Here is a 59612-nt window from a genome sequence, read left to right on the forward strand (position 1 = left end):
TTGTCCTAATAAGAGCTGTCTTGGTCATGTTGTTTGTGCACAGCAGTAAACCTTAACTAACACTGGCTTTCTCCATTGCACACACAACAGATAATCACAGTTGTACGTGTGCACACAAGCATACACACACACAGACAGAGACCGACAGAGAGACAGAGAGAGAGAGAGGAGAGAGAGGAGAGAGAGGGAGGGGTGGAGGGAGGGAGGGAGAGAAACATATACATAAGAAAAGGAAAAACAGAAACCCACCTATACATCCCTACTGGCATGCACTAAAGCAAACATGCCTGCACTCAGAGACACAGGAACAGAAGATTATCCCACAGGCACTTGTAAGATATCCAAGACCATGCAAGATTGCAGAGAAACTCCTCTTTATGCCAAGTGCACTGGGCTTACACATTCAACAGCATAGACCAACCATACACAGTGACCTTCCAACTCCACTGATGCCCTACCCAGTACATTCTCCCACATTTGCTCTCCCCTGAAGTGTGAACATCACTAACGATACTGATGTGGCCGTGAAGCCTGAGATGCCCTGGATCACAGCCTGTCTGCTTCCCAGGTGGGGACTGTTCCTCTTGGCCACATGTCTCTTGACCCTCTTATGGACCCTGCCGGGTTTGGCATTGACTGAGTCTATTTGGGACTGTAGTAGCTCCAATTCTTCCATGGGGAATGGTGTTTTACTGGACTACTCCCAGAATGTTCCCCCAGGCCTTCCTGAACCTTGTCTCTGGCCTCATCCTCTTCTTGCCTCTGATCTTCCTGCACTTGGGTGTCTACCTCCACCACCTCCTGGACTTCCACCATCAGCAGTAAGGCCTCGTCCCTAGGGCTGCTTCAAATCCCCCAAACATTGCTACTTGTTGCTGCTGAGGTGCCCCATGCCAAGGGCTTCAGAGGTTGCAGCATGGCTGCCTTGAGGAATGGTAGGCAATGCTCAGTGTATGACAATCAGCTCAGAGGTCCACTGTGCTGCAGGGTCCTACACCCCCCTCCCCCTTCAAGCTCCTGACGCTCTTCCATCGGAACAGATTTCCAGTCTCCACACTCTCTTCTACTGTCTGTGATGCTAGGATTCTTGGTTAGTATTCTGAGGGGTATAGGGTCTTTCTGACAGCAGTTTCCTGAGTGGCTGTGAAGCCAGAGACTTTTCTTATCAGTTATGATCAGGGTCCTCCTTCTGTGCAAGCTCATTCAAGGAAGAGATGATTTCCTGTAGTTCAGGGCTTGTTTTGAATCACTAAGTCTAGTGGGCTCTCCCAACAGTTAAAAAACACTTCTATAATTCTGGCACAGATGCAGAGTAGCACCCTGCTTTCACTCAGAATTTGTGAGGACCTCAAAGATCTGGCCATCAGGCATGGTATGGAAGTCTTTTTAATGCAACCTTTCTCACTAGCACCTAATCTAAACCCTTGGTGGCCTAGCAGTACTCCACGGTTTCAGGGGTCCACTGCCGATCAAGATGCCTAATTCCAGCCCATGGCCCTAGTAACCTATGGGGCAGCACATTTCCCCCTTCTGTTGGCTGCCTAACACTGGGGCGGCCTGGTCTTTAACATGAATATTTTACTGGATATTCCTATCTACATTTCCTCAGATAAGAGATAAGAGGACCTGGCTCTCCAGGGGACTTTCTTTCCAACTCACACTTGTCTTTTACAATTCTGAGTGTATACTTACAAAGTTTAGGTAGAAGGAGTTCTCTACAAAAGCAGCAGGGCACTTGAATTTGGAGATACTGGGATGTAATTTTCTGTGATAAGTTTGCTGTGTCATTGCTTAGGTCAATGTACTTTGAGGCTGTCTGTGAGAGTTGGGGTTGTCTGTGTGAGTTGGGTCTGTCTGTGTGAGTTGGGTCTGTCTGTGTGACTATGTGTGCAATTCTGAATGTGTGTGCATGTGTGTGTGTGAGAGAGAGAGAGAGAGAGACAGAGACAGAGAGACAGAGACAGAGACGGTGGGGGGGCTTAGGCAGAGAATGAAAGAGAATACATGCAGACTTTCTCTCATTTGCCAATTTCTTAGTCTACGGTGTTTACAGCAGATGTGGACTTCCTTCCCCTTAGAGAGGTTTTTTTATTTGAATGTGCTATTTGACCTCACCACTTCCATTTTGTACTATAAAAAGGTTCCAGGAATCATCCTGAAAGGTGCTTTCTTCCCAGTGCCTCTTGCAAATGTTCCTTGACTATATTCACCATGCAGCGAGGCATTTAGGAAGGACAGAAGACAGGAGCTTGAAAGGCTAAGATGCAGGGGATTCTCAGGAGAAACAAGCTAGTCAAAGTCCAGCTTGCAAAGACACAGTGTTCCTAGTAGCCCCCAGAAGAGTGTGTTGTTCACTGTCTTCACATAGTATATACTGGAAGGAGAAGAGTGACCACTGTAGCAGCAGCTTAGCTATGGACAGCCTATGAAATCAGTCATAAGAGTGAGGAGGAGACAGGGAGGGTGGCTACTGGTTTTATTTTTCATAATCTGTTTGTGGATTTCCCTGGGAAGGCTGGATCAGTTCCCTTGGCCTGGTTTTCTCCATTCCATCTGCAGGAGAGAATGTTTGAGAGAGGAGTACCCCTGATACAGGGTCCTTTGTGTGTTGTGTTGTGTTGCCCCTAGCCTGTGTTTGTGCACTTTGCTCTGAAGGTCCTTGAGGCAGACCTGCCAGTGGCCAGCTGGACTGCTCAGGGAAACAAGAGCCTCAGAATAGGGCCCTTTACCTGAAGGTTCAAGGTTTAGTGTGGGTAGCGATGGGCTCTGTCAATTTCCTTGTCCGTCATGATGTTTTGACACTGGCAATACAGTAAATAAGTTGGTAAATGCAAAGGGTCCCTTCTCCCATCCCTGACATAAAGAAATATTATTGTAAAGTAGTTGAGAATGCTAGAGGACCAAAAGTTCCCAAGAACCTGGGTCTAATAAGCCAGATGCTTGGATCTGGGTACTAGCAAGGTGTGGCTGGAGAAAAGATACAGACCTGGGACTGGAATGCCATTCCCTGACTCTACTCCCTTAGCATTTGGAAGGCATGAGCTGTTACCCATATGAGGGAAGTAGGGGTGAAGCAGGCCTACAGCTTAAGTGCACAATCTAGTATGGCAGGATGCCAATTGTGGAAATGGTTTCTTTGCCTTAGTATCCTGGTGAGAGGTGTAAAGGGCCTATTTCCTTCTATTCCTGAGAAAGACACACAGTATTGGAAAGTATTAGAGAGTTCAGGAAGAACAAAAACTCCCAAGGAGCTGATTCTCTTAAGCCATGGGATATTCTTTTTGGGGTGGTCCTGTGAGCAGAATTATAGAAAGCAGAGGCTGTCCATGGAACAGGCAGCAAGCAAGAAGCAGCCATGGCCAAGCTCTGGGAGATTCGTATCACCTTAGGTATCTGCAGGCAGTAGGGGAGTCCTGAGGTACCCTCTAGTGGGAGAAGGGAAACCACAGGTTTTTGGCCCTGGAGGACTGGCAAGGTGTGGCCAGAGGAAAACACAGAAACTAGGACCGACAATACATTCAGTGATAGCCCTTGGTAGGCAGGAGTTGTTACTCGGGTGAGGGAAGTGTCCCTAGCCTATCAGCATTCATAAATGTACTGTCCTAGTAACCAGAAACCCAATTTACTTGGTACTTCCAAGGCCACAATCCTCAGATCCGCATACATTTCCTGCCAGGAAAGAAACAACTTTCACACTGTCTACAATCCAGAGAGGAAACAGACCTCGAAACAAAACAGCTGCCCAACAAAGACAACCTAGAAATCAGCAGCAAGACCTGTAATCACCCTAAACCCACATTCTTCAATCCCAGGGTCTGAACAGAATAATAGTAGGGTAGGCCCTAAATATTTCATGAGAGATGAAGCATATGAAAAAAGATCTAAACCTGCTTACTTGAAGAAGATATAGTTCCTTAAAGAATAAGTGAACAAACCCCTTAAGTAAGTCTGGTAAGCAGAAGAATGTGTGGAATTAAATAAATGTGTTAAGGAAATCTAGCAATGAACAAACAGTTGAAAGAAATGAACAAACCCGGTCCAGGTTTGAAAGTGGAAATTGAACCAATAAATCAATCCCAGACTGAGGGAATCTTGGAAATGAAAAATCCTGGAACTGGAACACAAACTACAGAGCCAAGCTTTACCAAGAAAATACAACAGCTGGAGGAAAGGATCTCTGATCTTAAAAATATGACAAAAAATGGATACATCTTTCAAAACAAAATGTTAAATGTAAAATTTCCCTCTCACAAAACATCCATGGAAATCTGGGGCACTATGATCATATCCAACTAAGAAAAAAACATACAGAGGAAGTAGAAAAACAACCTTGCTCAAAGGCCCATAAAACGTTTTCAACAAAAGCACAGAAGAAACATTTCAGAAGCTAAAGAAGGAGGTGCCTGTAATAACAAGGAGCATACAGAACACTCCATAATTTAGGCCAGAACACAAAGTCCCTGTGGCATATAATAACCACAGGACTATATAATAACACACAGAACAAAATAAAACTACTAAAAGCTGCAGGGGAAGAACACCAAGTAACACCTATCAGATTTATACCTGGCTCTTCAATGGAGACTCTTGAAAAGCCAGAAAGAGCCTGGACAGAAGATGTTATACAGAGTGTAAGAGACCACAGATGCCAGCCCAGCCTACTATATACCCAGCAAAACCTTCAATCATAATTTGTAGAGACAATAAGACATTCAACAACTATGACCAAATTTAAGCAATAGTTATTATCTACAAAAAGAGCCCCTAAAGAAGGTTCTAGAAGGAAAAACTCCAAAAGATTGTAACCGGGTATCTTCCTCATTTGTAATTTACTTTCAAACAGAGGCCCAGTGCCCCGTATGAACCAGGCAGACTGAACCTGTCTAGTTGGGGCTTGCCCCAACGCTACCCTAATTAATATGTAACATTCAGATGCTGGAATTAGAAGGCTGGCAATTATGTGGGTGCTGGGGATATGAACCTGTCTTCACTTGGTGTAGCAAGCATTCTGCAAACTCAACCATCTCCCTAATTAATATGCAACATTCAGATGCTGGAATTAGAAGGCTGGCAATTATGTGGGTGCTGGGGATATGAGCCTGTCTTCACTTGGTGTAGCAAGCATTCTGCAAACTCAACCATCTCCCTAGCCTTGTCTCGATTATTGTGCTCTCCCCTTCACAACATGTTGTAAATCAGAAAATTAGTCTCATTTTGAGTCTACTATACAAGATGACTGTAAGAGTTCATCAGTCAAATTAGTCACAATGAAATGGTTGAAGAGACAAAGAAATCAAGTCAGTTTCTAAAATTATCAAGAACCACAAGAGGATTCAACAAAATAGAACAATGTAGTAAACAAGTCAGAAAAAAAAAGAAAGAAAAGAAATCTAGATGGAAGATGAAACAGTTAAGAAAATCTTCCAAGAAACATTAAGCCCCTGGGGAGGAAAATGGAAACCTCCCAACAGGAAAAGTCAAGAAATCAAACACATAGGGAAAAGCATCATCACTAAACTAAATCATCCAGAAAGAAAAGAACTGTCAAAGCCTGAAGATGGGCTGAGGACACTCATACAGAAAAAATAAACAAGCATTCCTACAACTTTGGGACATGATCATGATCTGAACGGCATCTGAGAATCCATGTAAGAAAATTCCCAACAGAGGAATCTGAATGGCCAAGAAGCACTTAAAGCAATGCTCAACATCCTTAGCCATCAGGGAAATGCAAATCAAACCTACCCTGAGAGTCTACCTCACACCACTCAGAATGGCGATGATCAAAAACTCAGGTGGCAGCAGAAGCTGGCTAGGATGTGGAGAAAGAGGAACACTCCTCCATTGCTGGTGGGATTGCATGCTGGTACAACCACTCTGTAAAATCAATCTGACAGATCCTCAGAAAATTGGAAATACATATACCTCAAGACCCAGCTATACCACCCCTGGCATATACCCAAAAGATGCTCCACTATGTTCATAGCAGCCTTATTCGTAATGCCGAGAAGCTGGAAACAACCCAGTTGTCCCCCAGCCAAAGAACTGATGCAGAAAATGTGGTTCATTTGCACCACATGGAATACTACTCGGCTATTAAAAACGAGGGTATTATGAATGTTGCAGGAAAATGCGTGGAATTAGAAAATCTCATCCTGATTGAGGTAACCCAGAACCAAAAGACATGCATGGTATCTACTTACTGGTAAGTGGGTATTGGCCACAAATTCAGAATTCCCATGATACACCTCACAGACTGGAGGAAGCTTAATTAACAAGAATGAGGCCCATTTGTGGATATTTCAAACACACTTGGACAAGGGATCAAAATAATCACCAGAGGCAGAGGAAGGGAGGGAACTGGGTGGGAGAGGGTAGAGGCAGGAAAAGTGGGGGCTCAGGGTGTGGGGTTGGGGGGAGGTGAAAGCAGACTGAGGCATGACAGGAGACAAAAGAGAAGCCCAGTGGGCCAGGAGAGTAAATGGAAATATGGAGCAGTGTGCGGTGGGGGCAGGAGGAACCTCTAGAATGTCCCAGAGAGGTGAGTGAGAGGCTCCAGGACTCAATGGTTATGGCAATACTCAAAATGCCTCACAGTAGGAAGACGGAACTGAAGAGACCACATCCAGCTAATAGAATGTCCCCCAGTTGAGGCACGGGGCCACCTATCGATGTTCAAAATTTTTGACCCAGAATTGAACCTGTCTAAAGGAAATGCAGGGACAAAGGTGGAGGAAAGACTGAAGGATAGGACATTCAGTGACTGGGCCCAATTTGGGATCCATCCCATGAGCAGGTACGACACCCTGACACTATTACTGATGCTGTGCTCTGTTTGCAGACAGGAGCCTAGTAGAGGTGGTGTCTTCTTCAGAGGCTCTCAGCTGCTAACTGAACCAGATGCAGATACTTACAGTGTGGAAGAGAGTTCAGGGAAGGAGTAAATGGAATTGAAGCAGATTGTAATCCCATGGGAAGACCAATGGTATCAACTAACCTGGAGCCCTCAGAGCTCCCAGAGACTTAGCCACCAACCAAAGAGCATACACAGGCTGGTCCATGGCTCCTAACAGATGTTGTAGCAGAGGACTGCCTTTCTTGGAATCAGTGGGAACGGGTATATATAATCCTATAGAAACTTGATGCCCCAGGGAAGGGGGAGGCTGCTGGTGGTGAGGCTCTGGTGGGTAGGTTCCAGAGCACCTTCTCAGTAGCAAAGGGGAGGGGCATGAGGTTAAGAACTCTGGAGGTGGGACCAGAAGGGAGACAACATTTGGAATGTAAATGAATCAAACAATTTCATAAAGAAGATGAAACCATGTATGGGAGAATGAGGGGGAAGTCTGGAAGTTGTAGAAACAAAGAGTGAGTGGTATTGGGTCGTTCGTGTACATACAGCATACATATATGAAGTAAACATGACCTTTAAAAAAAAATCCACATATAGAACAAGGAGCTAAAAGCAAAGGAGACCAAAAATAAATGAATAAACATATTCATTTCAATTGAATTTTCTTTTTTTATTGAATATTTTCGGCATTTACATTTCAAATGCTATCCCAAAAGTCCCCTGTTGTTCCCCCCACCCCGTAATGCTCCCCTACCCACTCAACTCCCACTTCTTGGCCCTGGCTTTCCCCTGTACTGGGGCATACAAAGTCTGGCACACCAAGGGTCCTCTCTTCCCAATGATGGCCAACTAGGCCATCTTCTGCTACATATGCAGCTAGAGACACAACTTCTGGGGGTACTGATTAGTTCATATTGTTGTTCAGTTGAATACTTCAATGGAATCACAGCCCCCAATTCCCTGAATTCAGGGCAATGTGTGCACATGCAAATACAGGAGACATTTATAAGTCAAAATACATATGACCCAAAAAGGTCTTTTCTGGTCACACTATATCTAAAACAGCGGTTGATACTGGAAACCCAACGACCTACTCAAGGCTAATGAAGTCATGGATCTTGGAGATTAAGCTACAAACATCAGTTTACTAAAACAGCATAATCCCTGACTACACTCCCAGTATTTTGTACCTACACCCATAGATGTGTTTAGTGCTCACCCTCCATCAAAGCAACTTCTCTGCAAATGGATAGAGACCTTTGCAAAAAACCTTTATCCAATCAAAATGCAGAGAGCTGTGGGCCCCTGTGCCATCAGGTACATTTTGAAATACAATTTCTGTATCTAAGCTCAAAAAATCAACACAGAACGAGGGGAAAGGAATAGTTTAAGAGCCAGAGAGGATCAGGGAGTCTCACATGCTGTGAGACTGTGTCTCATGCAATGTTACAAACTCACCATGTTGAGCACCTAAACATGAGCTGAACAAGGAGAAAAGAACTACAGGCAACTGAGGAATGCTGAGAATGGGAGAATAGGCCTCCCCAGGGAGAAGCACACCAATTGTTTATCCAATCCTTAATATGCAGTCCTGAGGACATACACACAAGTTACACTGGATAAAGGGAGCTGTTAGTATTCATGTATTCATAAATAGCTATGTATATATGCGAGTGTGTACATAAAAGGGACTATTGAAAGAACGGCCATGAATTTCAAAGAGCAAGGAGGAGTGTATCAGAGGGGTTAGAGGGAAAAAGGCAAAGGGTTACAGAAATACTATGATGATATTATTATCTCACAGAAGCAGTAACTGTTTTAAAAGCTATGAGAGGAGGGGGAGTTTGAGGGAAGGGAAAACATGATCAAAATGTGTCATATGGGAAGATTTTAAGAGCCAAAGATTTTAAGATAAAAGAAAACCTTAAAACAACAGAGACTACTGGATGAAAAGAGTATTGAAAGCTGCCAGAGAAAGTAACAATTTTACACAACCATTTTCTTCAGAATTACTTTAGATCTCTAAGACCATGCTCTTAATAGCCTGCCACACATTCCACCAGTTTTACATCCACCACAAGACAAAGTAACAGCCAGCCACATAACTGCACTGAGCAGAGCTGTCTTTTTAAATCAATGTAACTCTATGTAACACCTTCCAAGGCAAGTAGGAACATCAACCATTCATGAACAGGAGGGCAGAACTGCACAAAATAAAGGAATGAGGAAGCAAGGTACCTGAAATCACAACGTCTCAGGAGTGAACTCCTTTTGCAAAAGTGTCCAACTAGGAAACTTTAGACACTTCAACTCAATAACCCCAAAGTCATTAGGACAATAAGAAACATACAGTTCTGAGTCAAGCAGAAAAACAAGGCACATGTAAAGGTGGGAAGCCAGTTGACAACAGACAGCACAGCTGGCCTAATGACCTTACATTTAAAGAGCTGTCCAAAGTAAAGGAGGCCGATTACATGAAAGCCTAGGCTAAATCAACATATTTAGTAATAATAATAATAATAATAATAATGATAATACACTAAAGTGGTGTTAAGTAGCAACCAATTTTAGGGCCCCTTTTTCTAGTAACAACCTTTTATCCCCTTATCTCAGATGAGCAAGTGGCAGAAAAAAAAGACAAATCAGGAGACAAGATAAAGTAAGACACAGGATCCTAACCCAGACCAGCCAGGACTGGAGCCTCTGCTTCAGCTGAACATCACTAGGACTGACATGTGGCAAGAGAAAAGAAAGGGTATTAACATTAGGTAAGGGCTGACCTCCTCATGATGGCCTTACTGCCACAGGGATCACACCATTTCTCCCTAAGCAGAAATGGCAAGAGCAATGAGAACAGCTGAAGTTTAATCTTCACTATTGTATCTGAATACAGGATAATGTCCATGCTGCTTCTGTGCAGCTGGACTCTTGTCACCTTTTAAGAATTGCAGTTTAGGATAAGGAGTCCACTTCTTCCTAGGGACAGCAGCACACCCACCCTTCAGAGGAGAGGAAGACACTCTACTACTTACAGGCTGAAAATTTATTATTATGAATTTCAGTTCTTAACAATGTAAAAACAGCACTAAGAAAAGTTCTTAGGAACAAGGAGGTTTAAATTGACATTTCATCATAACTAGAAAGGTTCTGATATAGACTGAGAGATCTGAAAGAACTGAGTCAGTAAGAGATCAGCGGATGATGTATCGTACATAAGGAACCTCTATGTCGTCTCCACTGTCACTGTTGCAGCACAGCTCAAACACAAGGGACTTCACATGATGTCCCAGTTTTTGCTTTGACACACAGCTCACGATCTCTGTCATCCTGAAATCAAAGAGCAGGAGACTTAAGAAGGAAGCAACCAAACATAGAAGGAAATGTGGCAGCAGATTGTAGAAAAAGAATGGGGAACCACACTGGGTTGTTGAGAATCCCATCCAAGGCTTACACTCCCATCAGCCCAGAGGCTAACTCACGGCTGATCCAACCGTTCCTTGAGCTTGCTGGCTGGCATAAAGACAGAATAGAGCATGGACACACCCTGGGACACCATGATGACTTCCAGCTTGTGCTCTGTCTGCAGAGGTTAGAAGAGATAGGAGTGGTGACTGTGAGATGGATAGTGCTGCTAAACCAAGTGGGCAGACCCCAAAAAGGGGGAATTCACACAGGAAGGAGCCCTACCTTAAAGTAGTCTAGAAACTGCTGCAGGGTCATCTCCTCACCGCTAGGTTGCAGTCCCTGCACATCAAAGCGATCCCACAATGTCCACTCTTGATCATAGTACTAGGGGACAAAGGTAAGTGCTAAGAGGGGACTACCCCAAATGTTCTTAACATATTACAAGTGCATTAACCACAGCTCAATAATCAAAAACACACTTGTGGCATTACCTAACCATGATTAGGCAGCTTGAGTCTTTGTAAAGAAAAGGATACGTACGCACTGCTAAGTCCCTGGTTTCCCTTTCCCTCATTTAACATCCCTCTTAGCTCTCCATGAACTGTTTGTGTCAGCACCCTTCCTGCTTTTTTTTTTCTTTCCTGCTTCGTTGACACAGAATCTCACATTCTAGCAATACCTGAGCCAGTACTACAATTATGTTGTCCATGCGTTTGATGAATGAACACAGGTATTCAAAATATATCTTAGTGATGTAACACCTTATCTGCTGAGAAGCAAACTGCTCCCCACGCCCCACACCCATGCACAAAGGCACGCACGGGCACACAGACACTCACAGAACACACACAAACACACTGTATTGATGTACTCAGCATCCCTGAATGGTAACATCAAAATTTCCTATTCTTGGAGGTCCCATACCTGATGACACGCTGGAGCCAGAGGTGCAGAGAAGCTAAACAAAGGCAGAGCCAAGTTGATAAAACTGTTTTTGTAAGACTCCAGTTGTTGGTGGCCCTGAACCACCTTGTACAGCTCCAGACACACAAGACCAACTATAGCAGATGTGGTGGTTGCAATGGCTGGGATGATCTTGCCTGCAATCAGTTTGCTCTGTAAGACAGACAGTGACCACCAGGGATTACTGTTTAGGAGGAAGTAGGGTTCTACAAAGGCCCAAATGAAGGAAAATCAGCTTGGGCAAGGGTCAGTGGTACATCACAGACTCCTATTACCTTGTGCCGGTCTGCTGGGGAAATGCCATAGTTTTCGGCTCGGAGGTTGGATGCTGCCACAATGAAATCCATGTGAAAGTTGCTGTCGTCATCCTTTTTTTTTGTTTTTTGTTTTGGAGTGGAGAATTAAGAGAGTGAATGTCTACTTAGGATCCCAGTGTCTCCCCCAACTATGTACTGTGTTAACTCTGATGACCATTTGAAGTAAATGCATGCAGGTATTTTCAATTTTGTTGTTGTTGTTTTAAGTCAAACATAATTATTACAATTCTAACCTTCCCTCCTTCAAATCCCCCTGCTTTCCTTTTAAAAGCCATGGCCTTGTCTGGCTTAATACCTAAACATAAAACCTTAATAGAACCTACTCAGCCTGTGAGCACTACTTGTACTCCATGATTTCAGGGATGACAACAATTAGGAGACAACAATTAGGAGACTCAACACTGGGGAAGAGTATTTCTCCTACCTAAATAACTTCCTTAGTTGCCTGTAGTTCTCTGTCTATGGGTGGATTCCAATAATACCTGTCCCACTCCTCCCCTTATTATGTGTCTACTGGGACCCTAGGAACTCACAAACCACTCAGCAAAGCAGGTAGGCTAACTGCAGACCTTCACTCTCCTTCTGATCCTCCAAGTCTAATCTCCAGCTCTGGAGCAGAATACCTATAGCAGCCTCCCCAGTCATCTCTAGTGGACCCCACAGATCTTTCCCTCCTAGTCTCCCTCCACACATTCCTTGATTTGTCACAGATCTGAACTACAGGAGGCCCTCTCTGGGAAACTACAGGCCATGCTGATCCAGAAAACAGGCAGGCTAACTTTAACCAGATCTCTCCCCATCCCCCATAGTCCCCACACTCTCCCCTCAGCTCCTTCAAATCAAATCCACAAGCCTCATCCCTAGCTCTAGACCAGACTACCTCTGGCAGATTCCCACCACACTTCATCTCTAAAGATCCCACAGATGTTCCACTCCTAACTCTCCTAATTGCTTTGTTCTATCCCCTAATTTCAGCAAGCCTTCCCTGGGAAACCAGAAGCATGGAAGCTCTTTAGTAGACCTGCATGCTGTGGTCTCTGCTAAGTCTCTGTCCCCATAACCATGGCAATGACTTATCAGCTCCTAGTCAAACATCCTGTTTTCCCTCCCTCTCATAACCCCAAGCCCATTCCAGTTCCTGTGTCTCAGGTCCAGATACTAAGATACACATTTTACCTGAAACCCCAGTCCCCCACACCTATCAGGGCCCCAGTTTGTCCACCATGATCAAGTAGGCTTCATCCGTACTTGGGCTAGGGATGTAGGTCCACTAGGCTAGGCTAGTGCAGGGAATAAGTGTGATAAACAAACTGAAGAAAGAATAAGGGGTGAGGCCATTAAAATTATGGCGATGTGAGGGGAATTCAGAAAACTAATAAAGTAGAAACTTCCTAAAATATAAGCTCTCTTGTGTGCTCATGCACACACACAAATACACCCATACGCACACACACATACACACAAGTACACCCACATGTACACAGACATACACATAAGACACATTTTTATACACACACACACACACACACACACACACACACACACACCCATGTGTGTGCACACATTTACCAAACACATGCACAGGGGTTTTAATGATATAGTCCCTCCACTAGCCAGCTCTTGTCACAAAGGAAGCCTCCTTTACTGGGAATGGGTTCCATCTAATTGAGTTACACAGCCCTAAGGAGTCCCATGGGAATCCTCAAATAACCAAGGCTGTTGCAAAGACTATAGGCTGCTCTCCACAAACTGAGAGCAAGACCCCAGAGCTGAAGACAACACCTACCCAACCCACTGCACATGGAGATGCCTACTCAAAACCTTCACCCCTACAGGATTCCTGAGTCTTTGGTACAGGAAGTTGCTCTGCATGCTATCAACAGAAAAGCATAAACACCAAGCCAGCCACAAAACTTTTATCTGCAACAGAGTTCTGCCTGCAATACATACTAGGAAAACCCTGGTATAAAGCTTGTGGGAGTAATCAAGCAATACTTGATCTGACTTAAGACTCTCAACACGGGGTGGATCCATACCCAATACTGCTTGGGTGAACAAGAACCTGCGATATTCCAGGGATCTAATGTAAAATCAAATGATACCAGTCTGAGCAAAGACAGAAGAAAGAAAAATGATACCACAATGACAGAGTGACTCCTGGTGATTGATACTCTTCTATGTTTGGGGATCAGTGTCTTATTCAACCACCATCAGAGAAGTGTCCTCCTGCAGCAGATGGGAATATAGAGACAGACCCACAGCCAGACATCATGCAAAGGCTGGAGAGACCTTGGAAATCCATCCCTAAATGGGATGCCACCCTGAAATCCATCCCTTCTCATTTCAGGACATCTTCTGGAAAAGGAGGCAGAGAGAGTGAGGGGATGGAGGACACCAGGAGGACAAGGCCTTGTAAGTCGCCTGAGCAAAGCTCATAGGAACTCAGAGAGTAAAGCAGTATATACCTGTCAATTAAAAATCCTATGGACTCTACAGGAAAGGATAGAATAGAAGGGGGACATGCAGGAGGCAGAAAGAATACTGGGATAGAGCCAGGCACAGGAGATTTGTCCTGGGCTGGCCAACACATGGTAAAGCCAGCCCTGTGGCAGAATGTAGACTAAAATAAATGGTTATATTGAGTTAAGTCCTGTCAGAGACGAGCCTAGCTATACAGCCAAAATATCTGTAAATATATTTTGCATCTGTCTGAGTCTCATTTAAGGGAGCATGGGGCTAGGAGGAAGAACTAGGACTAATCTACATTTAAGGGACTTAGCCAATACATAATGAAGTAGACAGTTTTTTGTGGGGGTGATGTTTTATTTTGATAAGAGTTTTTCCAAGAAGCTCCTGATGATGACCAGCACTGACAGGTAACATGGCACCACAGGCTGCACTACCAGCTTGGGCAATGTCAATGTCAGCAAGGACAATCTAATGCGATCATCAAGACCTACCGGGAAAAGAGATGGTGCTGCTCACCCAATCTCCCTCTAAAAGAAATCTATCAGTCTTCTTATGAGCCCACAGCAGTCACAGTACTGCATTCTTGTAATCCCAGCATACAGGCACAGAGACAGAATGACCCTAAGTTCAAGTCACCCTAGGCAACATAAATGCTGTCTTAAAAACATTTTTAATCAACAGCAAAGAGTCACTGGGCAGAGGACTCAAGCTTCAATTAGGGCTTTTGTACAAAAAAAGTCAAAACATAGCTCAGGCAAGGTGACATTCCTTGTGTGAGGTAGCTTCCTCCCTAAAGCTCTTAACATCCAGATTAATTAGAGTACTCTGAGTCTGGTCCACAGAGGAAAAGTGAAAGCCTGTAGAAAAGATCTAGGGGGCTGGTGAGATGGCTCAGAGGGTAGGAGCACTGACTGCTCTTACAAAGGTCCTGAGTTCAAATCCCAGCAACCCTATGGTGGCTCACAAACACCCAAACTGAGATCTGATGCCCTCTTCTGGCATGTCTGAAGACAGCTACAGTGTACGTATAATAATAAATTAATCTTTTTTAAAAGAAAAGTAGTAAAGTAGTAGTAGTAGTAGTAGTAGTAGTAGTAGTAGTAGTAGTAGTAGAAGTAGTAGTAGTAGTAGTAGTAGTAGAAGTAGAGGCAGCAGCAGCAGCAGGGGCAGCAGCAGTAGTATCGGAGAAGGAAAAAAAATCAAACTGTCAGGAAAGAGAGGTTGAGAGAGAGGACACTGTTGACACAGTATGGTGAAACAACAAATTACCAGCTCCCTAGATAAAGTAGGAGGGCTGCTTTTGAGCATGGGCAGAGCACATGTCTATTGTGGCCAGTGTGGTGTGAGCAAAGGAGCTCTGCTGGAGTGGCAGGAGACAGAAAGGAGAGAGGCAAGGGAGATGTGTAGCACTTAGTAGGGGATGGACTTGCAGTTCCCAGGGAAGTGTTAGGTGCCCAGGACCAAACAAGGATGACATTAGTGGAAATACCCAACAAAGGGGTGACAGAACCAGTACAGATTATATTCAGTGCATCGGTTGAGGGACGGTACCACCTAACTATCTAAAAAAATTTATCCAAGAATGGTTCCTGTCTAAAGGAAATGCATAAAGAGCGGAGCAGAGACTGAAGGAAAGGCCATCCAGAGACTGCCCCACATAGGGATCCATGCCATCTGCAGACACCAAACCCAGACACTATTGCTGATGCCAAGAAGTGCTTGCTGACAGTAAACGTGGTCTAGCTGTCCCCTGAGATGCTCTGCCAGAGCTGGACCAGTAGATATGAAAATACTAGCAGACAGCCATCAGACTGAGCACGGGGACCCCAAATGGAAGAGTTAGGGGAAGGACTGAAGGAGCTGAAGGGTATTGTAACCCCATAGGAAGAACAACAATATCTAATAACTGCCCCCCCAAGCCCCCACCCTAGAGCACACAGGGACTAAACCACTGCCCAAAGATTATACATGGAGGGACTCACAGCTCCAGCTATGTATGTAGCAGAAGCCTGCCTTATCTGACATCAATGGGACAGAAGGCCCTTGGTACTGTGGAGGCTCCATACCCCAGCATGGGGGATGCTAGGGTGGTGAGGCAGGAGTGGTTGAGTGGGTGAGCACCCTCATAGAGGCAGAGGAGAGAGGGGATGGGATGTGAGGGTTTGTGGAGGGAAACTGGGAAGGGGACAACATTTGAAATGTCAATAAATAAAATAATATCAAAAAATTAAGAGTCTGGTGTTGTTTTCTTTTCTTGGTTTCAGAAAGTCCTGTTGTACTAGGTTTTTGATTGATTTTGAGAAAGAACTTAAAGTTTGGTGGGTAGGGAGGGGATGATGATCTAGAAGGACTTGGGGAAGGAGAAGAATATGCTCAACGTATACTTAAATTTAAAAACAGTTTTAAATAGGAAAAACAAACAAACTCCTGCTGGTGCTGCCTTTGTTCAGGTCTTGTTTCTTGTCATTTATAGGAGATACAATCTACAATCACCAAGTTTTTTTTAATCCCCTTGCTCTTACGTTTTTCCACCTTTTCTTCCCAAGTCTGAGGAGCAGTTAATTGTGTTGTAGATGTATCCACTGAACATAGTGAACAATACTGTCCTGACCACCTGTGGTTTGTGGAAATCAAGGTAGGTACTAGGGTCCTAGCCAAGTCTCAGGACTAGTGAATTAATGAATCTTAGAGAAGAACTGCTTAATCCCACTTTATTAAGCCAGCCAAATTCCTAACTGCATTCTAAGTTTCAACTCTTAGGTGCACAGGTGTAGCTCTCACCCTTCATCAAAGAAAGTTCTCTTTTAAACAGAAGGAGACCACTCCAGGCCCACAATCTTGACAAAAGCCTATGCTAGGCACCTGCGCCCACCTTCCTAACCATCCCAGCTACCCCACACCAAATACCTTCTCAAACTCAATGGGGTACATCTTGAATCCAAGCATCTTGTCTGGAGTAGGAAGTGCAGTCTTGAGTTCCTCCAGGTGGCTGTCATCTGCAGAAAGGACACCATGGTCTCTGGTGAACCCACTGCACTGCCCAAGGTGAAATCTGGACTGGGAAGTGGTGTTTATGTAAAAGTATTTGAAAGGGAGAGGCATCCTGGAAGGTGTAAGGGAAGGGGAGTCGAGGAGAGAAAACAATTCCCTGCCCAAAGGGCACAGGGAAGTAGGGGTGAGGAATACAAACACATGAAGACCTGGAGGTCCTGAGTAACAAAGATGAAAACCTCACAACAAGGAAGCAGCATATTCACACACCATGAAAGATGGAAGCAACTCAATTACCCACCAATAAGTTAAGAGACAAATGCAGAAGCTGTAAAAAGGGGAGAAAATTGTAGGACTATATTAATATACAACCATTACACTAAATAAAGTAGATAAAGTAAATGGGACACAGGAAGAAATCTCTGCTTTGAGTTTGCTTCCCTGTGGATCCACTAATATGATACAGCTAGTGGTCAAAAGATTCAAACAAAAAAGGTAGACAAAGGTTTTCAAGGATGGTGAGGTGGTAGAGAATGGGAGAAGTTGTTCAAGGGCCACAGGAGTTTAGTTTTGTAAGATGAAGACGATGGAGCTGAGCAAAGTGATTTAGATTAAGTTCACAGGAAGATAGAATCTAGTTAATGGAAAGAAATGGCAAGCAAGTCGGGAGAGGGGAGAGACACACTGTTATGAACAAACAGTGAATGAAGGAGGGGAAAGTCTCAAAGGAAGATTGTTGGTCAAATCTCACTCATGAGGAGACAACTACTCTCTGAAAGGCAAACTGAGGAACTGTATCAACTTGGGAGATTTTTACAAGAGAACAGATTCCTCAGGGAGATCAGAAGAGAAAACAGAGTGTGTGACACAGAGTGCAAAAATCGAGGTGTGCTTTAAGCAGATACAGAGAGGACAGGAACACAGAGGGAGAATAGAAGCGACCTGTTACCAAGGAGACAAAACAGCAAAGGTATCAAGACACCCAGAGGGCAGGGAGCAGTCCGGTTCTTTTTGCATGAAAAGTACATAAATTGAGAAGAAACAAGAAGGAGAATTCGACAAAGTCATCAGACAAGGAAGGCAATTAACCATTTCTGTAAGTCCATATTGCAGAGAAATGAGATACAGAGGTTTTGTTTTTCCACCCATCAACCCTTAAGCACAGACTAGGTAAATCTCAGGAATACAGTGAAAATCCTGGCCAGTGGCAAACACCAGAGGGAAGGCTGAGTGGGACAGAATACAAACAGATGATCCCTGAACAAATGGTGAAGCATTCTCACCGATAGTGGTGGCACTGGTACTCTGCAGCTCCTGCTCAGAAACATGGATCCTGATGCCAGACTTGGGAGCAAACTTGGGGACCGGCAGAGACTGCAGGAGGTTGGCCACAACAGCCCAGTCCTGGGACCCTCCTAGTCCGTATGTCTGAGCAAACAGGTTGGCAGCAGCCATCACATAATCCAGATGCAGGGGCTGAAAGAAAGCCATGGCAAAGGAAAGTCAGCTTAACAGCCACAGGTTAAGAGTGGAGAGACCCACTCCCCACATACCCACCTGGGAGATCCCAAGGACACTTACATTGTTTATGTCAAAGATGAGAGGATGCGGACAGCGTTTTGGTCCTGACCAAAAAAGTGCTCCAGAGCTCGTAAGCTAGGAGAATGCAAAGGTATGAAGAGGACAGAGGGAGAAGCACTCTCAGGCAGTCCTCAGGCCAAGAAGCCTAGGTTCACCATTCTTGGGAAATTCACAATGAGTCAAACACATGGCAAGTTCAACTTACCAATTTATATGAGGCAATATTAAGAAATGAAAGTTAGTCCTTTCTAAATGCCCACAAGCCACCCCTACTTCACAGATACGGCTTACCAAGACCTTAGGCATGTCACGAACCAGTGTCCAACACACCTGGGACTTGAACCTACTTCATGCTTAACTATAAAACTTCTCACAACTACAGCCCTCAAAGAGAACTCAGCAGTGGCTCAGCCCACAGGTGCAGCTGGGAAGGAAACTAAGCCCCTTGCCTGGCTGACAGAAGGAGGAAAACACAAATCCTTGCACCAAGTCCTGGCCTACACCTTGCCTTGAGGTGCCTGTGGCAGCTAGACTGCCTGGAAGAAGCCATGTCCAGAGAGAGGATAGTAAGCATCCAATTTCCTGGAAATGTGCTCAGCCAAATACATCCACCGAGTATGTAATACCTGAGTTGGAGGGTAGTTGTGCAGCAACTGCTGGATGTTGTGAGAATACTGGGTGTGCCAGTGCTGGTAGGCCCAAGTCACACAGTCAGCCCAAGTCTGTGGCCTCTGCAGGACCAGGCTGCAGTGTATGGCCTCCAGTACTTCCAAAGGCTGGGTGCCGGCTAGCTGCAGTGTCCGCTCCATGAACTTGGGGTCCCTATCCAATACAAAGACCTGGATTACTTCAGAGGCCTAGAAGTAAGGTTTCTGGGCAAGCCTTCTTTCTCCAGGGAAAATGTCATTCCTGACCATTTCCCATCACCCTCCACCAGCAAAAGGCTCAATCAACCATTAGTTATCCAAAGCATCTACCAAGGATGTGCCTTGAGGAGAGCAGACAAGGACGCCTTTGTTGATTGGCTTCTGTTGGCTGTTGGTTTGTCTGTTACTTACATGAGGTATTGGTTAACGTTTTCAGCTGACTGCTTGAAGAGCCCTTCAAACTCATCCCGAGCCCACTACAGACAGAGCAAACAAATGCATGTCAGCAACGGCCAAACAAACAAACCAAAACCAAAACAAAAAAAGTTCTTGTACACATTAGTGAGACAACCAGTTAGTAAAGACTGTTCTGGGTGAAGACTGCATTAACCTGTACAATGAGGATACCCACGTGTTCCAGACCAGAGGTCATAATTTGCAGCCAAGTACGTATGTGTGAGAACCTGGAATGTTCATGGCAATACAGGTGTGATGTGTTTGGATTATAAGAAAGAGAGACAGAAGGGAAGAAGTCACACTTAAAAGAACAATGACCTATTGGCAGTTACTCTTAGACTGAGCAGAACAGCACCCAGGTCTCAACAGGAATTTCTCTGGTTTTTGTTGCTGTTGTTTTGTTTGCCCCCCCCCTCTCCAAGGTTTCTGAGAACTAGGAGGTCACTGCAGAAATGGTCTGGGGCATGTACACAGACACTGGACCATACAGGTTCTAAATTCTAACTCTCACACATACTTACCTGCTTTTATGACCTATTGCAGTGGAATAAAACTCCCCTGTAGCCAGCTGGTTTTCAAGTCTCTGATGTAACTAGCTAGCATTTACACTCATCAAAGTTAGTGTGTGAGCACATGCAGACTGCAAGACTGAGTGTGGTGCCAACTACAAACCCACTGCTAAGAATTTTACCAAAGTATATGAACAGCCCATATCCAGCCTAAGTGCTTTACAAAATCTCCCTGGTAGGTATTACTTCAATGCACATTTTGCACATGAGGAATCTGAGGACCAGACAGGTCTCCTCCTACAAAGTTACCGAACACATTCTAAAACCTTTTGTGCTACTCTGCCTGCTGTACAGACTCAGAGACATTTTATAACCTGGAACAAGAAACAGGATAAAGGAATTTGGTTGGAACTCTCTAGTCTATTCCTACCTGATCTCCACCTGCTTGGCATGGCCTCAAAATACTGACACTATGAGCCGAGGAGCAAACAGAAACTAAACAACCCCCACCCAACCTCCCTGGGCCCCATTGAACTGGAGGAACACAAGCAGAACTAGGCTCTGGGTTTAGTGTCCAGTAGAGCATTCATTTTGTTCAGCCAGAGGACACACAAGATTTTGTACTTGACAACACAGACAGAAGTCACACTGAAAAACCAGCTGTTTAACTTAACACTTTGGGTAAGATTTTAACACACCAAAAATGCACTCATTATTACAGGTAAATTAGGAAATCAGCAGAGACAACAATAGCTGATTTGTGTAGCAAAAAGCATCGTTTATGGGTCATTCTCACTCTTCAGACACATGTCCAACTGATAGGTTCTCTTTAACTCTTTCAAAACTAGAAGGTTAAGGTTAATTGTTGTACTTAAAATGTTTTCCATACAATATAGTTGGATTGTATTTTTTTCCTTCTGTCAACCCCTCCCAGAACCTCCTAAACTCCCCAGCCACTTTACTCACATGCCATCTCTCAAGAAAACTCTATAACAAGTAAAACCCCAAAGAAATAAAGAAATAAAAACCCACGAGCAAGACAAGTAATACCAAAACAGAAGTGCACAAGAAAAAACCTGAAGTCCACCTGGCCACCTTCTTCTAGGCATGGAGCCTACCCTGGAATGTGGTTGATATATGCCATTAACATTCCATTGTAGAGGAGGTTTATTCCTTTTCTGAGCTTGGTTAGAGCTGTCAATTTGTGTGGAATTCCCCTTCTTTGTGTTGGGATTTTGCCTGGCTTGAACTTGTACAATTTTGAGTGCTGTCAATCAGAAGTGGATGACTCCAAAGAAACCATGTATGATACATAGATAACACACGTGGGCTGGTATACATATGATTGGTATAAAGACATGGGACGTGTTCCGGACCCAGAACACTTCAGAATCTAGAAATCTGTAGCAGGAGACTGGCAAAGGCTCGAGGACCTAAACCTACCACCTCCCATTCCTCCCAAGGTTGATCACCTGCAGGGTGTGCTCTATGGCATTAGGGAAGTTCTTCAGTGTGCAGATGGGGATGGATTTCTCAGGTGGGTCCTGGCTTGAGCTGTAAGATTCTGTCAAGAAGGGAACAACCACCTGCACATTGCCCTTGGTGCCCAGCGTGCCTGATTCCAGCAGAGGCTTACGATAGTAAACACAACGGCGGTCCACGTATAATCCTTTTAGGGAGATGGGAAGAAATGGCAGATGAGTAGCAGGCAAGCTTACATAAGGCAGGAACACAGGTCAGGTTGCTCTACAGAATGAGTTCCAGGAGAGCAGAGGCTACAGAGAGAAACCCTGTCTCGAAAAACCAAGGCAAGACAGGAATACAAGATCCTCATACATACACTCTACCCTGCTCTTGCCCTCCTCACTCAACTCCAAACTTACGAGCATCCACATTGTCTAGGGCATTGGCCACACCATCCAGCTTTTGGAAGAAGTCATCATCATAAACGTGTTCTGTCTCCGGGCCTACTCGATTCTGGTGGCTGAATATCCTGATGTGTGGATTTATGTCACGCACTGCTGCAGCAGCAGTCTCAGACTTTAATTTCTGGGTGGGAATATGAAAAACAGAGCTGTTTCCCACACACCGAGGTGACCAAAGTCCACAGAGATATCCCAAGATTTATCTCATAAAGGGTTAGGCTCAAAGCCAACCAGGCTCAAACAGTGCCAATACCATCTGGCTGGGCACAACAGATATTATAAAGGACATTAGAATGTTCTTTTATGACAGCTACATTTCTACTAATTCATAAAATTCTGTCTTCTTTTACTTTAAGGATTATAAAGGAAGGGCTGGAGGGATGGCTCAGCAGTTAACAGCACTGACTGTTCTGCCAGAGGTCTTGGGGTTCAAGTTCCAAAAAATACATGGTGGCTCACAATCATCCATAGTGGGATCCAATGCCCTCTTCCGCTGTGTCTGGAGACATTGACAGTGTACTCAAATATATAAAATAAATAAATCTTTAAAAAAAAAAACAGGATTATAAATGGAATTTGCCACCACACAATATTTTGAGTTAAAATAAGAAATAAGGTCAGAATAGCCCAACAGCTACTCTAATTTCAATTAATGACATCCAGAGTAACCCAAATAAAACCACAGACAGACTGAGACTCCTCTGGTTCTACTTTCACTTCTGGAATACATGGGTTGTGGCTTCCTCCACCTGAACTCTCTGTTCTTTAAATACCACACACCCGAATGTCTTATCTTCCCTCAGGCTTCTACTACTTTTGCATGGTCAAATGTCTTCCCACACACCTTTACTGTTTCACCATGGTAAGGTCCATTTCCCTAGGAGAAAGCCTTCTTCATAAGCACTGAAAACAAGCACCCTCCTGACATTTTCCAATTGCTACTTCTCAGTTCCTCTTTACTTCTCTTACACGTTTGAGATTCTAACATTAGCCATATGCCACTTACTGCAACAGTAGCCTGTCATGGTCAAACAAGAGTCTCCCAAAGCTTTTGGGAGTGTAGGTCATAAGCACCACAACTTCCTATGTTAGAATCGTAAGCAGATTATTTAAAAGTGTTAGTCCACTTAACACACTATGTCAAGAACAGATGAGATAAGCATAAGCATTTACCAGCAAAAATACTTCCAGTACAGAATACCCCTGAGGACTCAGACCATACTCACATCTTTATAAATATGTTTTAGGTTACATACTCTCATAAAACAGCTGAGTGTATGTGTCTGTCTGTCTGTCTGTCTGTGTACACACAAGTACAGGTGTATATAGGCACACACAAGCATATGTACAATGCCAAGTACATGTATGAACGAGTGGGATCCTACTGTACTAGTAGTAGTAGTCGTAGTCGTAGTCGTAGTCGTAGTCATAGTCGTAGTCCATATACTCTATGTGTGGCTCTCAGCTCTCTTCCTTTTTTTTTGGTCATCAGATTCTAGTTATCTGGAAAACAGCTTCCCAGCTTCCCTGAACTGGCTTCCTAAACGTATGGAAGGAATTTGTCCTTTCCACTAACAGAGCAATCTGGGAGAGGAACAGTATTTGATGCCATTTAATTTCTTATTGAGTCTTAAAGACTCAGTGTTACATGAGGAGGACACCAAAATGCAATCAGGAAGCTTCTCACTTGCTCCAATCTTCCCACTAGAGGAAGCCAAGAACATTTCTTTTGTTACCTTATGTTTTCTAAATCTAGAGTCTAGGATGCTTGATGAAAAACGAAGTAAAGGAAAGATGAATTATCAACAAGACGATCAAGGAAACACTGACCTGTAGGGAATGCCCTATTACCAATCTCACAATGTCACATCTGCCATGCCCGAGCATCCAAGCTTAGGTAGGGAGGGAAAACCAGGCCAATGAAAAAACTGTGACAGGGAAAAATATCTATTGACCTCACACCTGAATGCCTGAAAAAAAGGAGGGAACTAAAGGGGGAGAAAAAAAAAAAGGAAGGGAGGAGAGGGGGGTGGGAGGGGAGGGAAGAAATATCTGAGCCATTTAGGTTAGAATCAAATAGGAGAAAGAAAGCCATGCCATCCTACTCACTGTGATGTCCCAGGGACGGAAGAGAAACTGTCTGTTCAGGTTTGACTTCTCAATGGTGTCCATGTCTGTAACTGTGATTTCTCCATCCTCCCCACAGCCAAGGCCAATCATGGCAAAGTTCTTGAGCAGCTCACACCCAATGGCGCCTGCACCTACCTAGAAGTTGGTCAGAGTGAACAGGGATGGCATAAGCTAACCCACCACTCCTTACTCCCAAAAGAAAACACCAACCGAACACAAGACCGTGTAGTGACAAACATTCCATTCACAGGGATGCACATTCCTATGGGTGACTGAGAGGAGGGAAAGAAAAAGAGGTACCTGAAGCCTTTCCTCAACCCACCACAAGACAGAATAGGTGATGTAATCAGGTCATGAAAAACCAAAAGACCCCTCCCCAAAAGGATCAGGGAAAGAGAGATCCTTTCAGAAAGGGTGGACAGAGGCCATTAGTGTCAATCACCAGGAAGTATTTCTGCTTGCCAAGCTCCTCTTGTAGGTCTGATCCAAATACAGCCACTTGCCCATCGTAACGGTTCTGGCGCTGGATTTATGTGAATGAGTACAGACAGGTTAGAGCGACACATTCCTCAAGACGATCCCAAAGTTTCCCACTGCCCCCACAGACTTACTGGCAGGCACTTATCTTCCATGAAGGCCACTCTGTGCTCCGGGAGACATTCAAGGGCATCAAAGTACAGCCACTGCCTAATGGGCATAAACTTTCCAGAACAAGCCTGGGGAAAGAAGGCTGTCAGTAGCAGTAGCCTAACTGGACTAAAAGGCAGTGATGGCATCAGAAACACACAGCAGCCACACCCTTCCCCACTAGGGCTGACCTTCATGACCTCCTGGGCAGCCAAACCACCAAAGAAGGCATTCATGGGTGCCAGATCCCCAGCTGCTACATAGGCCAACTTCCGGATAAGGTCTATGTCCAGGCAATCCTGTTGGACTGCTGGCAAAGCTTGAGCATTCACAGCTTGGGCTAAGGTCACCAATTCCTCAGCATCCTCCTGGTTGGACAAAAGGAACCTGGATAGAGCCTATCAGGCCCTACTGGAGGAAGAACAGGTATTGGAAACAGACAAATCAGAGGTTCCTGGCTGGCTTCCCACTCATTTACCTCATTATGGGGCCGAGGAGGCCTGCTGTGCTGAGTACAGAACTGATGCAGGGCCTGGAAGCCAATGTGAAGCTGAGCAGGATGACAGCACTTAGCAAAATCTGTGACCACAAACTCTGGCTCTGCCAGTGAGGCGAGTAGGGGTTTCTGTGGATAATGGAGTGTCGTGAGACCAGATATGAACAACCTATAAATCTCAAAAGCAGGAGTCCTTCTACTCACAGCCCCTCACCACCTACTCACAAAACTGATCTTCCGAGGTACTTTCACTTGACTGACAATGCCTCCACGGATGTACTCAGAGAAGCTGGAGGTATCACAGATACTAAAGGTATAGGGACCTGGAAGATGAAAAGGATGGAGAAGACTGCCAGTCTAATCTGTGCCTTTGCCACCCTCCCAAGATCAAGTACAAAAACCTCACAGTCCAAGCCTAAGACACATCAGCTTTCTTTCCATTGCAAGCTCTACTCAGAGAGGGACAACCAAGCAAGCAACCAAACAAAAAACAAACAAAAATCACACACAAAGGAAAAGAAAACAAACCAAAGCATATCCATCAAAAGCACAGGCGTACAGTACACAACTCTCATCCCAGTCCTTCAGAAATCAACTCACGAGGATTCAGAGTTCAAAGCTAGCCAAGGGCTACCCACACCAAACAAAATGCCCACAGTCTCACTCATACAGCTTCAGACTCTGGGTGGTAGGAAGCTGACACCACATCTGGCTTCTGTTTCAATGCAGAAAAACAAACTGGGGTAGGGAACAGATGTCTCCTCTGTCCAAGATCTGATTCAGTGCCTGAGAGTGAGTGCTTCTTGCTCTCCTTGGTTAAGTGCCCAGCACCTATGCTGGGCAGCTCACAAATGTCTGCAGCTCTCAGACATATCTCAAAACAGAGACACACAGAGACAAAACCAAAAACAAAATACATACACAAGACAGAAAAGAAATCTACTTGTCTCTATCTCCGAAGCATTACACAAGCTCTGTAAAGATACAAGCCATAGGACCTAACTTTTCTTACTTTTCTTACAGTTCTGGGGGTCAAACACTGAAGCTTGTGAAAGCACAGCAAGAAGTTTACCAACTGACTTGCTATATTAATATTCAGTAGGTTAATAATATTTAGTGACTATAGAAAAGAAAAAGTCTGTACATGTTGAAAACAAAAGCGGTTCTTTTTCATGTGTTTGGTGACTTGGAGACAGGGATTCACATAGCCCAGTCTGGACTCTTGCTCCATAACTAAGGCTGGGCTTGCACTTCTAATCCTCCTGCATCCCCCTCCTGAGTGCTAGGATTACAGGTGCATGCCATCATCCACAATGGCACCTTTCTTACACACAGGTTATATTGACAGAGCCCAAGGGTGGAGGGATACAAAACATACAAAAAAAAGGGGGGGTCTTTGGTCCCCTCACATCACTGATCAGTGTCAGCTCATGATGCAGAAAGACTTCCTAGCAAACAGGCATCACCTTGAATACTCAGCTTCACACTCGATCAAGTCTGGACAATACAAAGGAGTTGATACCAGGGTTAACTTTCAGGAGTAAAGTTCAACATGCTAAGACGAATGAAGCCAGCATCAAATATGTAAGACTCACAAGCACCTCACTTCTCTCAAACAGATTATGAAATATCATGCTACTTTGACTGTGGTTGAGCTCACACATCTCAATTTAGTTTTCTGCAGGTGTCTTAATTTAAGGGATATCATCTCTACAGAAGCTTGGTTAATCTCACACCTTTGCTGGGACTCACTGGCCTACTGCACACACAAACTGCTGTGTTTTAAATTACTGTAGACTCCCCTCCTTAACTCTTCCATCACTACCACACTGTCTTCATACATTTTCTCGATGAGGCAGTTTGGACGACTGAGGTGAGCCCCCATCAGGATCCATCTTTATGTGCTTCCTCCAACCCCCAGTGTAGCAGTTACCTCCATGGGCTGCCTTCCTGACTGCATGACAGCATTTTGAATGGTTATTCTAAATTCAAACTCGGCCATAACACTCACAGAGAAAGGGCTCTTACAAACTGAGCCGTCTTTCCAGCCATAGTCTACCAGAAACCAGCTTACCAATCACACACACTAGAAAGGACCTAGTCACTCCGTCCTTTTAGAGCTTAAAAGAGAAAATCTAATTGTCTAAAATAAAACCAAAAATGCAGGGAGGGGGTGGGGGCGAGTCAAAATGGAATGAACCAAGGAATAAGTGGTGTGCCTGACCATACTCAAGAATCAGTCCAGTGTCACAGAAAGGGATGGTGCACTTGAGGTGGGAGACACAAGTTAGGCCCTGCTCTATCAAGGCATGGTGGCTTTAATCCCAGCACTCAGGCAAGAGGACTAAGATGAGTTGGTTGGAGACCAGCCCAGTCTGCTGTGCAAAGTTCCAGAGTGACCTCTTGGATTCTGAGGCAGCCCATATCACAGAGCCAAGCTCCCCTTTGTTCTGTGCTACCACTTCTCCCCCTCCTTCCCCAGGATTCCCGTACCCAGAACTTTGATCTCTATGGGAGCAATGCCATTGAGTTCATTCATGCCCTGAACTTCTGTGAAAGAGATGAAGTCACCACTTTCAAATCCATGCCGGGAGTCCTCCAAGCAGGTGACAATCCCTGGATTCTCCTGGTTGGGGAAAAAGAAAACAGAAGATTAAGAGTTAAGCCTCCCTCAGTGTGGGATGTTTATATTCGCACCATCCTGGAAGCTGAGGCAGAAGGTTTACCATGTAACCAACCTAGCCTTCGCAGCATTATGGAGAATGTCTGAAACACAACACACACACACACACACAGACACACACACACACACACACAGAGACGCACAGAGACACACACACACAGACACACACAGAGACACACACAGACACAAACACACACAGAGACACACACAGACACACACACACACACACACACACACACACAAATACACTCCAAAAGAAAACACCATCACCAAAAAAATGTCTGAAAAACAAACACGCATACACACACACACACACACACACACACACCAAAAGAAACACCATCACCAAAATAAAGAAAAAGAAAAGAGAAAGAGAAAAAGAAAAGGATAAAGAAAAAAAAAGAGAAAGAAAAAGAAAAGAAAAACTCAAGATTTCAAGGGCAGGCAAGTAGTGTTTAATTTCCCTCACTGATAGGTTACTGACTAGGTTATTTAGTGACATATCCCAAGTCCAATTGTTGGGTGGGGACAGGGTAAGGGAAGGAAAGGGGGAGCAGGAAAAGAATTTTAAGAAATGTGAGGGAATGCATAAAGATAGAAAAGAAATCCCCAGACAAAGGAAAGGTGGGAAAGGAAGGAGAGCAGAGGGGGGGGGAAAAAAAAGGAGGGTCAGATAAAAGGAAAAGGAAAGGAAAAATCAAAACAAAACAATTACTGCCTACATCCTCTGCATGTGAACCTATAGGAGTGGCCTCCTTACCTTAGTGATCATTGAAACCATGGCACTGAGTGGCTGTTCCCCATTTGAATCAGTGAGAATCATTTCCTCTCCAAAGTCACAGAAGAGTTGTCTAGGGAAGGAGGCAAAGGGAGTGATGCTTTAGACCAAGCACAGGGCCTTCCAGCACTCAAGGTACGGAGACAGATCAGGTGATGTTCATACCACCCAGGAAAAAGGAAAAGAAAAATCATTTCAAAACTGGTTGGTGGAGGAGGACATGAAGGCTTGGGAGTCTCTTGGCCTATGTTTGGTGGAAGTCAGATAAAGGCAAGCACTCACCCAACTAGGCCCCGAGTGTCTGCTACTACCAGCTTGATTCCGTGGCTATGGCAGAATTCACCCACCTGCAGCTGATATTCCAAAGGAGTGTTGGTAAGAACCACTACCTGTAAAGAACAATAGGCCCAGGTTTGGGGTGGAGTGAGAGAATAAAACAGCTGACAGAAGTGAGGGAGAAGAATCCAACACCCAGGCTCAGCTGGCACAGCCTTTTGTCACATGGACACACAAGTCTCAATGGGTGTCAGATATAACAAGGGACAGAGAACAGCTTTTAAAAACACTACCAACTACAGGAATAACAGCAGTGCTAGACAAGCAAGGTCTGGAGACCAGGTAAGTTCATTTATCTGGTAAAAATAGACAGCTGGCTACCTACAGCCAGGTTCTATCCATCAAGAGTGACTACCCAGCCAGTCTGGGTTTCCTCTCATTATACTCACTCGTACAAGGGCTGGAGAATTATCCATGTAGGTGCTGTGCTCCATCCAGATCTCACTATAACACCACACCTTTCTACAAGAGAACCTGCCCCTCTGGGGAGCTCTACCTGCTACCTACATCTCCTAGTTTTCCAGAACCAGATCTGACACAAGGTGCCAGCCTAAATGGCATCAAACCTCGAAGGATAAGACGGGAGGCATGGGATACTCCAGGGTACCTGAAAACCACTAAGGAACTCCTCAATTAGAGGTCCAGTGTAGCTGTACACAGGAACGTAACTGTTGAGTTCAGCAAGGCGTGGTTGGGATATCTCAGCTCGGTTTTTACCAATATCTTCCTCACGTAGGCAGAACTATGAAAAGGGGGTAGGAAGATAGCACTGAGACACATGCAGTGCACATGCTGGAGCCTAAACAAGGAGAAGCCAAAAAGAGATGATACCTGGGAAGACAGATCAGCCCACTGGGCAGTGCCCTGGTCATGGAGAGTGACAGCCTTGACCCCACCAAGGATGATATTCTTGGCAATTTCCACACCCAGACCCTGCAGGCCTGATATCAGTACACTGGAAGCCTGGAGATGCTTCATTGCCTCATGGCCAAGTACATACCTGTCAGCAAAGAACTCTAGGTTAGTGTCTTCCCCACTCTGTGCCTTCTCCCAATCTCCATCTCCCGTCCTGTGTACTACTCACAGCTGGCGGGAGTAAAGGCTTTCATCTATGTCCATTTCCTAAAGATGAGCAGAGAGTTCCAGGGGAGATAAAATAGCAATGAGACTGGGCCATGTGGAAAGACAGAGGTACTTCACCAGCCCCCACTGATTGTTTCCATCCTTACAAATGTCATACTCACGTTGGTTGGCCCTGGGGGCACGCCAAACATCACAGAATAGGTAGGAGACCAACTAGAATCCAGACTAGAGTCAGGTCCAGACACTTTGCGTTTCTTGGACAGGACTGAGCTAGACATCTGAAGAAATAGGGAGCATCACAGCTGAGGCTCTGTGGCAGGAACATCCTCTTCAGAAAGGTTCTCTCTCTCTCTCTCTCTCTCTGTCTCTCTCTGTCTGTCTCTCTCTCTGTCTCTTTCTGTCTCTCTCTGTGTCTCTCTGTCTCTCTGTCACTCTCTTTCTGTCTCTCTGTCTGTCTCTGTCTCTGTCTCTCTCTCTCTCTCTCTCTGTGTGTGTGCCTGTGTATGTGTATGTGCAATGCTATCCTTCTCTGACAGAGAAGACACTGAAGATAGTCAAACTAATGCAGCTCTTAATGATCAGTGTAGAGGATAAAAAAAGTGCTTGTGCACACAGATAAGCACTAGAGAAGCCTGAAAAGTTAAGCAAGCACACAGGCATCCTGCAAAGAAAAGAGATGTTTACCTTCCTTTCTCCTGGAATGCTGGGAATCGATGTAGTTTACACCCCGGTGACATTTTGCTGTCTGATGAGTCAGGTTCCACTCGTAAGCCCCAGAAACTATGTTTCGCTTATCCCAGAACCGTTCCCTCTAAATCCTGGACACTGCTTGTATGCCATAAAACCCATTCTTATGAGGGATGTGACTGTACTTATCGACAGCCTCAGTGGTTCCTATGCTATCTCAGGGTCAGGTCAATGGTAATGAACGCGGGCATGCACGCATGCTCACTCGTCCTCATGTCTGCCTCTGACAACCTCTCTAAGCTCTAAATCTTTGGCCCTATTCTGAATCAATAATACCCATCCTTGTGAAAGAAGCCAGGGTGTTCTTTGTAAAGAATAGCAATGTCTTAAATTTGCTGTGCACTTGGGACTGAATTATTATTAGAATGCATACCTCTAAAATTGTGCCCTGCTTAAATATGGCTAATGTTTGCCTGATGATCTGGGTCAGACTCCGGAAGTCCGGGTCCAATCAGCAGTTCCAGTATCAGGCTGATCCCAGTTTCACTCTTAGCTCATCCTGATGGTAAAGTTTACCTGCCTGCTGTAAAGCAGGGTAGGTAGATCAGAAGTTTAAACATTTATACCCAAAAGAATCAGTGAGCAGACACTGCTTAGACCCACCAAACTGAAACTGCGGATCTCTAAACAATAAAACAGAATCCCACATTATATACACTGCTTTTTGAAGCTAGAGGTAGGGGAAGGGCCAGTGAAAGGATGAGAACTATGTGGGCCCTGACAAAGCAGACAGGAGAGTTACAGCAGATGGATTATACATTCCAACAATTCTGGTCTGGTTCTTTGGGAAGTTCTTCAGATAACTAAAGTTAATCTGTTGAGAGAGTCCAGGGACCATGGAAAGGTGGCAGTTAGATGGCAGTGGCAGATGAGTCTAAGTGCACTCACAGGAAATGTCTACACACTGGCCCTAAGGTATCTTTTCAGGGTGTCACGTGGGCACTAGTTCTCTGGCTTGAAATCCATCTCACAAGAGAGATCTCAGATATCTACACTGGACAAGAGGCACAGGCAATCCATGATAAAGATGGCAAACCCAGGTGAATCACGCCTAAGTTTATGTCTAAAACTCTAGTGCCTTTTTCTAGGAAAATGAAAACAGAACACACCAAACAGAACAAACAAGAAACCCCAAAACACACACAACCCAAAGAAAAACCACAAAGAAACGAAACAGCCATTGTAGAATTTGTCCTTTGTTCTATTTTTTATTCTAACTATATTAACTGCACAAATTAATAACATCCCATATCTCACTTCCTATATGCCCCTGCTGACCAATGCTCTATCCCCTTCTGCACACCAAAATGTTTTCAGAGGAGCCTATGTTGCTGACCTACAACAAATCGAGGAAAACACTTTATAAAACACTCGGTCATGGAGCGGGGTGTCCCTGGGTAGAAAGACTGGAGACCCAAGACTGGAGGCCCAGCCTAACACTGCCCTCGGTCGCGCCTCTCCCCCACCCCCTCGCTCTCCAATGCTGCCTACGCAACGATGAGAAACCACTGCGTACCTGCCTGTAGCCCCTGAACCCAGGGCAAGGACATCAAACTGAGCCCCTTAATCTGATCCGAATCCTATCTCGGTACTATTCCACCAGGCCTTTCTGGGTACTATTCCTCCAGGCCGCGGTACCAACAAGCCCTGCCCACTCGGCCCAAGGGCTCCCGAGGCCCCCACCACAGAGGTCCAGATTGTTAACAATGCTGGTGCCTGTGTGCGCTCCCTGCCCCTCTCTTCGTACCTCCTCTTCCTCGAAGATCTGGTCCCAGAGAGGAGCAGCCTCCACCTTCAAGTCCCTGGCCAACAGCCAGGTTCTTTCTCTCGGGAAACTCCTTCCACAAAACGAGCGTCCTTCTCCTCACAGGAGGAACAAGATGGCGCTGGCCCAGCCGGAAGCGGAAGGGAGGAGCGCGATTCACGCCAATCATGAATCATTTATGACGCACTCAGCCAGCAGGAATGAATATGCAAGAGGAGGGCAGAGCTTTAATGTCCTGTTGGGAGCCTCAGCTCTCTGGGACAATCTAGCTCCTCACGGAAATGGACATTGCTCCTCCTGGAAGTATGAAATCTCAGGAAAATCTGCTGCAAAACGCTTGCAATACAGGCAGCTGAGAGAACCTGACAGCTGAACACAACAGAGAGCATGCTTTGAAGAAACCTTCCAAAAGCTCTTCGTCACTTGCTTGTGCTGTGGGAACTTTCTTCTACAACCCAGCAAATAATATACGAATGCTGCACTGGACTGTGTACCCTCTCTTCTAAAGCTGAAAACATCAGCGATGGGGTTCAGAATGGCTTCCTAAGTGAGACTTGTACCTTTAGAAGAGAACCTGTGAGAATATACACCTGCCATTATGCAGTGGAGGAATAAAGGACTCCTACCCTCTAGGCACAAAATGAAAAACAATCATTGTTGTAAAATTGATGCGTTGTTGCACAAGGTGTGCTTGAATACATAAGTAGACATAAGGGACACAGAGAAGGCAGGAGACGTTCAATTTTAATGTAGTGAAGAGAGAGGTGTTTCGGTTTGTTCTTGTTTGATTGCTTTATTTTTTTCCATTTACTTAAAATAGTCCCTTTTCTCACTTGATCTATCCTGATTACGGCATCTCCTCCCTCTACACCTCCCAAGACCTGCATACCTTCCTTCCCTTCTGGATTCCCTCTCTTTCTGTCTCTCATTGTAAAATGAATAATAATGAATAATAAAACAAAATAAAACTTACTAAGATAAAACAAAAACTATCACAGAAAGAAAAGTAACCAAGAGAACATACAAGAATCAGCGAAGCCGGGCGTGGTGGCGCACGCCTTTAATCCCAGCACTCAGGAGGCAGAGGCAGGCGGATTTATGAGTTCGAGGCCAGCCTGGTCTACAAAGTGAGTCCAGGACAGCCAGGGCTACACAGAGAAACCCTGTCTCGAAAAACCACAAAAAAAAAAAAAAAAAAAAAAAGAATCAGCGACCCACTCACACATACATTCACCAGTACCATAAAAACACTAAACTGAAACCTACAACATATACCCAGAGGACCTGGTGGAGACTTATGGATGCCCTGTGCATCCTACATCAGTCTCTGTGAGTTTGTATGAGCTTTGCCCAGTTAATGTAGAGAGCCTTGTTTTTTTCTGTTTTCCATCCCCTTTGACTCTTACAATCTTTCTGCTTCCTCCTTTCATGAGGTTCCTTGAGGCCAGACAGGAAGGTTGGATGGAGACATCCCATTTAGGGCTGAGTGTACCCAAACTCCTCTCTGTCTCTCTCTGTCTCACTCTATGTCTCTCTGTCTCACTGTATGTCTCTCTGTCTCTGTCTCTCTCTGTCTCTCTCTCTGTCTCTGTCTCTCTCTCTGTCTCTGTCTCACTCTATGTCTCTCTGTCTCACTGTATGTCTCTCTGTCTCTGTCTCTCTCTGTCTCTCTCTCTGTCTCTGTCTCTCTCTCTGTCTCTGTCTCTCTCTGTCTCTCTGTCTCTCTCTGTCTCTCTGTCTCTCTCTGTCTCTCTGTTTCTGTCTCTCTGTCTCTGTCTCTCTCTGTCTCTGTCTCTGTCTCTCTCTGTCTCTCTCTGTCGCTGTCTCTGTCTCTGTCTCTGTCTCTGTCTCTCTGTCTCTTTGTCTCTCTCTCTCTCTCTCTCTCTCTCTCTCTCTCTCTCTCTCTCTCTCTCTCTCTGTCTCTCTCCATAATAACTGGCAATGAGTCTCTGTATTTTTTTTTCCCATCTGCTGCAGGAGGAAGCCTTGATGGCTAAACAAATCCATATGAGTACAGCAAAATATGTTGGTTTTTGTTGTTGTTTGTTTTGAAAGGGTTTTTTGTTGTTGTTGTTTGTTTTGTTTTTGGTTTTTTTTTTGTTTTTTTTTTGTTTTTTAAGACAGGTTTTCTCAGTGTAGTCCTTGGTGTCCTGGAACTCATTTTGTAGACCAGGCTGGCCTCAAACTCAGAAATCTGCTTGCCTCTGCCTCACAAGTGCCTCACAAGATTAAAGGCATGGGCCACCACCGCTTGGCAGCAAAATATCTTTAGCAGTAATTTTATTGGTACCTTTTGAATTTTATTTTTTTATACTTCGGTACTGTTTGCTTGTAAGGCACTGGGTTATTTAGTGTCAACTTCTTGGTCACCCAAGCAGTGTTGCATATAGGTCTCATGGAGGGGGCCCCAAGTCAAATCAGATATTGACTAGTTACTAACTCAACTTTGTGACACATTACCGCAGCATGTCTTGTAGATAGGATAGCATTATAGACCAAAGGGTTTGTGGTTGGTTTGGCATTTACCTTCTTCTGGCCTTCAGGTACAAACAAGCACACACGAGTGAGCACAGTCTCAGCTACAGGAGAGAAACGATACTGCTCTTTTCAGCACATAGCTAAACTACAGACGTGGAAACAGATTCCTAAGTGCTGAAACATCAAAATATTAAGTTTGATTTATTACCTAAGATGTATTCCAGTGTCAGGAGACAGAATGAGACAAGCAAAATGGCTCAGAGAATCATGGGACCCATCCCTGATCAACCAAACTCTTTGTTTAAATGTGAAGGGCAACTTTCCAGCAAAAGGGTAGGGAAGGAATCCCAGGCACATGAATCTAAGACATGGAGCTTTATATCAGCTGCAACTGCGTCAACAAGAGGCCATCCTTAAAAATAGCATACCCAGCACTCAGGAGGGAGAAGCAGGCAGATTTCTGAGTTTGAGGCCAGCCTGGTCTACAGAGTGAGTTTCAGGACAGACAGGGCTACACAGAGAAACCCTGTCTTGAAAAACCAACCAACCAACCAACCAAACAAACAAACAAACAAACAAACAAACAAAATAGTGTAATGTATCTGTCCCGCAGTCCATTCTTAAGCATCCATGATTTGAAGAACAATGATACCCCAGACTCAAGTAGTATGTAAACACAAAGAGAGTTTCATTCTGCAGAAGTGCTGTGTTCTGGGGTCTTCCATTATCAAGATTGCTTCAAGTAAATCTGCATACCTGAATTATTAGTACATTATGTAGGAAATGCTTAAACTTCAAAGAAAGTGGAGTGTTGGTCCATTCATTTAAGGAAGAAAACAAAAGCAACAGGAGATAAGGTTGTACAATTATGGAAGGAGGGTATAATAAAAGCAGGCTCGGGGTATGGGGGGCTGGGAAGTAGAAACTTAGGAAGTTCTTTGCTATGTCCTCCCCTTTCCCTGATTGTCTTTCTTTTTCTCCTCCCTGTCCAGCTTCTCACCGTATGCCCTCTTGTCTCTCGGTGCTATGTGTCTGAAAACAACCAAAGAGCCTCTGTGTCTGTGTGTGTGTGTGTGTGTGTGTGTGTGTGTGTGTGTGTGTGTGTGTGTGACTGTGTGTGTGTGACACTGTGTGTGTGTGTGTGTGTAAGACAGTGTGTGTTTGTGTAAGACTGTGTGTGTGTGTGTGTGTGTGTGTAAGACAATGTGTGTGTGTGTGTGTGTGTGTGTGTGTAAGACAATGTGTGTGTGTGTGTGTGTGTGTGTGTGTGTGTGTGTAAGACATTATCTGAAATATGTCATCCTAAATTCATCAACTATTCCATGTTAGAAATCTTCCAGTGGCAGATCCTGATGGAATCTGCAGCCAGAACTCTGAATCCCAGGCCTACATCCTATCCACCTTGCTTCCCTTGTCTAAAAGGAAGAGCCCTCCTCCTGCCTTCCTTCTTCCTCTCTCAGACCCAGAAAGACTGCCTCATCCACATCCAGTGATTGGCTTCTTGCCGTCATTATTATTATTTAATCAATTAGTGGAATTCAATTAATCAATTCCACTACAAACTATATAGGTATAAACAGCCAAAAGAAAAACTATGCATGGTGCTTTGTGTCTAATCGTGGCAGTTAACAGGATGCTCACACATATAAAGAGTAAAGGGGGCTCTTGTTCAAAGGCTCTCATCTATTATTACTCCAGTATCATAGTTTTAACAGGGCTCCCACTGCTAAATTAGTTTAGATGATGTAAACATAAATTTAATGATGATTGTGATATGAACCAAACAAAACTAGAAGTCTGCATGTTAAGTAAATCATAAAGATTAGGTTATGTTATCTACAAGGTTCGCCTAGGAGCTCTCAAACCTAATGGTTTTGCAGTTTGTACACAGGTAATATTAACTTGCTTCATCACACTGTCGGTGAAAAGGGGTTCAGTCTTCTCTTAATAAGGTAATATAGCACAATACTTTCATAAATTCTGTCATCAGAACTGCAGTGAGGCCTGCTTAAAACACAACTAGACTCGTTAAATGTTATTATTCCTTCAAAAAGGAGGAGATAGGCAAGGTCATTGGCTCTTCACCTGAGTATCTTGTCATTCCTCCCAGCTGGCTGTTTGTGATTACACCCTAATTATAATAGGCCACAAGGTTTTCTGGATATACAGACTAAAACAGGGAGGATCCCCCAAAACAGCCTTGAAAAATAGTTAGATATACTGAGTAAAGGCCCCAAGTATTGCCTAACATTTTCCCCTTGGAAAAATGTTCTCATAACAAATGATGATTCTGCCTTACTACTTTATGTCTCATGATATCTAAAATGTTGTATTCAATATACATACATCTCAAATATACTAAAATACATAAACCACACACAGAGACACAGAGAAAAGTATTTTCAAATATGCAAAAATAATGATGGGTGTCTATCTCTCTGAATACTGCCCCCACCTTCTTGGTTCTTGTTAACCTAAAAACCTACAACAAAAAACTTAGTAATTAAATATCTCGATAATGTAATCTTGTTTTGCGATACAATGCCATGTATACATTCCCATAGTTATAATAGTCAACACATGTTAACAAAACACGACTGAAAGATGTGTGTCTAATCCCTTGAATCTTTGTTAACTTTGTTAAGCTTTAGATATTTAGAGACACTGAGTCACCTAAAAAGCTCTGATCATTTACAGAAGGATTCATAGAAAGAAGTGGGGTTCCTAGTCTCTCTATATATTAAATGTAATCTATAGTTCAAAGTTTATTTTGATTTTAAAAGAGCTTCAGTTCAAAATGATAACTTTTAAGATTCAACAGAGATGAAATTATAAAACCCTAGCCTCATGAAAATTAGTTATTGTACATTCTTGAAGACATTTAAGCCATACAAGTTAATGGTCAATCTCCTTATTAATGATCAAGTTCTTTAATGTACTCAGAACTGTTTGTATTCAATCTAATTCAAATTTAACTCATTGACAGAGACAAGCTAGGCAGGAGGGACAAACTTATTCTCCCATTATACAGTCTTCTGTACATGTTATCAAGGTTAAGCCTAAAGCAAGTATTTCAAAACAAGTTAAAAATAAGCTTACTGTCTTTAATGTAAAATAATATTCCAAATTGTGATGCTAAAATCAAATCAAACTGGTTATACAAAAAATAAATGCTTGGGTAAAATGGGCTTCATTTACAATACACTAGCATAGGAGGATTTCCTCAGGCCCAAGAAGTTCCATTGTATGGAGCACAAGAGTCAGTCCCAGGCTAGCATCATTGCAGGATAAGGATGCATGGGAAAATAGGCTGTCAAAGACCTGTTGATGCTGTCTTTGTCTGTCTAGGCCTAACCAGCTCTGGCTGTTGTAGATCTGTGCAGCTCCTGCCCCGTAGAGGATCTATGAGTCTGCACACGCATCTTACATGTCCCCCAAAACAGAGAGTCGTCGAATATCAACTACTCTGGCCTCAGTGTCTCCTACACTGACATATGAGGATGCTATAAACAGTGGAACCTGGTACCTAAGCCTACCACTGGACTGGTATGGGACCTGCATGCTAGTACAACTGACCATGCCCTCTTCTCTGCCTTTCAGTACTTCATTTTAACAAAAGCTAATTTTATGGTTCACACCTGTCTTAGGGTTTTACTGCTGTGAACAGACACTATGACACAGGCAGGTCTTATAAAGGACAACATTAAATAGGGGCTGGCACACCGGTTCAGTCCATTATCATCAAGGCAGGAACATGGCAGCATGCAGGCAGGCATGCTACAGGAAGAGCTGAGAGTTCTACATCTTCATCTAAAGGCTGGTAGCAGAATACTGACTTCCAGGCAGCTAGGGTGAGGGTCTTAAGGCCACACCCACAGTGACACACCTACTCCAACAAGGCCACACCTCCTAATAGTGCCATTCCCTGGGCTAAGCATATACAAACCAACACATTCCACTCCCTGAACCCCATAGGCTTATTCAAACAATTGAGTCTATGGGGGAGTGGGGTAGGCCAGCCATATCTAGTCATAGCATAATTTAAAAAGTACATTTAGTTCAACTTCCAAAGTCCCCATAGTCTATCGCAGTCTCGAAAATGTTAAACGTCTAAGTTCAAAGTCATTTCTGAGAGTCATCCAATCACTTAACTGTAATTCCCAATGCAATACAGGAAACTGTTGTGCCATGGAAATGTTAGTGATCCACCCCCCTCCCCCTCAACCTCCCCAAACACACACGGTTTCGCTCTGATGTAACTCACAGCATGGTGTTTCTTGTATTTGAGCTAGCTCAGGCCCCCTCAATCCATCACCATCACACAGGATAGTTTTGGTGGTAGGGGAGAAGCAAGGTGGGAAAACGTGTGCAAGCATCTAACTGGAAATCTAAATTGCCTGGTGCTGGGAGTTATATCATAAGCTTAACTTCTGCTCTCCTCTGCATTGGTGGTCTTTGGTCAAGGGCTGGGCTTGTAACCTGGACTGCAGGTTTTTTGGGGAAATAACCCAGAGATGCTGGTTGTCTTGAGGGTGTAACCTGGAAACTCTGGTCTTGGTGGGGATTAGCCTAGAGACTGGAGCTAGGCTCAGGTTTTGTTGGGAGGCAACTTGGAAACTAATGCTAGGTATCAGCCTGTTAGTTTACCTGAGTTCAAACTTCAGTCAGGTTCTCTAAAATGGAGTCTGAACTTTAAAAAAATGGCATCTCATGTCACCATGATTGAATCTAGAAGACCTGTGAGAGCTGATGGTCTATCTAAACATGGGGTGAGGGTTCTGCAACTTCCTGACAAATGGCACATGTCATGAACTGTCTCCCCTTGAGCTCCTGGGGATCCCATAGCCCAGAGGGTTAAAGCCTTAGTAGAATCGGCCCTCTGGGGGTATGGGCCAGAATGTGACCCTCCTTTAGAGGAAGAAGGGTGTGCAATGGTGAGGCCTGTAAGAAAAAAGGTCTCATCCAAACAGAGGGCCTCTCTACCAGGTATTGCCACATGGTGATGTATGGCACTTGGTGCAGGTGGCCCCAAGTCTTCACCCAGAAAATGATGGGGAGATGGGAAGTCCCCTCCTCAGACCATAGGTGAGCCATTCATTCCTGCAAAAGATGGCTAGTTTGTAGGGACAACCAATCAGATCCAAGTCTTCTATGACTCTGTGAAAGTCCTTAAAATGGTTCAGGTCCAGTGTGGTGCTTTATGCCTGTTCCATTCTAGGAATTAAAAAAAAAAAAAAATTGTACAAGAGGACAAAAAGCACAAACAGAATACACAAAAACACAGAAGGACATTCCCAGAAAACCAAAACCAAAACCAAAAGGCTATCTCACATGGTCTTCCTCCCTGCTCATGGGAGGCCCATAGACCCACAGCCAGCTCAGGATCCAGATGAGAACTAGCAAGTTCTCCTGCTTTCTGGTAGGAAATCTGGGAGAGTCTTCCATTACCCCTGGCCAGGTAACTATGAGTCAACCTTGCTCCTCTTGGCCTTCAGAGTAAAATGGAAACAGAATTAATGGAGGAATAGAAACATAAATATGGAAAAGATGAAACACAACCAGGCACCTGGACCTACCAATCAGACAAACCCTCCACTATTGGGGGGGTGGGAGGGGGCGGGAGGGAGGTGGGGAGGGAGGGGGGTACTAGAGTGAATCACAGAATGAGCACCCAAAAGTAAGGGTCCATGATTCACTGAAGAATGACACCCCAGACTCAAACAGTATGTAGACACAAAGGTTGCTTCATTCTGCCAAAGTCCTGCATGCTGGGATCTCCCATTAAGTTAGAGAGACACCAGAGTGAGTTAGCAGGCCTGATTTAATGTGCATTCGGGGGATTCCTGGCTAGGTGACTTTATCCTACTCTATCTCTTAGGGACATTCCAGAACATTACCTGGGTGTGAGGGCTGGAAACTGTTGCTGACCCACTGTCGTTACTTCGGGCCAAGTGGAGGGGCATTTTCTGATTAGTTGCTTAAGGCCTGGGATTTTAGGTGTAATCCCCTGAACTGCCTATTTGAAGCCTGTCATGGAGTCAGCCTATCTCATCACATTAAGTACACTTAAATGTGCCTGTTGTTTCTTCTGTGTCTCAAAGCCTGCTCTTCCTACCTGAAATACGATAGTCCTTTTTTTCCCCCTTGGCACTTCTTTACCTTATTACTGCACCAAGACTTCATACTCTTGCTTTCATTTCTCCTTTCAGTTACTTGTTATGCTTTTCAGATTGTCACCCTCTCTCTGATTCCGTGTGTGTGTGTCTGTGTGTGTCTCTGTGTGTGTTTATGTGTGTGGTGTGTGATTGGCGTTTTTCTTTGCTTTGCGCACACACACACACATACACTCACAGTGTTTATTGATATGTAAATCACAGGATTCAGCTTACTGAGATTCAGATGTCGTTTGGAATATGATAGCTGCTAGCAGTGCATTTTGCTTGTTCAGCTTTGCCTCCTGATTCAGATGTGTGCCCACTCTTCCTTTAGGTTGCTTCACCACACCACCTCCTACATCCAAAGTCTCAGCAGGCACCTCAGGCCTGGGATCTCTCAGGAATGGTACAGTTCTCAATTCCAGAATCCCTCAACACTAACCCTACATGGATTTGGAGGAGTTAGCCAGAAAGGCCTCCTACATGGGGCAAAGGGCTGGCCAGTGATTTGTTCTAGACAGAGGCAGGCTCTAGGTCAACATACTTCTCACACAGCTAACACTGATCTTTTCTCAGAATGTCAGGGAAAGCAGACGTCTGGAATCTCCCACGGATGGGCAGTGCAAAAGTCTCCCTGCAAAATTGAAGGTCACATAGGCTAATAGAAATGTCCAGGTCCTGGGCTACATAGACCTAGGGACCCTGGGTGTTTCCTCTATGCCCATCAGCCTCCCTCTTCCCAAGATGGCTACAGACAAATGCCAATCATGCTCTTGATTGCCTTCTCAGCACAGAGCAAGTGCCAGCCTCACTTGGGTGACTGGTGGCCCCTCCTCCTTGCCCTGTTTCCCCACAGCAGCTCTCAGACAAGAGGTTCATGGGTTTTGTCCTGAGGACATCTGGCTGCTCTCTATCTTGCCAACTCTCAACATGGCATGACCCCCTCATGCTCTTAATATCAAAGCTGTGCATAGAGCAAGCACACAGGCTTTCCTAGAAATGTATCCTGTGTCACAATGGAATGAAGCTGTCAGGGTCTTAAATGTTCTTGACTTGGTTGAGCAGAGGTTGTATGCAGATCCTTCTCCCAGGAATACACACTCCTCCTGTTTTGTTGACCTCCATAAATACTTTATGTTCCAATTTTAAATGCTCACTGGCCATCACCTGAACAGAGTTCCTCTTTCCCTTTCCACATAATGAGCCTCATGATTTTCTTTCCCAACCTCACTGTATTTGGAAATCAAAGTTTGCCATCACTAATGTTTTAGAAATTCTTTATTAATGGCATTTGAATTATTTCTAAAGATGAACAACTGAGAATGACATAATCACAAGCTATGATTCTGGCTCAGTAGGTAAGAGCACTTGGACTTCATTTAGAGTTTTCTATTATCTTTGTAACGAGCAGTCACTGAAGCCAGGTGCTACGTAAGCAGTCATTGAAGCCAGGTGCTATGTAAGCTATCCAGAAAAAGAGTATCCCAGGGAATTCTTTTTTCTAATGGTGTGTGTGTGTGTGTGTGTGTGTGTGTGTGTGTGTGAGAGAGAGAGAGAGAGAGAGAGAGAGAGAGAGAGAGAGAGAGAGAGAGAGAGAGAGAGATGGCAATTGTCTTTGATTTGCTTTCAATTGCAAGTCTCAGAGAGTAAACGATCTCATAGTCCCTGGTCAGTAGGGAGTTAGCATCCAGGGAACAACAACTGGGTATTTCAGAGATAAAAGAAAGTTCTTTAGTTAAACAGAAATCAGCTAATACCAGTTTAATTTTATAGTTTGTGTCATTAAATGTTTTGAAACCCTGGACATATTTTTGTTCAAAAGGCAAAAATAATGCTCCTTGTCACAATTCCAGAGTTTGAATATACTCTTTGTGGGAATACAAAACAAAAAAAGAACAAGGATACTTTGTATTTACATTGTCGTTTATCCTGTCTAGTTTAGATTTTCAGTGAAATCTCATGCAATTTGCTTGCAACTCTCCTCCTTAATATGCTTGTTTGCTCTAAAACATTAAAAGTTGGGTGGTAGGACAAAGTATTTCAGGACTCCTTGAGCTGTCCTGTTCTGTAAGCCCCGTCTTCACCATTGTTCTAGAAGTTTCTCCCAGAGATTGGTGCTGTGGTCAGTGCCTTGGTTTGGACTTCTTGGTGTGGCCCAGGAAAAGTGCATAGCAGGAAGTATCAGCAGACTTATGTGTGTAGGGGGATGGCATCTAACAAAAGAACAGCATCTCATAGGCTCTCCAAGAATAGCCACCAATTCCAGCACTCACCTATAAGCAAATAGTTGGGTGAGCATTCTGGAGAATGCTAAAGGTATATAAATCTTAGGCAGAACACTGCTTGCAAAAAAGCTCTCTTGCACAAGAATACTCTGTGCACAAAGATGAAGGAGAGGAGGAAAAAGAGGAAAAAGAGGAGGAGGAGGAGGAGGAGGAGGAGGAGGAGGAGGAAGAAGATATGTAGGAAGTAGGTACAGGTGAGAAAGAGGAAGCCTGTGGAATGCCAAAGGAACAATGAGGTCCTTGTCCTGTATCTATGGCTCTCTGCATATAATTCGCACAAAGGAGAATAAAATCCACAAATGACATGGAAAAACAATAGCAGAAACTCTCCAGAGAAAGAGACATAAGCACCCATTGGGATGGATATATTTGTATTCACTTGTGTTAGGAATCTATCCAAAGGCTTATAAAGTCTTATTGATTATTGGCATTGAAATGGTGCTGAAACACACCCTTAAAAGAAACACTAACCACTTAGAAGTCCAGTAGTGTCAACTAACCGGAGTTCCATTGAATTCTAGAGAACAGTCTTTTAACTGATTTACAGAAAACAATACATGTAAGTTACTGTTCACAATAGATGATTTTGAAAATCAACTAAAACTCAAAGGTCTTAAGACCATGTAGAACAGTAGTTTAATTGTTTCCAAGAGTTCAATACATCAGATAATACACCATGTTGTTGTATAGTACTTAGTGTATAAGATGTCACAGTTGAGGCTCCATGGCTGCTATTTTCTTCCAACCTATGTTTTAGAGTTGACAGGGCTACATAATCAATTCAAAAGTTTATGGGTAACAGAGTTATTATGAGGGAAACATCGTGGGAGATTAATGTGATGAAACTGGAACGGGCTAACTGAAGGTTTGGGTATGTAACTTGGTGTTAACAAGCCTATGTGTAGTTCCTTGATCTTTCTTAAAGAAACTGTTGCAGGGGTTGCTGTGTACACTCTTTTTTTCTCTTTAAACTTGTTTGTAAGAACAAGAGTGGGTAACTTTGAACCATTCCTTAGCTTAACAATCTGGCAGTTGAGTTAATGGGCAGATGGCCATTCATTCATCCCACTTATACTTGCCCTCCCCTTCACCTTTTGTTTTATTCCAATCATTTTGTATATGTGGTGTCTTAAGTGTTGGTACATCCACTTAGCTTGCCTATTTATCCATTTTGTTTCTGATTCTTAGCTAGCCCTTGAAAACATAGCTTTGCCTGTAGTGCTTTTATACAAAAATTTGTATGTCGATAAAACAGTCTATTCTTTAGAGATAGATAATAAAAGAGAAGCAAAATGTGACTCCTTATATGCATAAAGGCTTATTTTACCAAAAGATATAGAGAGCTCATCGCATAGTTCATAGAACAACTGGGCTTTGCACAGTGTGGAGGAGAACTAAAAATGTCACACACACACACACACACACACACACACACACACACACACACACACACACACTCACACACACTCACACACACTCACACACACTCACACACACTCACACACACACACCAGACTTTACATACTCATGATGTAGTTTTGTGTGCTAGAGAGCACCCTGATAAACAGAAAGATGCATTTGATCAACAAAGGAGTGTTTTGTATACTAAAGAGTCACAGCCTGTGTTTTCACAGCATTAAGTTTGGTGTGTTTTTCAGAGATGAGTATTGAAGACTTACAGGTGGTTTTCATGGTGATGCTGTAAGGAAATGACAGCCAGCCCTGACCCAATGGCACTGTGTTTTTGCCTGCTCAGAAATGAACTACTGCATCCCAGTCATTAGAATGTTCAACCTGAGTGAATATATATATATATATACATATTTGAATAAATATATATATTATATATAACATATATAATAATATATATTCATATACACACATATAATCACATATATATATGTATATATGTATATAAACACACACACATATATATACATGTTCACACACATATACATATATATGTGTGTGTATGTATGTATGTATGTATGTGCATGTATATATGTGTGTATATATGTGTGTGTTTATATATGTATATATGTGTATATGTGTATATATATGTATATATGTGTGTATGTGTATATACACACACATACATACATACACACACACACACATACATACATACATACATACATACATATATACATACATATATGTCTCCAGTGGTGGCTAAAGAAATTTAACATGGCCGGGCGTGGTGGCGCACGCCTTTAATCCCAGCACTCGGGAGGCTGAGGCAGGCGGATTTCTGAGTTCAAGGCCAGCCTGGTCTACAAAGTGAGTTCCAGGACAGCCAGGGCTATACAGAGAAACCCTGTCTCGAAAAACCAAAAAAAAAAAAAAAAAAAAAAAAAGAAATTTAACATGCAGCCAGGCATCCAGTAAGGGCCCTTGACCTTTGCCTTGGGATGCCTGGGAGATCCTCTTGGCCAAAGAGTAAGATAAGAATAGGCTAATAGGCTGTGAAGAATTCACAGCTGCCTTTGTTCTTGTAAAACCTGATTATCTGTGGAAAAGAGGATGAAATGGTATTTTATTACTACATAGCAGGAATGAAAAGAATTTTCTTTCCCAGCTGGATATTTGTCATTACAATGTGTCATTCTGATGTTTCCTTTAAAACTCCACTTTACCCACCCCTAGCCCCCACTCTAGCATGGCATACTGTATTGGCTCTAAAGCTGTTTGCTGTCTTTATGCTAGCCTAAGAATAAATGTATTTCATCTAAATTGGATCTGAGTCTAAGTCTCTGGTTTCTTCTGTGGATTAAATGCCACAACAGTGAAACTAGTACACTGTTAAACAAAAACTATATAGAAGCATTTCTAAGCTTTATCCTTCCTTACACACTACACACCTTTACACACATTTTGGAACCCAAAAGGAAGGAGCAGGGCCTTTTTCACGACAGGAGGGAAGTCTAAACCAACTAGGAATCTCAGACTTAAAATCATAGCAAGGGGGAGTGTTGGCATAGGTAGGAGAAAAGGCCAGTGTCATGAGGCTGCCTACCACAGGGCTTTGCTGAGATGCTCCTGGTATGGTGTATGCTCACCAGTGATGTCCACTCTTAGTAAATAGGTTAGTAGCTGGTTGTGGAACTGCTGCTGCTGCTGCTGCTGCTGCTGCTGCTGCTGCTGCTGCTGCTGGTGGTTGTGGAACTGCTGCTACTGCTGCTGCTGGTCGTGGAACTGCTGCTGCTGGTGGTCATGGAACTGCTGCTGCTGCTGCTGGACATGGAACTGCTGCTGCTGCTGGTGGTGGTCGTGAAACTGCTGCTGCTGCTCCTGGTCATGGAACTGCTGCTGCTGCTGCTGGACATGGAACTGCTGCTGCTGCTGCTGGTGGTCGTGGAACTGCTGCTGCTGCTGGTGGTCATGGAACTGCTGCTGCTGCTGGTGGTCATGGAACTGCTGCTGCTGCTGCTCCTGGTCATGGAAGTGCTGCTGCTGGTGGTGGTTGTGGAACTGCTGCTGCTGCTGCTGCTGCTGCTGCTGCTGTGGTTGCCCAGTGGGGATATCGACAGGTTGCAAATAAAAGCTTTGCTGGTTTTTGGAGGACAGGTGTGCAGCTCTACTCCAGTCTTGTCTGTATGTGATGGCGTGTGGGTTCCTGTCCCACTGCAACAGGTTGTACAGTTTTGTTGAGGCAACTGCAGGCTGTAAAGTGCCGCTCCTCTGTGGCACTTTAGCCCTCCGATGAGGCTGATATTTATAGTTTGGGTATTTCTCTCTGTGTAGGGTCTTCAATCTCTGTGCCTCCTGGAAAAAGGGCCTTTTTTCAGCTTCTGTAAGGCTTTTCCACCTGCATCCCAGCTGCTTGCTGATCTCTGTATTTTGCATGCTGGGATTCTGCTGGGCCAACTTGTGCCTCTCACCACGGGACCACACCATAAATGCATTCATGGGGCGCTTGATATGGCCCTCCATGCTCTCTAGACAATTGTCACCAGTCCCAAAACTTGTCTTTTCTCCAGAGTTTAAGATATCATGTGGCTGTAGGGCTGAACTGAACATAGTGGAAGAATTATGATTGCATCCAAAAAGACAGTGATGCAAGCAATGAGAGAATGACAGAGACAGACAGAGACAGACAAACAGAGACAGACAGAAACAGAAGTCAAAACTTAAAGTGTAAGAGCTAAAAGCCACTGACCAAAATGTGCTTGTAACACATTTTTAATATTTAAAGTGTATAAGGAAATATTTATCCCTCCTCCTTCAGGACCTCCCTAGTCCAGCCCAACTTATCTACTTTGAAGCCATCCCATTAACCTACACACGGTCAAACAAAACCCCTCAAGTTTGTGAATGTTAGAGACTGCACTTTTACACTCCTTTAAAATATATCTCCTTTTCTTTGATCATTCTGTCACAACAAGTATTAAGATACAAAGAACATACTAATGAGTTCTTTTGCCCTGTAGCATACATTATGTTTAGGATGGACTAAACTGAGAAATAAACAAGCATGCAAAAGTAGTGGAAAGGGTTAAATATGATAAGCATGAAACCATTCATTTGTATCTAGTCTACTAAGGCAGGCAGCATGGAAAACACTTTCCAGGTTGAGCATTCTAATGACTGGGATGCAGTAGTTCATTTCTGAGCAGGCAAAAACACAGTGCCATTGGGTCAGGGCTGGCTGTCATTTCCTTACAGCATCACCATGAAAACCACCTGTAAGTCTTCAATACTCATCTCTGAAAAACACACCAAACTTAATGCTGTGAAAACACAGGCTGTGACTCTTTAGTATACAAAACACTCCTTTGTTGATCAAATGCATCTTTCTGTTTATCAGGGTGCTCTCTAGCACACAAAACTACATCATGAGTATGTAAAGTCTGGTGTGTGTGTGTGAGTGTGTGTGAGTGTGTGTGAGTGTGTGTGAGTGTGTGTGTGTGTGTGTGTGTGTGTGTGTGTGTGTGTGTGTGTGTGTGTGTGTGTGTGTGTGTGACATTTTTAGTTCTCCTCCACACTGTGCAAAGCCCAGTTGTTCTATGAACTATGCGATGAGCTCTCTATATCTTTTGGTAAAATAAGCCTTTATGCATATAAGGAGTCACATTTTGCTTCTCTTTTATTATCTATCTCTAAAGAATAGACTGTTTTATCGACATACAAATTTTTGTATAAAAGCACTACAGGCAAAGCTATGTTTTCAAGGGCTAGCTAAGAATCAGAAACAAAATGGATAAATAGGCAAGCTAAGTGGATGTACCAACACTTAAGACACCACATATACAAAATGATTGGAATAAAACAAAAGGTGAAGGGGAGGGCAAGTATAAGTGGGATGAATGAATGGCCATCTGCCCATTAACTCAACTGCCAGATTGTTAAGCTAAGGAATGGTTCAAAGTTACCCACTCTTGTTCTTACAAACAAGTTTAAAGAGAAAAAAAGAGTGTACACAGCAACCCCTGCAACAGTTTCTTTAAGAAAGATCAAGGAACTACACATAGGCTTGTTAACACCAAGTTACATACCCAAACCTTCAGTTAGCCCGTTCCAGTTTCATCACATTAATCTCCCACGATGTTTCCCTCATAATAACTCTGTTACCCATAAACTTTTGAATTGATTATGTAGCCCTGTCAACTCTAAAACATAGGTTGGAAGAAAATAGCAGCCATGGAGCCTCAACTGTGACATCTTATACACTAAGTACTATACAACAACATGGTGTATTATCTGATGTATTGAACTCTTGGAAACAATTAAACTACTGTTCTACATGGTCTTAAGACCTTTGAGTTTTAGTTGATTTTCAAAATCATCTATTGTGAACAGTAACTTACATGTATTGTTTTCTGTAAATCAGTTAAAAGACTGTTCTCTAGAATTCAATGGAACTCCGGTTAGTTGACACTACTGGACTTCTAAGTGGTTAGTGTTTCTTTTAAGGGTGTGTTTCAGCACCATTTCAATGCCAATAATCAATAAGACTTTATAAGCCTTTGGATAGATTCCTAACACAAGTGAATACAAATATATCCATCCCAATGGGTGCTTATGTCTCTTTCTCTGGAGAGTTTCTGCTATTGTTTTTCCATGTCATTTGTGGATTTTATTCTCCTTTGTGCGAATTATATGCAGAGAGCCATAGATACAGGACAAGGACCTCATTGTTCCTTTGGCATTCCACAGGCTTCCTCTTTCTCACCTGTACCTACTTCCTACATATCTTCCTCCTCCTCCTCCTCCTCCTCCTCCTCCTCCTCCTCCTCCTCTTTTTCCTCTTTTTCCTCCTCTCCTTCATCTTTGTGCACAGAGTATTCTTGTGCAAGAGAGCTTTTTTGCAAGCAGTGTTCTGCCTAAGATTTATATACCTTTAGCATTCTCCAGAATGCTCACCCAACTATTTGCTTATAGGTGAGTGCTGGAATTGGTGGCTATTCTTGGAGAGCCTATGAGATGCTGTTCTTTTGTTAGATGCCATCCCCCTACACACATAAGTCTGCTGATACTTCCTGCTATGCACTTTTCCTGGGCCACACCAAGAAGTCCAAACCAAGGCACTGACCACAGCACCAATCTCTGGGAGAAACTTCTAGAACAATGGTGAAGACGGGGCTTACAGAACAGGACAGCTCAAGGAGTCCTGAAATACTTTGTCCTACCACCCAACTTTTAATGTTTTAGAGCAAACAAGCATATTAAGGAGGAGAGTTGCAAGCAAATTGCATGAGATTTCACTGAAAATCTAAACTAGACAGGATAAACGACAATGTAAATACAAAGTATCCTTGTTCTTTTTTTGTTTTGTATTCCCACAAAGAGTATATTCAAACTCTGGAATTGTGACAAGGAGCATTATTTTTGCCTTTTGAACAAAAATATGTCCAGGGTTTCAAAACATTTAATGACACAAACTATAAAATTAAACTGGTATTAGCTGATTTCTGTTTAACTAAAGAACTTTCTTTTATCTCTGAAATACCCAGTTGTTGTTCCCTGGATGCTAACTCCCTACTGACCAGGGACTATGAGATCGTTTACTCTCTGAGACTTGCAATTGAAAGCAAATCAAAGACAATTGCCATCTCTCTCTCTCTCTCTCTCTCTCTCTCTCTCTCTCTCTCTCTCTCTCTCACACACACACACACACACACACACACACACACACACACCATTAGAAAAAAGAATTCCCTGGGATACTCTTTTTCTGGATAGCTTACATAGCACCTGGCTTCAATGACTGCTTACGTAGCACCTGGCTTCAGTGACTGCTCGTTACAAAGATAATAGAAAACTCTAAATGAAGTCCAAGTGCTCTTACCTACTGAGCCAGAATCATAGCTTGTGATTATGTCATTCTCAGTTGTTCATCTTTAGAAATAATTCAAATGCCATTAATAAAGAATTTCTAAAACATTAGTGATGGCAAACTTTGATTTCCAAATACAGTGAGGTTGGGAAAGAAAATCATGAGGCTCATTATGTGGAAAGGGAAAGAGGAACTCTGTTCAGGTGATGGCCAGTGAGCATTTAAAATTGGAACATAAAGTATTTATGGAGGTCAACAAAACAGGAGGAGTGTGTATTCCTGGGAGAAGGATCTGCATACAACCTCTGCTCAACCAAGTCAAGAACATTTAAGACCCTGACAGCTTCATTCCATTGTGACACAGGATACATTTCTAGGAAAGCCTGTGTGCTTGCTCTATGCACAGCTTTGATATTAAGAGCATGAGGGGGTCATGCCATGTTGAGAGTTGGCAAGATAGAGAGCAGCCAGATGTCCTCAGGACAAAACCCATGAACCTCTTGTCTGAGAGCTGCTGTGGGGAAACAGGGCAAGGAGGAGGGGCCACCAGTCACCCAAGTGAGGCTGGCACTTGCTCTGTGCTGAGAAGGCAATCAAGAGCATGATTGGCATTTGTCTGTAGCCATCTTGGGAAGAGGGAGGCTGATGGGCATAGAGGAAACACCCAGGGTCCCTAGGTCTATGTAGCCCAGGACCTGGACATTTCTATTAGCCTATGTGACCTTCAATTTTGCAGGGAGACTTTTGCACTGCCCATCCGTGGGAGATTCCAGACGTCTGCTTTCCCTGACATTCTGAGAAAAGATCAGTGTTAGCTGTGTGAGAAGTATGTTGACCTAGAGCCTGCCTCTGTCTAGAACAAATCACTGGCCAGCCCTTTGCCCCATGTAGGAGGCCTTTCTGGCTAACTCCTCCAAATCCATGTAGGGTTAGTGTTGAGGGATTCTGGAATTGAGAACTGTACCATTCCTGAGAGATCCCAGGCCTGAGGTGCCTGCTGAGACTTTGGATGTAGGAGGTGGTGTGGTGAAGCAACCTAAAGGAAGAGTGGGCACACATCTGAATCAGGAGGCAAAGCTGAACAAGCAAAATGCACTGCTAGCAGCTATCATATTCCAAACGACATCTGAATCTCAGTAAGCTGAATCCTGTGATTTACATATCAATAAACACTGTGAGTGTATGTGTGTGTGTGTGCGCAAAGCAAAGAAAAACGCCAATCACACACCACACACATAAACACACACAGAGACACACACAGACACACACACACGGAATCAGAGAGAGGGTGACAATCTGAAAAGCATAACAAGTAACTGAAAGGAGAAATGAAAGCAAGAGTATGAAGTCTTGGTGCAGTAATAAGGTAAAGAAGTGCCAAGGGGGAAAAAAAGGACTATCGTATTTCAGGTAGGAAGAGCAGGCTTTGAGACACAGAAGAAACAACAGGCACATTTAAGTGTACTTAATGTGATGAGATAGGCTGACTCCATGACAGGCTTCAAATAGGCAGTTCAGGGGATTACACCTAAAATCCCAGGCCTTAAGCAACTAATCAGAAAATGCCCCTCCACTTGGCCCGAAGTAACGACAGTGGGTCAGCAACAGTTTCCAGCCCTCACACCCAGGTAATGTTCTGGAATGTCCCTAAGAGATAGAGTAGGATAAAGTCACCTAGCCAGGAATCCCCCGAATGCACATTAAATCAGGCCTGCTAACTCACTCTGGTGTCTCTCTAACTTAATGGGAGATCCCAGCATGCAGGACTTTGGCAGAATGAAGCAACCTTTGTGTCTACATACTGTTTGAGTCTGGGGTGTCATTCTTCAGTGAATCATGGACCCTTACTTTTGGGTGCTCATTCTGTGATTCACTCTAGTACCCCCCTCCCTCCCCACCTCCCTCCCGCCCCCTCCCACCCCCCCAATAGTGGAGGGTTTGTCTGATTGGTAGGTCCAGGTGCCTGGTTGTGTTTCATCTTTTCCATATTTATGTTTCTATTCCTCCATTAATTCTGTTTCCATTTTACTCTGAAGGCCAAGAGGAGCAAGGTTGACTCATAGTTACCTGGCCAGGGGTAATGGAAGACTCTCCCAGATTTCCTACCAGAAAGCAGGAGAACTTGCTAGTTCTCATCTGGATCCTGAGCTGGCTGTGGGTCTATGGGCCTCCCATGAGCAGGGAGGAAGACCATGTGAGATAGCCTTTTGGTTTTGGTTTTGGTTTTCTGGGAATGTCCTTCTGTGTTTTTGTGTATTCTGTTTGTGCTTTTTGTCCTCTTGTACAATTTTTTTTTTTTTTAATTCCTAGAATGGAACAGGCATAAAGCACCACACTGGACCTGAACCATTTTAAGGACTTTCACAGAGTCATAGAAGACTTGGATCTGATTGGTTGTCCCTACAAACTAGCCATCTTTTGCAGGAATGAATGGCTCACCTATGGTCTGAGGAGGGGACTTCCCATCTCCCCATCATTTTCTGGGTGAAGACTTGGGGCCACCTGCACCAAGTGCCATACATCACCATGTGGCAATACCTGGTAGAGAGGCCCTCTGTTTGGATGAGACCTTTTTTCTTACAGGCCTCACCATTGCACACCCTTCTTCCTCTAAAGGAGGGTCACATTCTGGCCCATACCCCCAGAGGGCCGATTCTACTAAGGCTTTAACCCTCTGGGCTATGGGATCCCCAGGAGCTCAAGGGGAGACAGTTCATGACATGTGCCATTTGTCAGGAAGTTGCAGAACCCTCACCCCATGTTTAGATAGACCATCAGCTCTCACAGGTCTTCTAGATTCAATCATGGTGACATGAGATGCCATTTTTTTAAAGTTCAGACTCCATTTTAGAGAACCTGACTGAAGTTTGAACTCAGGTAAACTAACAGGCTGATACCTAGCATTAGTTTCCAAGTTGCCTCCCAACAAAACCTGAGCCTAGCTCCAGTCTCTAGGCTAATCCCCACCAAGACCAGAGTTTCCAGGTTACACCCTCAAGACAACCAGCATCTCTGGGTTATTTCCCCAAAAAACCTGCAGTCCAGGTTACAAGCCCAGCCCTTGACCAAAGACCACCAATGCAGAGGAGAGCAGAAGTTAAGCTTATGATATAACTCCCAGCACCAGGCAATTTAGATTTCCAGTTAGATGCTTGCACACGTTTTCCCACCTTGCTTCTCCCCTACCACCAAAACTATCCTGTGTGATGGTGATGGATTGAGGGGGCCTGAGCTAGCTCAAATACAAGAAACACCATGCTGTGAGTTACATCAGAGCGAAACCGTGTGTGTTTGGGGAGGTTGAGGGGGAGGGGGGTGGATCACTAACATTTCCATGGCACAACAGTTTCCTGTATTGCATTGGGAATTACAGTTAAGTGATTGGATGACTCTCAGAAATGACTTTGAACTTAGACGTTTAACATTTTCGAGACTGCGATAGACTATGGGGACTTTGGAAGTTGAACTAAATGTACTTTTTAAATTATGCTATGACTAGATATGGCTGGCCTACCCCACTCCCCCATAGACTCAATTGTTTGAATAAGCCTATGGGGTTCAGGGAGTGGAATGTGTTGGTTTGTATATGCTTAGCCCAGGGAATGGCACTATTAGGAGGTGTGGCCTTGTTGGAGTAGGTGTGTCACTGTGGGTGTGGCCTTAAGACCCTCACCCTAGCTGCCTGGAAGTCAGTATTCTGCTACCAGCCTTTAGATGAAGATGTAGAACTCTCAGCTCTTCCTGTAGCATGCCTGCCTGCATGCTGCCATGTTCCTGCCTTGATGATAATGGACTGAACCGGTGTGCCAGCCCCTATTTAATGTTGTCCTTTATAAGACCTGCCTGTGTCATAGTGTCTGTTCACAGCAGTAAAACCCTAAGACAGGTGTGAACCATAAAATTAGCTTTTGTTAAAATGAAGTACTGAAAGGCAGAGAAGAGGGCATGGTCAGTTGTACTAGCATGCAGGTCCCATACCAGTCCAGTGGTAGGCTTAGGTACCAGGTTCCACTGTTTATAGCATCCTCATATGTCAGTGTAGGAGACACTGAGGCCAGAGTAGTTGATATTCGACGACTCTCTGTTTTGGGGGACATGTAAGATGCGTGTGCAGACTCATAGATCCTCTACGGGGCAGGAGCTGCACAGATCTACAACAGCCAGAGCTGGTTAGGCCTAGACAGACAAAGACAGCATCAACAGGTCTTTGACAGCCTATTTTCCCATGCATCCTTATCCTGCAATGATGCTAGCCTGGGACTGACTCTTGTGCTCCATACAATGGAACTTCTTGGGCCTGAGGAAATCCTCCTATGCTAGTGTATTGTAAATGAAGCCCATTTTACCCAAGCATTTATTTTTTGTATAACCAGTTTGATTTGATTTTAGCATCACAATTTGGAATATTATTTTACATTAAAGACAGTAAGCTTATTTTTAACTTGTTTTGAAATACTTGCTTTAGGCTTAACCTTGATAACATGTACAGAAGACTGTATAATGGGAGAATAAGTTTGTCCCTCCTGCCTAGCTTGTCTCTGTCAATGAGTTAAATTTGAATTAGATTGAATACAAACAGTTCTGAGTACATTAAAGAACTTGATCATTAATAAGGAGATTGACCATTAACTTGTATGGCTTAAATGTCTTCAAGAATGTACAATAACTAATTTTCATGAGGCTAGGGTTTTATAATTTCATCTCTGTTGAATCTTAAAAGTTATCATTTTGAACTGAAGCTCTTTTAAAATCAAAATAAACTTTGAACTATAGATTACATTTAATATATAGAGAGACTAGGAACCCCACTTCTTTCTATGAATCCTTCTGTAAATGATCAGAGCTTTTTAGGTGACTCAGTGTCTCTAAATATCTAAAGCTTAACAAAGTTAACAAAGATTCAAGGGATTAGACACACATCTTTCAGTCGTGTTTTGTTAACATGTGTTGACTATTATAACTATGGGAATGTATACATGGCATTGTATCGCAAAACAAGATTACATTATCGAGATATTTAATTACTAAGTTTTTTGTTGTAGGTTTTTAGGTTAACAAGAACCAAGAAGGTGGGGGCAGTATTCAGAGAGATAGACACCCATCATTATTTTTGCATATTTGAAAATACTTTTCTCTGTGTCTCTGTGTGTGGTTTATGTATTTTAGTATATTTGAGATGTATGTATATTGAATACAACATTTTAGATATCATGAGACATAAAGTAGTAAGGCAGAATCATCATTTGTTATGAGAACATTTTTCCAAGGGGAAAATGTTAGGCAATACTTGGGGCCTTTACTCAGTATATCTAACTATTTTTCAAGGCTGTTTTGGGGGATCCTCCCTGTTTTAGTCTGTATATCCAGAAAACCTTGTGGCCTATTATAATTAGGGTGTAATCACAAACAGCCAGCTGGGAGGAATGACAAGATACTCAGGTGAAGAGCCAATGACCTTGCCTATCTCCTCCTTTTTGAAGGAATAATAACATTTAACGAGTCTAGTTGTGTTTTAAGCAGGCCTCACTGCAGTTCTGATGACAGAATTTATGAAAGTATTGTGCTATATTACCTTATTAAGAGAAGACTGAACCCCTTTTCACCGACAGTGTGATGAAGCAAGTTAATATTACCTGTGTACAAACTGCAAAACCATTAGGTTTGAGAGCTCCTAGGCGAACCTTGTAGATAACATAACCTAATCTTTATGATTTACTTAACATGCAGACTTCTAGTTTTGTTTGGTTCATATCACAATCATCATTAAATTTATGTTTACATCATCTAAACTAATTTAGCAGTGGGAGCCCTGTTAAAACTATGATACTGGAGTAATAATAGATGAGAGCCTTTGAACAAGAGCCCCCTTTACTCTTTATATGTGTGAGCATCCTGTTAACTGCCACGATTAGACACAAAGCACCATGCATAGTTTTTCTTTTGGCTGTTTATACCTATATAGTTTGTAGTGGAATTGATTAATTGAATTCCACTAATTGATTAAATAATAATAATGACGGCAAGAAGCCAATCACTGGATGTGGATGAGGCAGTCTTTCTGGGTCTGAGAGAGGAAGAAGGAAGGCAGGAGGAGGGCTCTTCCTTTTAGACAAGGGAAGCAAGGTGGATAGGATGTAGGCCTGGGATTCAGAGTTCTGGCTGCAGATTCCATCAGGATCTGCCACTGGAAGATTTCTAACATGGAATAGTTGATGAATTTAGGATGACATATTTCAGATAATGTCTTACACACACACACACACACACACACACACACACACACATTGTCTTACACACACACACACACACACACACACACATTGTCTTACACACACACACACACACACACACACAGTCTTACACAAACACACACTGTCTTACACACACACACACACACAGTGTCACACACACACAGTCACACACACACACACACACACACACACACACACACACACACACACACACACACAGACACAGAGGCTCTTTGGTTGTTTTCAGACACATAGCACCGAGAGACAAGAGGGCATACGGTGAGAAGCTGGACAGGGAGGAGAAAAAGAAAGACAATCAGGGAAAGGGGAGGACATAGCAAAGAACTTCCTAAGTTTCTACTTCCCAGCCCCCCATACCCCGAGCCTGCTTTTATTATACCCTCCTTCCATAATTGTACAACCTTATCTCCTGTTGCTTTTGTTTTCTTCCTTAAATGAATGGACCAACACTCCACTTTCTTTGAAGTTTAAGCATTTCCTACATAATGTACTAATAATTCAGGTATGCAGATTTACTTGAAGCAATCTTGATAATGGAAGACCCCAGAACACAGCACTTCTGCAGAATGAAACTCTCTTTGTGTTTACATACTACTTGAGTCTGGGGTATCATTGTTCTTCAAATCATGGATGCTTAAGAATGGACTGCGGGACAGATACATTACACTATTTTGTTTGTTTGTTTGTTTGTTTGTTTGTTTGTTTGGTTGGTTGGTTGGTTTTTCAAGACAGGGTTTCTCTGTGTAGCCCTGTCTGTCCTGAAACTCACTCTGTAGACCAGGCTGGCCTCAAACTCAGAAATCTGCCTGCTTCTCCCTCCTGAGTGCTGGGTATGCTATTTTTAAGGATGGCCTCTTGTTGACGCAGTTGCAGCTGATATAAAGCTCCATGTCTTAGATTCATGTGCCTGGGATTCCTTCCCTACCCTTTTGCTGGAAAGTTGCCCTTCACATTTAAACAAAGAGTTTGGTTGATCAGGGATGGGTCCCATGATTCTCTGAGCCATTTTGCTTGTCTCATTCTGTCTCCTGACACTGGAATACATCTTAGGTAATAAATCAAACTTAATATTTTGATGTTTCAGCACTTAGGAATCTGTTTCCACGTCTGTAGTTTAGCTATGTGCTGAAAAGAGCAGTATCGTTTCTCTCCTGTAGCTGAGACTGTGCTCACTCGTGTGTGCTTGTTTGTACCTGAAGGCCAGAAGAAGGTAAATGCCAAACCAACCACAAACCCTTTGGTCTATAATGCTATCCTATCTACAAGACATGCTGCGGTAATGTGTCACAAAGTTGAGTTAGTAACTAGTCAATATCTGATTTGACTTGGGGCCCCCTCCATGAGACCTATATGCAACACTGCTTGGGTGACCAAGAAGTTGACACTAAATAACCCAGTGCCTTACAAGCAAACAGTACCGAAGTATAAAAAAATAAAATTCAAAAGGTACCAATAAAATTACTGCTAAAGATATTTTGCTGCCAAGCGGTGGTGGCCCATGCCTTTAATCTTGTGAGGCACTTGTGAGGCAGAGGCAAGCAGATTTCTGAGTTTGAGGCCAGCCTGGTCTACAAAATGAGTTCCAGGACACCAAGGACTACACTGAGAAAACCTGTCTTAAAAAACAAAAAAAAAACAAAAAAAAAACCAAAAACAAAACAAACAACAACAACAAAAAACCCTTTCAAAACAAACAACAACAAAAACCAACATATTTTGCTGTACTCATATGGATTTGTTTAGCCATCAAGGCTTCCTCCTGCAGCAGATGGGAAAAAAAAATACAGAGACTCATTGCCAGTTATTATGGAGAGAGACAGAGAGAGAGAGAGAGAGAGAGAGAGAGAGAGAGAGAGAGAGAGAGAGAGAGAGAGAGAGAGAGAGACAAAGAGACAGAGAGACAGAGACAGAGACAGAGACAGAGACAGAGACAGCGACAGAGAGAGACAGAGAGAGACAGAGACAGAGACAGAGAGAGACAGAGACAGAGAGACAGAAACAGAGAGACAGAGAGAGACAGAGAGACAGAGAGAGACAGAGAGACAGAGAGAGACAGAGACAGAGAGAGAGACAGAGACAGAGAGAGAGACAGAGAGAGACAGAGACAGAGAGACATACAGTGAGACAGAGAGACATAGAGTGAGACAGAGACAGAGAGAGAGACAGAGACAGAGAGAGAGACAGAGAGAGACAGAGACAGAGAGACATACAGTGAGACAGAGAGACATAGAGTGAGACAGAGAGAGACAGAGAGGAGTTTGGGTACACTCAGCCCTAAATGGGATGTCTCCATCCAACCTTCCTGTCTGGCCTCAAGGAACCTCATGAAAGGAGGAAGCAGAAAGATTGTAAGAGTCAAAGGGGATGGAAAACAGAAAAAAACAAGGC

General features: G+C 43.7%; 1 protein-coding gene and 1 pseudogene across 1 annotated transcript; both read right to left on the reverse strand.

Annotated features, from left to right (window-relative positions):
- Window positions 1-9894: 9894 nt before the first annotated feature.
- On the reverse strand, window positions 9895-32863 carry LOC146999840 (ubiquitin-like modifier-activating enzyme 1 Y). Its single transcript, XM_085834420.1, has 26 exons — window positions 32741-32863; window positions 30408-30524; window positions 30248-30285; window positions 29995-30163; window positions 29771-29905; window positions 29110-29216; window positions 28810-28900; window positions 27860-27992; window positions 25592-25689; window positions 25349-25495; window positions 25062-25238; window positions 24855-24959; window positions 24686-24766; window positions 24223-24378; window positions 22072-22237; window positions 21661-21857; window positions 19635-19699; window positions 19203-19398; window positions 18577-18651; window positions 18279-18471; window positions 16912-17000; window positions 11494-11586; window positions 11180-11371; window positions 10538-10639; window positions 10330-10430; window positions 9895-10177 (listed from the first exon to the last, which is right to left on the reverse strand). The coding sequence occupies exons 2-26, from the start codon at window positions 30522-30524 to the stop codon at window positions 10042-10044; spliced, it is 3159 nt and encodes a 1052-aa protein (XP_085690546.1). The 5' UTR covers window positions 32741-32863; the 3' UTR covers window positions 9895-10041.
- Window positions 32864-46688: 13825 nt separating this feature from the next.
- LOC146999841 (sex-determining region Y protein pseudogene) lies at window positions 46689-47675 on the reverse strand (annotated as a pseudogene).
- Between the last annotated feature and the right edge of the window lie 11937 nt (window positions 47676-59612).

The sequence above is a fragment of the Mus caroli genome, unplaced genomic scaffold (genome assembly GCF_978045245.1).
Source record: "Mus caroli unplaced genomic scaffold, Mus_caroli_1 scaffold_34, whole genome shotgun sequence".
NCBI classification, from domain to species: Eukaryota; Metazoa; Chordata; class Mammalia; order Rodentia; family Muridae; genus Mus; species Mus caroli.

What these genes read in the sequence shown, in the direction of transcription:
- LOC146999840 (XM_085834420.1), bottom strand. Translation starts at nt 30,524, where the DNA reads ATGTCTAGCTCAGTCCTGTCCAAGAAACGCAAAGTGTCTGGACCTGAC. An exon ending in AGTTCCTTAGTGGTTTTCAG is followed by an intron (nt 29,217 to 29,770) that starts GTACCCTGGAGT and finishes TGTTCTTTACAG; the next exon opens with GTAGTGGTTCTTACCAACAC. An exon ending in GACACTCGGGGCCTAGTTGG is followed by an intron (nt 28,901 to 29,109) that starts GTGAGTGCTTGC and finishes CTCCTTCCCTAG; the next exon opens with ACAACTCTTCTGTGACTTTG.